At 63.3% G+C, this 67397-nt stretch overlaps 4 protein-coding genes across 4 annotated transcripts in view; 3 read left to right on the top strand and 1 right to left on the bottom strand.

Moving 5' to 3' along the window:
• Positions 1–9202: 9202 nt before the first annotated feature.
• Positions 9203–16549, bottom strand: WNT1 (Wnt family member 1). The gene is made up of 4 exons (XM_074934901.1): positions 16424–16549; positions 14158–14411; positions 12118–12383; positions 9203–10615 (listed from the first exon to the last, which is right to left on the bottom strand). Exons 1-4 carry the CDS (start codon positions 16522–16524, stop codon positions 10127–10129), a joined length of 1110 nt encoding a protein of 369 aa, XP_074791002.1. The 5' UTR covers positions 16525–16549; the 3' UTR covers positions 9203–10126.
• Positions 16550–24642: 8093 nt separating this feature from the next.
• On the top strand, positions 24643–42209 carry WNT10B (Wnt family member 10B). The gene is made up of 6 exons (XM_074934976.1): positions 24643–25317; positions 26646–26757; positions 38520–38662; positions 40104–40366; positions 40966–41327; positions 41763–42209. The coding sequence occupies exons 3-6, from the start codon at positions 38622–38624 to the stop codon at positions 42207–42209; spliced, it is 1113 nt and encodes a 370-aa protein (XP_074791077.1). The 5' UTR covers positions 24643–25317; positions 26646–26757; positions 38520–38621.
• A 4960-nt stretch (positions 42210–47169) lies between these two features.
• ARF3 (ARF GTPase 3) lies at positions 47170–51426 on the top strand. The gene is made up of 5 exons (XM_074935678.1): positions 47170–47294; positions 49342–49566; positions 50143–50253; positions 50781–50905; positions 51025–51426. The coding sequence occupies exons 2-5, from the start codon at positions 49419–49421 to the stop codon at positions 51184–51186; spliced, it is 546 nt and encodes a 181-aa protein (XP_074791779.1). The 5' UTR covers positions 47170–47294; positions 49342–49418; the 3' UTR covers positions 51187–51426.
• Positions 51427–66885: 15459 nt separating this feature from the next.
• The window catches only part of FKBP11 (FKBP prolyl isomerase 11), a 3792-nt gene continuing 3280 nt past the window's right edge, over positions 66886–67397 (top strand). Inside the window, 3 exon segments of the mRNA XM_074935216.1 lie at positions 66886–66952; positions 66955–67007; positions 67138–67203. Of these exon segments, the coding sequence (XP_074791317.1) occupies positions 66901–66952; positions 66955–67007; positions 67138–67203 (171 nt within the window). The 5' untranslated portion in view covers positions 66886–66900.

Raw genomic sequence — 67397 nt, 5'->3', positions numbered from 1 at the left:
TCCTCCCCGCTCCCCCTGGCTCTGGGGAGCCCCGACCTCCCGCCCCGCTGGCCACACACGCTGGGGGCAGGGCCGGGCTGGGTTTGGCCTCTCGCTGAACTGCCCAGCGCCGGGGAAGGGCTCCCGCGAGCGAGCGGCACGCCCGGGGCCCCGACTCACCACAGCCGGGAACAGCTGCTCGCTCAACCACAGCCACCCGCTCAGGCCTGGCTCCGGAGCGCAGCTCTGGGGCTCGCTCCCGGCCACACCCCTGCCAGCCACGGGGCCTCGGCCACACGGCGTGGAGCCAGCCGGGGGCCAGCACCAGCAGGGCCTGGCCCCTGGGGGAAGGGGGCTGGGGGAGGAGCCAGCTCGTCTCTGCTGGGCCAAGGCAGCAGGCTGGTGCCCAGATGCCAGGGCTGTGGGCACAGTGCAGACCAGAGCCCTTGTGTAACGCAAATGTCCGACAAACCTTTGGGAGGGGCTCGCTGGAGGTGGGGAAGACTCCATACGCCTGATATTTAGGGGGGGCACAGAGCAGGTGGGGGCTGGGCTGAGGGGCGCAGAGCTGCCGGCGGGGGCTGGACTGGGGGGGCACAGAGCGGGCGGGGGCTGAGCTGGGGGGCGCAGAGCTGCTGGCGGGGGCTGGCTGGGGGGCACAGAGCTGCCGGCGGGGGCTGGCTGGGGGGCACAGAGTGTGCGGGGGCTGGCTGGGGGGCGCAGAGCAGGCTGGGGCTGGGCTGGGCAGCATGCAGGCCAAGGCGAACCGCAGGCAGGCCTGACCCACGGCCTCTCCCCTCGGGGATGGGGCCCAAATTAAAGGCAGCTGGGCTGCTGTGGACGGGGCCTGGCCTGGCTTCTGCTGCTGCTTCCCTGGGAGGGGGAGTCCCAGATTTACGTGCTGCAGCTGAGAGCAGGATCAGGCCCCGGACCTCCAGCCCCGCTCCTGCCCTGCCGGCCGCACACACCCAGGGCTCCGGCCGGGAGGCCCCAGGGCTGGTGGTGACCGACCCTTGCGGGCGATGGTGACGCGGGGGCTGGTTCGGGTTCATACCCCTGCAGGTCTCAGCACAGGACACAATCCTTCAGGAAAGGAGGACTTGTGGCACCCTAGAGACTAACCAATTTATTTGAGCATGAGCTTTCGTGAGCTACAGCTCACTTCATCGGATGCATTCAGCTGTAGCTCACGAAAGCTTCTGCTCCAATAAATTGGTTAGTCTCTAAGGTGCCACAAGTCCTCCTTTTCTTTTTGCGAATACAGACTAACGCGGCTGCTACTCTGAAACCTTCAGGAAAGGGTTCGCTCCAGGAGACTCCAGGACAATCCGATGCGGTTGCAGCAGCCGGCTCCTGTTCCTTGGGGTCCCAGCTGGTCCTGGCCTGGCGACGGGGGGCAGCTCTGGTGCTGAGCGAGGGGGGGCAGCCGGCACGTCTGGGTTTGTTGTGGTGCAGCAGGGCTGTGGCAGTGCCTGGAGCTGGCTGCCGCGCCAGGGCCCAGCTCACGGTGAATGCGAAGGGGGCTCTCTGGGCACAGACAGACCCTGTGGTTCCCGCGCCCCATAGACTGAGCAGCCAACTAGGTTGCCCCTTTCCCATCCATTTAAATCCAGGCTGGGTAAAGCTGAGGGCACCCCAGAGCTGTCCCATCTCTGGCACCCAGGGACACCTGTTTGGAGCCTGCCCTACAGCACCCTGGTCCCATCACCAAGCTGCCTTTGCCCCGCTCAAGGCAGGGCATGGGGTGTCCTGCTGGGGCTAGTACTGACCCCCGGACAGTGATGATACCCGCCTCATCGGGTGGGGAAGGGGAGCTGAGAGCCTCTGTTTTGGCAGTGTGAACTTCCTCACAACAGTGCCCTCTTGAGGCCCCAGGGCTGTGAGCTTCCTCCTGGCACTGCTGTGTTGGGATTCCAGCCTGGTGAGCCTCGGGGGTGTATGTGAGGGTGCACGAGTGTGTGCGTGGGGGGTGAGTGTGCAAGTGCACACCTGGCCATGCCCACGAGAATGTGCCAGGCCCTCCCAGAGCCGAGCGCTTTGCACCTGGCCCTGCCCGCCCAGCCACCTGCCCACCTCCCTGTCGTGTGCTGTGCTGGGCCTGGGAGAGCGAGCCCACCCAGCCGCAGGGCAGCCGGGGCTGGGGGCAAGGCAGCTGGGGTGCCTGGGGATGGGGGGCCAGAGGCAGGAGGGGCAGGTGGGGTGCTGGTAGCTCCCTGCCCCAAGTCAGAAGCTTCTCTGTCACCGCTGCGGGGCCCAACAAGGCAGTGACTCGTGAGCCGTGGGGTTGGCAGGCTGGGCCTGGTGCTTGGCTCATCTGCTCCTAGCATCCTTCCCCTGCCCCTGCCCCTGCCCCTGCCCCACAGCATCCCTTCTCCACCCACTGGGCTGGCAGGGAGAGCTGGGAGGCCGGGGAGGGCCGCTCTCTGCTCATGGGGCTGGGGGAAGACGGGCGCTGGGCAGGCCTGCAATGGTGCCCCTCCTGGCCCTCCACTTCCTCCCTGCTCTGGGCCCCAGCCTGCCCCCACAGGGGCGGCGCTCAGCCTGGCAGCTCCCAGCTTTTTTTTGGGGGGGGGGGGGCTGATTGCTGTAGCTCGGGGTGGGGATAACTGGGGGGTGGCTGTCTAATGGGGACAGGCTCAGCACCACGCGGGCCAGCCCAGGAGGGAGGCGGGTTGCTGGCCAGAATGGGGAAGACAGCAGGGGCTGGGGGGGGGAGGGCAAGTAAAGGGGGGGCTCAGGGTGCACGTAGATGAGCGAGGCCTCATGCTCCCCTGCCCCCACACTTCCACTGCCACCACCATGGCAGCTGCACTGGGCCCTGGGCACGGACTGGGAGGGCTGGAGCCGTCCTGCGGTGTGGTTCCCACAGGCGGCCACAAGATGTCGCTGTGCAGTAGGCCAACCCCCACCGTCCTGGCCGGGGGGGGGGGGGGAGCAGGGGTGCAGGGGGGGGGAGCAGGGGTGCGGGGGGGGGGCCTGCCTGGGAACCTCGTGGGGGTGAATTCTCACCCCTTGCAAGGCGCTTGCAGGAGAGAAGAGCACGGGGCAGAAGTGGGGGGGTGGCGGCGGGCGGGGGAGAACAGCCCCCAGGCACCGCAGGGGTCAGATTGCTGCAGGATTGGCTCTGACCGCCCCCCGCCCGACTGCAGACCTGCCCTTTAGCTGCAACGCCTGCTCTGGCGAGGTGTTCCCCACGCCTCGATGGGCCGGAGCTGGGGCCCTCACAGTCAACGCATGGGCCGTGCCCTGGCTTGAACCCCTGGCCCTGTAGTCTGGCCAAACCAGCCCCCTAGTACTCCAGAGGGCCGGCTGCAAGCCAGTGCAAAATGCACATGGAGAAGGAGTGGGCCTGTGGGTCCAGGGCCGCCATCCTCGCCCCGCACGGCCCAGGTGCTGCTGGGCGCTGTACTGCCAGGCCAGACCCCCGTCACTGGTGGGGCTGAGCAGCGAGCTGGGAGATGCCCGTCTCTGGGCCAGGGGCTGTGTATTTGCCCCTTGGCAGGCGCAGGGCCTTGTGGGCAGGCCCATGGTGCTCTGCGGTGCGGCCCCTCGGCTCAGCGAGAGGGGCTGCGGGGGGGTGGTGGGGGGACACAGCCTTGCGGCGTGAATGCGGCATTGTTAAGCAGGGCTGGAGTCACAGATAATTACCTCAATTAGTTACAATGGAAGAGTAATAAATACAGGCTTAGTGGCTCCTACCCACTGTGGTTTCTCAGATTAATCCAGCCCCGCCGACCAGACCTGAAAAGCATGATGGACAATTCATTAAACTCCCCAAATGCCACACAACCGTCCCGTGAAGGTTTGTATTAGACCCCTGGGGCTCTCAGCTTTGTCCCTAATTGTTTCTCTCAGGCCTTGGTCACCTAACAGCCAGGGGGTGGCGGGCTGCCTTTCCAGCAGATGCCGGCGTGCCCGCGGATTAGGGGCGATCCCTGCCACGGTTGCTGCGGAGCCTTAGCCCGACGGGACAGGAATGCTCCCGGGGAGGGGGGAAGCGGAGAGGCGGGCCCGGCCAGGTGGGGTATTCGCGGGACACAAAACCGGAGGCACAAGGAGTTAATTAGAAGGCAGGCAAGGGGCTGGTCAGGCCACAATGACGGGGCTGCGAGCGGAGACGGCTAAATTACTTCCGAGGATTAATATGAACCGGGCTGAGCTAAAGCTGACGTTGAGTAATCGGTGCAGGGGAGCGGCTCCCGCGTTCCCACAACAGCCCCCTCCCCTGCGCCAGGATGTGGCTGGGGGCACATGAACCAAACTCCACATCTGGACTCCCCTCCCCCGCTGTGGTAGGAATGGTCCCGATCCTGACCATCTCCCGAGCACCCACTGGAGTCCAGGAGGGGGGACTCCCTGGCTTGAGCCCCTTTGGTAACAGGCACAATCTGGCTTGCGGAGATGGGGGAAGTCTGCACCAATGTAGCTGCAGAGGTGGGAACCCCCTTCACCTCCCCCGGAGAGAGAGGCTGGGCTGGTGCCAGCCACTCCTGTCACTTCCCCCACTGCTGAGAGGCAGCCACCTCTGGGATGGAATGCGGCAGCTGTTAACTACACAGCGGTGCCCTGCCTGGCTGGGGCAGGAAGAGACGGAGAGGCTGGAGCCCACAGGGGATGTGGCGGGACCAGAGGGAATTGCCCGCACTGGACTTTAGCCAGGATGCTGGGAGGGAAGCCACAGGTGACCTTGGCTGGTCCCATGTGACAGGCCGAGCCTGTGGTGGCAGAATGCCCCCCAGTATGGTGCCAGTATGGGCCCTCCCCCGCCCCAAATGCCCAATCAGCCTGAGGGGAACATTCCCTGGGCCAGCGCAGGGTGCTGGCGAGCTAAGGGGACGTCTCCTCTTCTCACCATGGCCACCCACCCGCTCCCCGATGTCGTGTGCACGTCACCCATCTCCCCCTGAGCCTTTCCCGGGGCAGGGCCGCCGGGCTTTGCGGGCTCGCAGCAGTGGCATCCCAAGGCTCCCTGCCCGGGCTGCAGCCTCCATCATCCCCTCCCCAGCTAGCCCGCCCCCAGCTCTCTTGCTCTGCAGGCTGGATGAGACACCCCCCAGCCCAGCCCCCAGATGGGCAGCGCGAGGCACGGGCCACGCTTCTGGCCCAGCTTTTCCAGTGCTTGGACCCCACCGCTGGAGCCCCCGTTGCTGTTCACAGGGAAGGTGTGACACGGGTGAGTGTGAGTGTGCGTGTGACACTAGCGCACACGATTTAATGCACTGAAAAGCTGGAGTGTTTCCTTCAGCACTCAGCTACCAGCCGCTCCCCCCATCACCACCACACACACATCAAAAACCCTTCTGGAAAGTCCAGCCAGTGACGAAGGGTGCCAGATGTCGCACAGCTTCCCAGCTGTGATGGGCTTTCCACGGGGCTGGGGGAGGGCAGGGAGCGCATTTCCCAGCTCAGGCCCAGAACAGCGCAGGGGGAGGGGGCGGGGAGCTATATTTAAAGCCACCCAGTGTATTTATAAAAGCCCAGATAATTTGCACCCTGCAGGCCAGTTGTGTGTGTGTGACTCTATCTCAGGGGGGCTTTGTCTGCTGAAGGTGTGATATGGCTCAGCAAGCCCTCTGGAAAGCCTGAGTAACAGAGGTGACTTATAAGAATGTCATTATCTATATTCTTAACTCTCCACCGCAGGCAAACAGGGTTATTTTCATGCCCTGGGCATGGCAGAATTTAGCAGAGCGATAGCTCCCGGCAGACAAGGGTGATGCTGCCGGAGGGTTATTTCGGGATGTGTTTCTTTCCAGTCTTTTTTTTTTTTTTCTGTGCATTTCTTTATTTTACCGCACCAGGGAGTGTTTTTCACCTTGGCAAGAAACAGGGACAATCTTTTTTTTCCCTTCTTCTTTCTTTCTTTCTAAGCATCAGCTTTTCCGCTAGCGCCACGAGAAGGTATTTCTGGAAACGCCCCCAGCGCCACTCCTGAGCATTTGATACTGTCCCACTCGAGGTGCCGCGTTGCCGGCTCAGGGCCCGTGTCCCGCCGGGGTGGGGGGTTAACCTCTGAGCAGCTACAGAGATCTGCAGGTGAGCAGGCCCTGTTAGAGCCGCTCATGGGACCTCCTGTCTCACCCTGCTTGCTGCAGCCAGGCTAGCGACGTGTGTCTGGCTAACGCATCATCCAGACCCTCCGCTCTGCAGCTGGAGCCGTCGAGACACGGCGAGTCCACTTCCCTTCGGGCGCTTGCTGCCCTGGCTCGGCACCCTGGGTGGGAGAAGGCCGTGCATTCGTTCCCGCTAGCGTCTGTCTGGTTTAACTGCCACCCTTGAGGCCTTGTTCTGCCCCGGCCCAGCCCCTTGGGGAAAGCCCTCCTGCTGCGCTCGGTGTTGGGTCAAGTGCCGGGAGCTCAGCACCCACCGTCCTGGGCCTTTCTACGAATCCTGACTGGTACTGAACCCAAAGGGAGTTGGGCACCTCAGTGTTCCTGGGGCTCTAGGCCAGCAGGACATTTTGGGGATAACGTTGGGACACGGCTTGGGGGTGAACCTGCCGACCAGGTGCTTGGCAGGTCAGTGAGCCTGGCGGCGCACCCACTTACCCCGTGCTCCTTCTCCGCGTGTTTCTGCACAGAGGCCCCATGACAAAAGACCGAAGGGTGAATTCAGCCCTGGGGAAAGGTGCCGTGTTGAGGGCCCAGCTGAGACCCAGCCCAGCCCAGCGTCTCCCCACTAGCCGGCCCCGTGGAGCCGGGGAATCGCTGTGTCTGGAGGCCCTGGGATGCCCGCCTCGGGGGATCGGGCTCAGTGCAAACAGGGCACCATACGATAGACTCCAGCTCCCTCGCTTTGCTTCCCCACGAGTGGCGCGGGAGGGGACCGTGCGGGACGATGCTCATTCGCTGTCTTGTCATCATTCGCCGCCAGAGGTCATTAAAGACTCCTTGGCACTAAGGGGAACCAGCCCCCCCGGTCCCAAGCAAATGCCCGAGGCCAGAGGCCCCATTGTATCAGAGCTTGGATGTCATGGCGACAGGCACATGAGACCAGCTGAGAGATGGCCACACATTAGATGGATGGATTAGATTAGACAAGCAGCCCCTGGACCTTTCAGTTGGACGCATTATTCTAGATTTCCAAACTATGGTGCATTGTTTCTGTGTGGCTGTTAACCAGCTACCAGACTGCACCCCAGAGGTGGCTGCATTCAATGGTAGGCATGGTAATTCCTGTGGGTAGCACGTCAGGAGGAACTGGGTGTTACTCTAGAGTGCCCTGTCCTCTTCCCCATCTCCTTCCCCAGTGCTCCTCCGCCGGGCGGTGCGAGCTTGTGCAGGGGCCTTAGCTGACAGCACATGCCAGGTGACACAGGCTGGTGCAGGGGCCTTAGCCGGCATTGCACGCCAGGTGGTGCGAGCTGGCTCCGGGGCCTTCGCCGGCATTGCACGCCAGGTGGTGCGAGCTGGCTCCGGGGCCTTCGCCGGCATTGCACGCCAGGTGGTGCGAGCTGGCTCCGGGGCCTTCGCCGGCATTGCACGCCGGGCAGTGTGAGCTGGCTCCGGGGCCTTCGCCGGCATTGCACGCCAGGTGGTGCGAGCTGGCTCCGGGGCCTTAGCCGGCATTGCACGCCAGGTGGTGCGAGCTGGCTCCGGGGCATTCGCCGGCATTGCACGCCAGGTGGTGCGAGCTGGCTCCGGGGCCTTCGCCAGCATTGCACGCCAGGTGGTGTGAGCTGGCTCCGGGGCCTTCGCCGGCATTGCACGCCAGGTGACACAGGCCTGTACAGGGGCCTTCGCCGGCATTGCACGCCAGGTGGTGTGAGCTGGCTCCGGGGCCTTCGCCGGCATTGCATGCCAGGTGACATAGGCCTGTACAGGGGCCTTCGCCGGCATTGCACGCTGGGCAGTGTGAGCTGGTGCAGGGGCCTTCGCCAGCAGCTGGGCCTCCCTGTTTAACCGCAAGGGGTGCGATCGGCGGCTCACCCCAGACCCCGCCCAAACATGAAAGCCAGGCAGTTCCCCAGCTCGTCGCCTGCTTCCACTTAGCACCGGCTCTGGCGGAAGGTTCGTTCTCTAGCTGATCCCGCTCGGCGCGGGGAGGGGCTTGGGATTTGCTTTCTCCTCCTCAGAAGCAAGCTGTGGGTTTGAGGCTCCCGGCTCCCAACACACTCGCTGAAGATCCTGAAACCCCAAACCAGGTGGGGAGCAAAGTGTGCCAGGGCGAGAGCAGGGGAATTGCCGCCTCGGGCCTGCTCCCGCTCTCAGGCCGTGGTGCAGCCAGATCCCAGACCAGCTCCCGGGATGGGGCGGACCACGCGTCCCGGGAGCTGCGGTCTTCGGGATCCTCACCTTCTGTGTCCTGCACCAAACCATGGGGCACATGACGGGCAGAGCTCTGAGTGACGGAGCTCGCTCATGGTCAGGCTGGTCTGGCAGCGGGCCTGGGGCAGGGATTGCAGGCTGACTCTGGCGTGAGACAAGGATCCGGACCAAGTCCAGAGTCATCCCAGCTTGCACCCAGCCAGGGGTCTGGCCTGAGCCACCCAGAAGGGAAATAAAGCCCAGCTTGGCCCCCCGACGCAGTGGAGTGTGAGCACCCTCTGCAGGAGGCTGAGAGGAGTACTGGGGCAGGGGAAATGCAGCCATCTCTGGGGTGGAGTGTGGCGGCTGGTTCATAGCCGCTCAGCAAAGCTACTGTGGTTAGCTACTGACGTACAGTTAATACGTACGTTCCAACAAGATGTCTGAGGATCCATGTGGGCAGCAGGCTCCTTGCACAACGAGATCAGCTCAAACTGCAAATAAGACCCAGCAAGGGGAACTGACCATTTGAACCTGCTGTCCTGGGCTTGGGGTGGATTCTCCTGGCAGGAGCTTTGGGACTGGACGCAGGTGGCGCTGGGGGAGGGTCCTTGGCTGGGTTACACACACGCCCGGACGGCACGATCCTAACGGTCCCCTCCAGCCCTAAGATCTTGGAGTCCCTCGTGCCCTGCACCTGGTGTCCTCACTTACACTAGTGCAACGGCCGTGGAAAGTGCTACCAGCTCAGTATGGCAGCGTCTCCCGCGCCCTTTGCACTGGGGTTAATGGCGACATGGCATGCACCCACCCCCACCCCCACCCCCACCCCCACCCCCAAAAATTAAACGCCGTTGGATTGATAAAAATATATCCTTTATTTGCCTCTAGCCCGCTATTAATGAGATCCGTAACAAAGCACTGTTCTTCTTATTTTAATTAGAAACCAAAAGGCCAGGGGAAGAAAATCTTTGTCGAAGGCAGAGGAGAGGGATCGTCTAGGAGACCCACCGGTTGGCAAGGCAAGGCCAGGCGGGTGCTAAGGGATATAAAACCATTCACAATAAATATTTTATTTACAAAACAAAACTGGCGATTCCGACCACTTCTTCAGTGCACGTTACGTACCAAATTCTCAGCCTTGCTCTGACCGCGCGAGCCAGACCAGCCAACGGTGACTGACCAGCGTTTTCTACCCTGTTCCCGGCACAATGCTCCGAGTCCAAGAAGCAAACGAGCGGCATTTGGTGAGCGTTGTAAACACACGTCCGAGGGGTAATCGCGGGCGCCGGGCGCTTTCCGAGCTGCCTTTGACCTGGCCAGCCCTGCAGCCGGGGGGAGGCTGGGACATCGGATGGCACCGTCTCTGGGCCGCTAACCTGAATCCTGCCCGGGGCTGGGAGTGTCTGAGCAGCGTGAAGGTGGGGCTGGGTGTCCCAGGCTGGGGCTCAGTACAGAGGCCAGCGCTGGGCTGGGGAGACCCACCCCCACCTCCCGCAAGGGGTGTTGGCAGAGGACGCGGAGCGGGGAGGGATCCAGGCTGCTGATCCAGCCCTTTTCGCCCACATGCGCCCAGGGATAAGACCCTGCGGGGTGGCGGGGAGGGCACTCGGTTCACCACTGGGTGGGTGGTGATCTCTGCAGGTGGTCCTGGCCTGGAAGAGTTTGGAGGGGTCTGGAGGAGATGCTCCCCCCCCACGTCTGCCGGGCCCTCGCCGTTCTCTGGGGCCGGGTCTGCTACCGAGAGGGCGGCTCCGGCGTCACGGGGCTGCAGAATCCGGCTGGCAGCAGCTGCTTGGGTGCGGTGCCCTTGCTCGGCGGGATGGGGGCGGGGCCCTGATTTTGATCCCTCCCCAGGGAAGGTCTTTGCCTCTGTGCCCCTCCTCCCGCCTGGCCCCGGCTCACAAGCACTCGTGCAAGACTTGTGTGTTGGTGCAGTTCAAGCAGCTGACGTGGCAGCACCAGTGGAAGGTGCAGTTGCAGCGCTCGGTGACCCTCTGGCTCCGTGTGCGGTAGCCCCGTCCACAGCACAGGAGCTCGCAGCCGCCCAGGGCTGGGGAGGAGCTGTTGCACAAGCGCCCGGCTGTGCCCGCCGGGCCCGTCTTGCCGCTGTAGGTGCAGAAGTTGGGCGACTTCTCGAAGTAGACGAGGTCGTGCGGGGAGGGAGGCTTGTGGGCCGGGTTCTCGGGCTCCAGGTGGGGCCCCTCCACCCGCGAGGCCCGGTTGCTGCCCTTGTTGCCGTAGATGACGCGGGAGGCGCCGTCGAACCGGTCCTTGAGGAAGTCGCCCACCGTGCGGAAGGTGGGGAGCCGCATCCAGCAGGTCTTGACGGTGCAGGAGCCCGACATGCCGTGGCACTTGCACTCCTGCCGCATCTCCGAGAAGACCGTCTGCAAGACAGGCAGGGCACGGTCAGCGCTGCGAGCAGCCTCAGAGCAGTGCCCCGGCGCTGGGCGCTGCCCTGTAGCGGTGCCCAGGTGGGACCCCAGCGCCGTGAGCATCCCCCACGGCGGTGCCCACCTGGGCCTCCGTTACACATGCGCCCTCCCCGCTAACGCTCCTTAGCCAGCGTCTAGCCGGCCGCGGGAGGCCAGCCAGCTCCGGCGGTTTGCTCTGAGCAGAGCCGTTCTGCCGGGATCACTCTGCAGGCACCGGCCCCTGCCGCGCCCCGCCCGCCCCCGCGCTGGAATGCCGAGGCAGCCCGCGGAGGCTCCCAGGACTCCTTTCCAGTGGGGTTTTACTGCAATTAGAGGACCTGGCATCATTTCCTCCCACATGGGCTGGATGCTGGCAGGGCCACGCACAGCAGGACGCCTGGACGAGGAGCCCTGGCTTCGCCCGTCAGAGCTGGCGTGTCCCGGCTCTGCCCCAACCCTGCTCCACCCATCGCGTCTCCACCCTCCCTTCACCGGGCTCCCGCTCTCCCTCCTCCCCTCTGATCGGTCCCGCATCCCCACCCCCCCGAGCTGGGAGTTCGCAGGGGGCAAGGAGGGCGGGACGGGTCCCTCCCGGTCTCTCTGTCCCCTTTGGATGCTGGACAGGGCGCATCTGTCCTCTGCACACCCCCTGCCCTCCGCCCCTCTGCTCAGAGGCTGCGGCAACCGTGGGCCCTCTGCTGATGCCCCCAGGAAGAGAAACTGCAGGTCAGGAACCTGCCCTGCCCAGAGACTCCTGTAGCCGCCCTCTGAATGCTGGAGCCCATCAGCTCCCTGTCTGCAAAGCAGAGACCACATGAGCTGGGAAAGAGCCCCAGAAATGACGCTCCTCCCACAGCGCAGACATGCACGGACATGCACGGACACACACGCATGCACATACACTCACGGACATGCACACGCACACACATGCACAGACATGCACGGACACATACACACACACGCACATGCACGGACATGCATGGACACACACATACACTCATGGACATGCACACACACACACACGTACGCACACACATGGACATGGACACATGCACATACATGCACACATGCACGCACGTAGACATGCACGGACATGCGTGTGCACACATACATGGACATGCACGCACACACATGCACATGCACGGACACGCAGAGACATGCACGCACACACAGACATGCACACACACACACATCCACATGCATGGACATGCACAGACATGTGCGCGCGCACACATGCATAGACATGCAGGCACGCACATGCATGGACATGCATGGACATGCGCACACACACACACACATACATGGACATGCACACACACATCCACATGCACGCACATGCACGCACATGCGCACATGCACTCGGGCACGCACGCACACACATGGACATGTACACACGCACATGCACAGACCTGCACACACCGTCTCCCCCCCCACGTGCCCGTGCACTCACTCGTGCACACTCACACACGCCTCACCATCCGTCCCGCCTCGTTGTTGTGCAGGTTCATCAGGAAGCGCAGGTCCCGCCCCTTCTCGTTGGAATCCACGAACTCGCGCCCGAAGACCCGGCCGAAGTCGACGTTGTCGCTGCAGCCCCCCCAGTGCCAGTCGGGGCCCCCTGGGCCGCGGCGCCGATAGTCACACGTGCAGGACTCGATGGAGCCCTCGGAGCAGGACCGGGCCACGGAGTGGGTGACGCCGGCGCTGGTGATGGCGAAGATGAACGCCGTCTCCCGACAGCCTGGGGGCAGGGAGCCAAAGCATTCAGGGCACCGGCACGGCGTGCGGGCTGACGCGGACCGCCCCGGGGCACAGTCCCGGCCCCCTGGGGCTGCAGCCAGCAGGGAGCTGGGCAGGAGCTACAGAGGCCCCAGATGCCTCTGGCAGGGCACCCAAGACACTGGCCACCCAGGCAGCAGCAGGCACTTTGCAAAAGGCAGCCCGGCTGCGGGGGTGGTGGGGGGGCAGAGAGGACAGGGGCTCACTCCAGAGGCGGGCGGGGAGTGTGGAGGCTGGGCCGGGCCAGGCCTGGGTGACTTTGTCTCCCCGCAGTACCGTGGGGCTGGCTCGCCCGGTGTCCGGGCAGCCCAGGTAACACACCTGGTACCAGCTCGGGGAAGCTCCCTCGAGAGGAGAAGGGGGAAACGAAAGGTGTGTTTGCACCTGCGGCCAGGTTCGTTCGCATACTGCGCTCCCTGGCTCCCCCTAGCGGTGGTGAGGGGAAACTGAGGGGGATCCTCCTGGCCGCCAGGTGGAAGGGGCAGGTGGCAGGAAGTTGCAGCTCTTGCTGTGGATCCACAGGAAGGGGGGCCGGGGCGGGGGTCCCTGTGCAGGTGAGGAGGGGGTGATGACGAGCTTGGCTTTGGGGGAGGGGCTGCAGCCATCATGGGGGATTGCAGCAGAGAGCTGGGTGGGGAGGCACGGGTGGGGGAGAGGCAGGATGGAGGGGGCATGGAGGCAATTGCAGGGGAGCATGCTGGGCTTGCGGGGGAGACCCAGCGTTCGGGGAGCACCTGACGGGCTGGGGATGGCAGAGGGCTGTGCCTGGCCCCCCAGGCGCTCCGGGGTCACCCCGACAAAGGCCAAGCTCGGCCTTTGCTTGTTTGTTTTCCTCCTGCTGAAGCTGGCTGGGTCCCAGGTCCCCGGGGACCCATGTGTTTGTGAGAGGGAGAGAAAATGACCCGGAAAGGCAGGGGCCAGGGGAGCCGGCTTGCAGGGTGGGATTTCTGCCTTAGAAAGGAGCCCCACAGCCCCTCTTCCCCCTGGGGTCAGCGGCTCTTTCACCCTGGCAGAGGTGACACTAGCTCTGCCCTTTGTGGGGGGGTGCGACCGAGTTCCCCCACATGCCACAGAGGGGCAACAGTGTTATCGTGGGCTTGGGCCCGTCGCGCCGGGCGCTGCACAGACACTGGCCCTGCTCAGGGAGCTCCCAGTCTAGGCGAGGGGCGGGAGGGGAAGGTGTCAGAGCCGGGATGGAGCCCAGGAGCCCGGGGGGCCCAGTTCAGGCGCATCCACTGGGCCACGGGGCCGTAGTTTGGAAAGGCGTTTTTAAAAGCGCTGAACGAAGCGTCACCGGGGCTGAGGCTGGCACCCCCCGAGCAGAGGAGTCGCCCCGCTGGATGGCTGGATGGGGGCTGCTCTGGGCGTGTGGGCCTGAGGCCCTGCCGAGCCCTCGCTGCCAGCCCCGGGGAAATTCCCACGGAATTCCAGAGCCAGCTCCACGGGGAGGGGAATCCCCTGGGCAGGCCTCGGCGGGGGAGCTCCCCGATCAGGGAAGGAGAGGTGACAAACACATCACTCATCTGGCCAATTGTGTGACACAGGGGGATGGGAGGGGGGACACAGTGCACGGGGGGGGCATGTGACCCACGAGGCCTGGCATGCAGTGGGAGGGGCCCTCAGCACCTGGTGGGAGAGGGCCGTGTGGTACGTGTGCCGGGGCCTAGCACCTGCTCTGCCTCAGTTTCCCCCTCATCTTGGCCAAGGTCACTGCTGGGGGCCCCCTGCAGCCTCACCCCGGTTGACGATCTTGCCGAAGATGTGGGGCCCCTGGGTGGTGGGGCAGTTCCAGCGGCGGTTGCGGAACTGCCACTTGCACTCCTTGATGGCGCTCTGCAGGCCGCTGCTGATGCTGTGCAGGATCCCGGGGTTCTGGCGGATCAGCTTGCGCTGCTTGCGGCTCAGCAGCTGCAGGCTGGGGTCCAGCACCAGCTGCACGTTCTTGGAGTCCGTCAGCAGGTTGGTGGACGAGGCCACGTTGATGATGCCCCTGTGGACAGTGGGGGCAGAGGATAAGGCGCCACGTCGCAAGCCCAACCGAGCGGCAGTGAGCAGCGCAGCCCCTGGCCAGGGCAACACTCAGGTCAGTGGGACACTTGGGGTCCTGGCTCACTTAACCTCACTCCCCTCCCAGCGCAGGGGATGGAACCCCGGAGTCCTGGCTCCCAGCCCCCTGCTCTGACCACTTAACCTCACTCCCCTCCCAGCGCAGGGGATGGAACCCCGGAGTCCTGGCTCCCAGCCCCCTGCTCTGACCACTTAACCTCACTCCCCTCCCAGCGCAGGGGATGGAACCCCGGAGTCCTGGCTCCCAGCCCCCTGCTCTGACCACTTAACCTCACTCCCCTCCCAGCGCAGGGGATGGAACCCCGGAGTCCTGGCTCCCAGCCCCCTGCTCTGACCACTTAACCTCACTCCCCTCCCAGCGCAGGGGATGGAACCCCGGAGTCCTGGCTCCCAGCCCCCTGCTCTGACCACTTAACCTCACTCCCCTCCCAGATCCAAGGGGTAGAACACCTGCCCTAACCAGGACATTCAGCCAGTGCGTGGGTGAGGGAAAGCTCAGACACGGCATCAGAGGCAGGCTCCAGGTATGGGCAGAGGCCTGGGTTCCCAACTCTGGGATGCCAGGGTGCAGAGTGCCGGCTCCAGGTGGCTCTACGTCCTGATCGGCTGCGCTCTGGAGAGGCCTGTTTCACGGTCAAGGGCTGCAGCACCTGCCCGCTCCAGCCCCAAATCAGCCTGACAGGCCTGGAGTAGGCAGTAATTAAAACAAGAGCAGAGAGAAGCCACCCCCAGAGCCGGCCGGGGAGGGGAAGGAGCTGCCCCCCCGCCCCCCAGCAATGGCAGGGTTGGGAGTACCCTGTGGGGACTGCTCTCCAGCACGAGTGTGCGTCCCCCGGCGTGTGTGGGGGGGGGTAGAACAGAACCGAATGCACTCCCCCGCCCACCCATCCCCACACATCCCGCGCTGCAGCTGAGGATCCCAGCCCATGCTGGCACTGCACCGTAAGCACCGACACACAACAGACAAACACACACCTGTGGCCCATATTCTATGGCATAGATGTGGGTATGTGTCTCTTTGTGTGTATATACATAAGCTATTGCATAGCAATATGTACCAGCTGATGTGTGTGCGTGTGCGTGTGCATGTGTGTGTGCATGTGCGTGTGTGTGCGTGTGTGTACACGTCGTGTGAAATGTCAGTGCGGGGCTTGCAGCTGTGAGGCTCCACGCTCGCAGAGGGGAGGCAGAACGAGACTGCACGCCGAGGTGCGGTTTGTCCTGGAGAGTGTGGGGAGGTGTGTAGGTGTCTATACGGCGAGCGTGTGTAGCCAGACTATTCCTGTGACAGTGTCTAGCACGGGCTCAGGGCCTGTCGCACCGGCACTGTACACACGCAACATAAAGACAGTCCCTGCTCCAAACCGTCTCTGTAGAATTAGCCCAAGACGTTGTGTACGCCAGCCCGTGCCTGTCTGTGTGCAGCACCGTCCACAGCTGTGTGTGGGGACGAACGGGTCGCTGGCTAGCTTAGCAGGGTGTCTGTGGGGAAGTTCCAGCAAGTTCCAGCAGCAACTGCCCCCCACCCCACCCCACCCCACGATGGACAGAGGAGCACAGCGAAGGGCAAACAAATTGGGTTGTAAATATAAAAATCTGTCTACAGGAAAAAGAAAAAAGACAGGAGGGCCAGGTGTGCTGGGGTTGGATGAAACACCCTGGGTCAAGCCCCTTGGATGGTGCCTTTTCTCATCAACACAGAGTATCATTATTCTTTCATCCTTAGAACCAAACACCTGAGTTCTTGAAATTTCTCCCCAGCCATCTCCAGATGCTGTGGAGAGCAGCTGCGTTCCCTCCTGCCCTGAGAGCAGCCCCCTCTCTGCACTTGTCTGCTGGATTTCTCTCTCCCTCCGCGGCTGTTCCATTCGCAAAAGGAGAATGACCAGAGCTAGGATTCCTGAAATGGATATAAAGGCAAAAGCAGAGACTTACCACCATCTCCCACTGTTATTCACCGCCAGAGTGTTGGAAAGAGACGAAAATGCCAAAACCCACAATGTCTTAAACCCTAAAATTAATGCCACAGGTCTCATTGTTTTGGCAGCAGGGCAGTGGCTCGTATAAAACTTCCCGAGAGTAGTTTGTCTGGACACAAAAAATTATAGCTCTAGAAAGTCTTGTTGCAAGGAGAATCCTACAACAAATTCTTTGGCTTAATCGTTTCTCTCTCGATAACTATATCCACATCCACACGGCGCGCAAGAAAGATGGGGTGTCTGTGGATATGGCTGTATAGAAATCTATAGATCTAGAAATCTATGTATAGAAACTCAAACCCTAAAAATAGAATCTAAATAAAAAGTCATGTCACAGTTGAGTTTGCAGCAGTGTTGGCATCCTCAGAAATATGAAAATGCTGGAGGAAAGGCTCCAATCTTCTGGTTTCTGGCAGCCTCTTAGAGATGATTCCCCCAGAGAGGAATTAGACCACTAGGGGAAAAAGTTTGATGGTCTACGGCTGCTGTTGAGTGCTTAGCATCCTCCAGCCATCTCCAATGCCTCGGAGAGCCCCTTCCTTCTTATAGAGGCAGTGAGGTGGGTCTCTGTGGAATGGTACATCTGTGTAGGATCCAGGCTGTGTTCTCACGCTAACAATGGGAAGTGGAAGAGACGCATCACTTCTTACGGGGCAGCCCGCACCGGGGCTATCTGGCCATCTGACTGTCCATCACTCGGGTTGAGATTAATTCTGTCAAGTGTCCAGGCTCTGTAAATCCATCGGTTCCTCCAAAACCCTTCTCTGCATGGGAGCAAATCCAGATCAGGGGGACGAGTGTTCGTGTCTGTCACTCACACGCCCCCCCCCTCACCCCACCCCACCCCCCTGCCCCTCTCCTAGCCAGCTCCTGGCTGAGTCCGGGAGGTTTCTTCCAACTCGTTTTCCCCAGAGGTCCCCAAAGCGACCATGACCTTAGAAGCAGGAGAGTTTGGAGTAAGGGGTTGACACTATCCCAAGGGAAATCCGAGTCCAGAGGTGAGGGGTGCCAGGGAGGAGGGCCAGAGCTAAGATCCCCCAGCAGGAGAAGGGGTCTCCAGGCTGGGTCCAGGTCCCCCTGCTGAGACTGGCTGGGGATCAGCCGTGCCATGGCCTGCTGGTGGGGTCCTGCTGCTTCATGCTGCCCGTCTCTCCGGGACTGCTGCGCTCAGAGCAACGCTTGGGGCTCCAGTGGCCACATTTGGCTTCCGAATGCTCCTGAGGCTTCTGCGGCAGCTTCGTTCCCACTCTGATTTCGCTCCCCTCTTGGCTGCTCTTTGCCAGACGTCATCCTGCGTGTGTGCTTGGCTTGGCAGCATTTACTGTGTCCTTTCACCACATGGGGCTGGCGGTCGAGGCAGAAGCTCGGGGAGATAAAAACTGAGCAAGTCCCATCCCCGGCAACCAGATGTAGCAAATTAACGACACAGCAGCTAATGGGCTGGAGCTGGGGTTTTCCATCCCATCTTCCGAGACCTCCCCGAACGGGAGTTCCGGGCTGGAGAGAGAAGCATTGGGGGGTTTGCCTAAGGGGAAAAGAAATAAATCAAACTTTGGCATTGGGGACAATCCCTGTGGCCGGGCTGGGACCCTGCATGGCCCTGCCTCAGACAGGTGGCCAGAGGGCACATGGGAACGGTGCCCACCGCTGGTAGCTAATGGAGAGCGGGGCCTGGAAGGGCCAGATAAAGCCAGGCGCAGCCAAAGGTTTTGTTCTTGGCCTGCACCCCTCTCCTGGAGAGCCGTCTCTCTCTGGCTGGCACTGTGCACCCCCCGAACGCTCGCTCTCGCCCTGTGGCTCCACGTCACCCGCCGAGGATCAGACCCCGGCTGGAATAGTCTGGACCCTCCTCCATGTCTGGCAGTGCCCGTAGACGCGGGTCTCCGCCTGAAGGGCCTTGGTCTCCCCTGTGTAAGTTGTAGGTGATACCTGTGCCGTGTGTGGACGCGCGCTCACCCCGGGACTGACACCCAGCCGGGGCCACGCTCCTCCCAAGTGACTCTCTTGTCGTCCGCGGTGTTGAACTAGGGATGTGTTTGGTCTCAAATGAAGCTGGCCCCAGGGGGGTGAAGAGGAGGGGAGAGCAGAACCACCACCCCTTAGACACCCCGGAGGGGCCGGGTGGGAGCAGGGCTCCGATGACGCACACACACAGATGGGCACCTGTAGCACTGCCCCCCTGCCCCGAACCCAGAGCGAGTGGGACGTGTGCAAGCAGCTGGAGTCCCATCAGCAATAGGGTTTGTACGTCATGAGCCTCACCCCTGCAGGGCAGGACACGTCCACCCCAATGGGTTCCCCAGAGGGCTAAGGGGTGTGGTGAGCGGGAGGGGCAGGCGCTGAGGAGAGGAGAGAAAACAGGGTGAGCCTGGGTCCCATTAGCCTTGTCCTGTGGTCGGGCTTCAGCTCGCAACCCCTGGCTCCTCTGTCCAGGTTTGTGGGTCTCAGCTAATCCGATGTGGGCATTTGTCCCTGCTTCAGAATCAAGGTGCCTCACCACCACCACCCCCTTCCTTGGCCTCAAGAGCAGCCGGATCGGGCCCTTTATGAGCGTAGTGACTGGTCTCCTCGGCACAGCTAGATTGAGGGGAATCACGCACGGCTTTACGGTTCAAAGAGAGGCTGGGGGTTTTGCAGACTTGGGGGGCTACGTTCACGTTATTTGCCCTAACTGGGTGCCCCCCGCTGCCGGTGGGGAGCCGCTGGGCGCAGCGTGTAGGAGGCAATATTTCCAGCCTGCGGGCGGCCCACGAGGCCTCCGGCTGTCAGCGATCAGGGCCCCTCGCGGGGCCTAACGCGGCTGCTGTCCGGGGCGCGCAGCTGTCACTGTACCCCGCTGGGGCGTCAATCCCTGCCCCGTCTCACGCGGGCACATGCCCAGCCCCACCCTGCCTCTGAGGCCCCCACAAAGTCCTGCACGTTCCCAGTCCTGGTTGGACCCCCTTTCGGCCTCCCCGTGGGCCGGACGCAGGCGAGCCGCCGGGGGAACTGACCAGGCCGCCACGGGCAGCGCTGCCAGACAGAGAGAGAGAGACACACACACACACACACACCCCTTTACACACACACACACACACACACACACACCCCTTTTCGGCACCCCCTTGCCCCAGCCTGTGCGCCGGGCTAGCAGGGTGCTGTTCCAGGTCTGGCCAGCAGGGGCCGCTGCTGGCTTGGCTATAGCCATGGGGCTGGGAGTGGGGCGGGCAGGTGCCGGGCCGGCCGGCCCCAGCCAGCGATGGGGGGCTGCGGGGGGGAGGGGGCTGCCTGGGTGGGGATTCTCCACCGGGAAAAAGAAAGAGCCCCCCAGGTCCCGTCCCCCCCATCCCCCCCCCGTGGTGAGCGCACGGGGGGCTGGGGAGCTGCTGGGCGAGCCCCCAGCCACAGAGGGCAGGGGACGGGGCTGGGGATTTGTCAGAAGAGATGGGCCCTATGGGGAAGGGGAGAGCGAGGGAGATGATGGATGGATGAGGTGGGGAGGAGGGGGTGGGGAGGGGAGGGATGAGGGCAGTAGAGGGGTAGGGAGGAGGTAGGGGGATGGATGGATGAGGTAGGTAGGGGGTGGGGGGAGGGAGGAGGGGGTAGAGGGGGTTGGGGAGGAGGGATGAGGTAGGAAGGGGGTGGGGGGATGGATGAGTTGGGGAGGGAGTGGGGGAGGGGGGAGATAGAGGAGGTGGGGTGATGGATGAGGTCGGTAGAGCGTGGGGATGCATGAGGTGGATGGGGGTGGGGGGCAGGGAGGAGGTGGATAGAGGGTGAGGAGGAGGGAGGAGGTGGGGGTGGGGGGAGGGAGGAGGTGGGTAGCGGGTGGGGGGATTGGGGAGGGGGGAGATAGAGGAGGTGGGGAGGGAGGTGAGGGGGATGGATGTGGAGGAGGGGGGAGATAGAGGGTGGGGGGGATTGGGGAGGGTGAGATAGAGGAGGAGGGGAGGGAGGTGGGGAGGATGGATGGGGAGGGGGGAGATAGAGGCGGGTGGGGGGATGGATGAGGTGGGGGGTGGGAGGGAGGGAAGAGGTGGGTAGTGGGTGGGGGGATTGGGGAGGAGGGAGATAGAGGTGGGTGGGGGGAGGGATGAGGTGGGTAGCGGGTGGGGGGGATTGGGGAGGGGGGAGATAGAGGAGGAGAGGAGGGAGGTGGGGGGGATTGGGGAGGGGGGAGATAGAGGAGGGTGGGGGGATAGATGAGATGGGGCGTGGGTAGGACAGTGGCTGACGGGTCTCTATGGCAGTGGATTGCTGGGTGGCGGAGTTTGTCCATGGCTGTCCCCCGCCCCCAGTGGACCAGGGGGGCACGGACACCCTTGTTAGCCCCCCCACAGGCCTGCAGCCCATGCAGCTGCCCCCTGGCTGGGCTGGGCCCCGTCCCGTGCCCACGCTTGGCTCCAGGCAGTGCTGGGAGCTCCAGACTGGGCGCTGAACCTGGGTTTAGTGGGCTGTGAAATGAGCCGTGCTCGGGCCCCGCTGCTTGGCCGCCTCCAGCCCCCCAGGCCTAATCCCCAGCCCCTGCGTTTCCCCGGGTCAGCCATGCGCGCGGGATGGATTAGCCCGGCTCAGTCCCTTTACTGCCTGGAAATGGCCCTTTCTTCTCACGCGCCCGGAGAGGGGCATTGATCCCTTCAGTTCAATGGCAGACAAAGCCCAGGGGCCGAGCCTGCTGCTGCTGTGGGGGGAGCCCCCCACCCCTCCCACAGTGACCCTCACTTCCTCCCCATACAGGGAACTCTACTCCCCAGGTCCTTCAGAGACACCCCCCCCCGAGGGGCCCACTCTCTCCAGCCTCATGGACCCCCAGCCTGCCCTGCTCCCCCCAGAGCACAGGGGGCCTCACTTGAGGTCCCCTTGCCCCAGGCAGGGATCAGGGCCCCAGCACATGACAGTCCATCCCCCCTCGCTCCTGAGCCCCAACTCTGGGGGGCTCTGGGCTGAACCCTTCCAGCCATAACTTCTCTTTGGCAGCAGCAGCAGCCCCTCCCCCGGGTCCCTTTGTGCTGTGGCTCCTTATGGGAGTCGGGGGAGATGGTTTAACGGTGGGGCCAGATTCCTTCTACCGCAGTTTGCTGCATCTCCGCTAGGGGGCAGAGAGGCTGGCGTGCAGACCCCCACCCCCAGGGTTACAGCAGCATACGGTCAGGTGGGACTTTACCCCCCTCGGGACACGGCCGGGGAGGACGCCCCAGGAGGGTGCTCCTATCCCAGCAGGAGGGGGCCTTTTGCTGGTTTAAGCGCACATGGCTTTGGGAGAGGATTACAGGTATAACTTCCAGTGTAGCCTGACCCAGGTACTATGGAAGAACCAGGACTTGAACGCGGGTCTCCCACATGCCAGGTTAGCGTCTTACCCACTGGACTGTCCTGCCGCCCTACCTCAGTACCCCCCACCCCCTTCAAAAAAATATCCCCACAGTCTCCATGCTAGTCTCTGCTCCTTTTCCTCAGTGGCTGGACTGGCGGGTCTCTCTCCGCGGGGAGGGAGAACCCAGTGGTGCTGGACAGGCAGGGCAGTGGGGCATGGAGAGACACCGCAGGGGCAGGGAAGGGACTTTCCGTGGCTGGGGTAATTGTTGCAAGGAGCCGGAGGCAGCGGGAGGGAAGACATGGGGGGTGTGGTGTGAGATTTAATGTTTTAAAAACTAAGGAAATTAAATGCTCAAAAATTTTGTCAATGCAGAGTTAAGGTTGCCCAACACCGTCACCTGGGCACCTTCCACAGCGTGGAGCATGGCTAACTGCGAACCTCTGAAACCCAGGAGAGCTAAGGGCCACACTCCTCCTGCAACACCACCTTAACTCTGCCCTCTGAGTGCGGCAACCAGCCTGTTACTGGACAGAGTTCCTCTGGGCAGCGTCCGCTGGCTCCTTGGACAGCTCTCAGGAGGAATGGGCACTGTCCGGGGTCCTATGCTCGGTGTCCCCCTCTGGATGAACCTGTGACCTTCACTCCTGACCCTGTTGTTCATTAGTTTTCCCCCGCATTCATTTGGCTCCCGGGTCCAGTGGTCCCTCCTGCAAGGCTGTGGGAGGGCCTCTAGATGGGCCCGCCCACCGCCCAGGATTTCCAATAAGGCCCCCTTGTTGGGGAAATGGTGCCAGCTGCACCTGTGTGAAAATTACCTGCCTCCCAGCTGGAGAGGCAGGACTAATGGGGCCAGGTATTACCCTGAGGAGCACCTGGGCCTTATAAAAAGGGCTGGAGCCATTGAGTAGGGTAGGAGCTAACTTCAGGAGGTAGGTAGGTTGGACTATGCTGTTGGGGCAGTGGGGATCTGGTGGGGAGGAAGCCCTGGGAAGCTGGGCTCAGCAACCTGAGCAAAGCAGAGCTCAGAGGGAGCCCTGGAGGAGGCCAGTGACCTTTGGGTGGTTTGGCTTTTTGTTGGACTCTTGGGCCCCTGGAAGGGGCCTGCACTGGAAAGATGAGCTGGCTGAGGGCTTGGACACTGGTGCACCTTGGTCTCCTGTTCTTGGCCTGGGACACCCAAGAGTCCAGCCTGCCTGGGCCATGAGGCTTTGCTCTTGTTTTGGTTGTTGGGCAGTGGTTCCCCACCTATTTACCATTGTGGGCTGCAGTGTGTTATGTGGGCTGCATTCCATAATACCTCTCTGGCCCTGAGGACATCACATGGGCCGCAGCTCTGGGCGGATTGGGCCGCAAGTGGGCTGCAGGGTGAGAACCACTGGAGTAGGGTGTGGGTGCTGGGAGGTCAGACTCCGTGGTCTGGTGAGACCTTCTAGCCTTCAGCTCTGACTGGGGATGCTCAGCTCCCAGAGGTCCTCACTATGCTGCATGGCAAGACCCCTCGCACGTGTGGCACTCAGCCCTGGAAAGGGGCGTCCATGCCCCTGCATGGCACTTGTGCACCTCTCCTCGTGTCACTGTTGTGGGTCCAATTAATTCTGCCCCATGAGATGGCTCCCGTGGCGTGGGCGGGTGGAGCGTGGGTAGTGAGAGGCTGCCACTCAGTGCCGTGAAACACCACGCTCCCTGCCGCACGCACTTAGTCCCTCCTCGCTCTGACTTGTTGCCAATTTAGACACTTTAGGGCCATAGGATCATGGGGTCTGACCTCCTGTACGTTGCAGGCCAGAGAGTTTCAGCTGCTTTCCCCTGTAGTGAGCTTAACTTGGGTTTGACTAAAGTATCTTCCCTTCCAGCCAAGCAGCGGGGCTGGACCGGACGACACCCAGAGCCAGGCCTGCAGAAAGGTATTTCACTCACTTTTTTCCCCCTTGGATGCTGATCTCGGCCTGCCCAAAGGTTCTGGGGGAGCCCCCTCCTATGTCTATCGAGCACTACTAAAGCTTTGCCCGCGTGACACGTACAGGAGCTGAGAGGACGTTGTGCCAGGCACTGACACACAGCTGCTGGCCATATTTGCACTGGGCCAGTGCTGCTGTTTGCATTTATTGTTTTGTGTCTCTGGTATTGTGCTTTAGCTATTGAGTTGTCTGTTACGTGCATGTACGTCCCCTCTCCTGGGAACACCCCTTGTGCTGACCCAGTCCTGGGGCTCTGGCCAGCCCGCGGGGGCAGAGGGGTGGTGCTGCAGGGGTAGCATGTACCTTAACCCTTCGTCCAGAGGTTTAGGGTTCAGGGAAGGCACAGGACAGCGCTGGGCAACCTTAACTCTGCAGTTAATAGATTGTAAGCCTGGTTTCCTTCTCTTGTACGCAGCGAGATGATTGAAGCTGTGAAGAATCTTTAAACCCTCTCTGCTGCTGTCCGTGTCTCTTCGGCGTCTCACTAGCCCAGGGCCGCGATAGCCGAATGGTGGAAGCACCCCGGGCAGGGACACCAGTGCCAGGTGCCCCAAGCTCGGCAGGGCTGCACTTCGCACCCGCTCTGCTCTGCTGTAAATGACCGTGCAGGGAGATGGGAGGTAGGGCCAGGCTGCCCCCCTCCTAGCTGGGATAGCAACTTATCCATCCCCCCCCTTTGCTCCCTCTCATTATCCTGCTCCCTGCAGCACCTCCTACAGGCTGGAGCAGGGCAATGACCTAGCCCCCAGCAGGATTCATTCCAGGGCCCCTGCCTGCTCTGGGTCATGGGCTCCGTGTCCGCACCCCCCCCCCCCCCCCCCAGCAGATCTCTCCAGAGCTTCCCTCTTTCTGAACCGGTTAAACATTAACGGCTCCCACAGAGCCTAGGGGAATTTCACACTGTCCTAGCGAGTTCAGACAGATTCGCTCCAGTGCGGAGATGCCTGGAATTCAAGAGAACCGGAGGCTCGCGCCTGCCTGGGCATCTGTCCATGGAAGAGTTAGCACATGCGCTCGCACTTGTTGCTGTGTGTAGGGCCCGGGGTGGGGAGACCCTCGGCAGGCGGGCAGAGCTGGGCTGCCAGGGGCATTTCTGGAGTGAGCCATGGATCAACAAGGCTTGAGCTAGTGACAGAGGCCGCATGGGAAAGGACACTGCAAGGCCGCGATCAGCCAAGGGCACCCCGGCTGTAGCGCAGAGCCAGGGAGCCACCACTCCCAACTCCCCCAGGACACAGCCTGCCCTGAACCCAGGGCCCTCCATCCCCTGCCCAGCGTACCACCACTGGAACTATAGGACAAGCCGGAAGCCTGCCCAACACTTAGTGGGGCCACTGGCCAATGGAGGTGCGAAGGGAGCACTCAAGGAAGACAAGGCTGTTGCGGAGAGTCTAAAAGCATTCTTTGCATCGGTCTTCACTGCAGAGGACGTGCGGGAGATTCCCACACCTGAGCCATTCTTATTTGGTGACAAACCTGAGGAACTGTCCCAGATTGAGGTGTCAGTAGAGGAGGTTTGGAACAAATTGGTACATTAAACAGTAATAAGTCACCTGGACCAGGTGGGATTCACCCAAGAGTTCTGACCGAACTCAGGTATGAAATTGCAGAACTAACAACTGTGGGATGCAACCTATTGCTTAAATCAGCCTCTGGCCTGGGGGGGGGGGGGGATAGCTAATGGGATGCAGATTATTAAAAAGGGCTCCAGAGGCAATGCTGGCGATTGCAACCTGGGAAGCCTGACTTCAGTACCAGGTAAATGAGTAGAAACTACAGTAAAGGACAGAAGGATCAGACACTCGGATGAACACAGTATGTTGGGGAAGAGTCCGCACGGCTATTGTAAAGGGAAATCCTGCCTCACCAATCTATTTGAATTTTCTGAGGCTGTCAACAAACATGGACAAAGGGGATCCAGCTGCCTCCCACCTCCTGGGGTTGGTCATTTGGTTCAAGTGTCTGAGGTCTGGGTGTGGATGGAACCTGCTGAGAACCCGTGGGCAAGATGGCATGTAGAGCATGTGCAGGTCTGGGGGGGAGGGCTGCGTGCAAGGGTACCGGTGACTGGTACAGGTGCCTGTGTATTTGTTTGCATTCACGTCTTTCAGTTGCAGCAGTGGGTGCTAGCAGCTGGGACCTGCCGGGTCCCCATCAGTGTGTGCAGTGCAGCTTGCTCAGTGCGTGTCCCTGGGCATAGCAGATGGGGGGCTCGGCTCAGTTCAGCATCCTCGGGGGAGAGGGGGATGCAAGTGGTTCCCTCTGACATTCAGGGCAGGGGGCCTCCCATGCTCACATAGAACCTGACTCACACCAGCAGTGTGGGTATCCTGTCCTTCTCTAGAGGCTGGCCACATACAGGATAACAGCCTCCTACTGCTGCCTGCTATTGGGGTTGCTCCTTTCAGAATATAAGAATGGTCAGACCAATGGTCCATCCAGCCCAGTGTCCTGTCTTCCAACAGAGGCCAGTGCCAGGTGCCCCAGAGGGAATGAACAGAACAGGACAATTAGCAAGTGATCCATCCCCTGTCGTCAATTCCCTGCGTCTGGCAGTCAGAGGCTTAGGGACACCCAGGGCATGGGGCTGACCATCTTGGCTTATGGTCATTGACCTGTCCTCCAGGAACTGATCTAATTATTTTTTGAACCCAGTGATACTTCTGGCCTTCACAACATCCCCTGGCAAGGCGTTCCACAGGCTAACTGTGCCTTGCATGAGAAACACGTCCTTCTGCTTGTGTTAAACCTGCTGCCTGGCAATTTCATCAGGTGGCCCCTGGTTCTTGTTCTGTGAAGGGGTAAATAACACCTGCTTAGTCCCTTTCTCCACATCATTCAAGATTGTATAGGCCTCTGTCCTGTCCTCCGCAGCCCTCTCCTTTCCGATCTGAACAGCCCCGGTCTCTTTCATCTCTCCTCAGACAGAAGCGGTTCCAGACCCTCTGAGCGGTTCTGCTCTATCTTGTCTGCCAGGAGGTGACCAGGCCTGCAGGTAGCACTGCCAGGGTGGGCATCCCACGGGCTGACATCCAGGTATTTTTCCAGTGCCTTGCCTATCCCTGTCCTCGTGGTTCCTAACAGTCTCTTCGCTCTTTTGCCTCTGGCTGCATGTTGAGCAGCTGTTTTCAGAGAACTCTCCACGTGCTGGGCAATGGGAGACCTGGGTTCTAATTCCATCTCTGCCACTGACCCACTGCATGACCCCGGGTGAGTCCCTTCTGCTCTTTGTGCCTTGATTTCCCCACCCACCCTGGGCCTGCTCCTTGGTGCCAGGGGTAGGAAAGAAGCCAGCTGCTGGGGCTGTGACCCATGGCGCAAAGCTGCAGGCATGGGGGAACACGAGCACGCACCCTGTCTCCCCTGCCTTGCTCCTCCCTCAGTCTTTCCCTTGCTATCCCCCTCCCCACGGCAGCTGCAGATTCCTACCTGCCACAGGGGCCTGTCCCAGCCCCTGCTCTCTCCACACAGCCCGGGGGTGAGTCCTGAGGTGCAGGGCTGAGGGGGCTCCCAATGCAGCAGGCAGGTCTCGCCACGCATCACCCCGTGTCTGAGCAAGGACACTCCCATACGCATTCCAGCGCACCAGCCCCACGCCCTCCCCAGCCCCAGCCCTGGGGCGCAGCCTTATTAGGAAGCCAGGTGTTGGCTTGGGATGGGGGGGGCAGGCTGCCCCCCCCCCAGGGAGATGGAGCTGGGACCTGATGGCATGGGGCTGCATCTCAGCGGGCACTAGTGAGGGCAGGGGGGTTCACCCCACCCTGGGCACCTGTCCTTTGGGGACTCCGGTCCTGTGGCACTGCCACAGCAATGGGGGAGATGGGCTTAGATCTCCCTAGGCTGGGCACAAGGACGCCACAGAGACCCTCTCCCTGTCACGGAGGCCCCGGGCGATGCTCTGGAACTGCTCCCTACAAAGCCAGGCTGGACTCTGGGGAAGTCTCCTCTCTGGGAGCAGCCTGTCTGCAGGACACACAGCTCACCCGGCTTCCACCTTCCTGGGTCTGACCTCAGAGCCTTCAGCATCCTCTGCCCCTCCATGCGCTTCCCCCAGCGAGTCTGCCCAGGCGGGGTCCTGGGGAAGCCAGAGGGTCCTGTCCCCCAACTCCGCAGTCCGACGTGACTCTCAGCCAGTAAAACAGAAGGTTTATTAGATGACAGGGACATGACCTAACACAGAGCTTGTAGGTGCAGAGAACAGGATCCCTCAGCTGGGTCCATTTTGGGGGGGGCAGTGAGCCAGACAACCACATCTGCCCTTCACTCCACATCCCCAGCCAGCCCCAAGCTGCCTCCCCCTCCTCCTCTGGCCTTTATCCCTTTCCTGGGCCAGGAGGTCACCGGATTCCTTTGTTTTCCAACCCTTTAGGTCTCACCTTGCAGGGGGGAAGGGTCCAGGCCATCAGGTGCCAGGAAACAGGGTGTTGGCCATTCTGTGTCCAGACCCCTGCACACACCTGCCCTCTAGGGCTCTGCAATGATCATACACCCTACCCCACCCCCTAGATACTTAAGAACTGCCTAGGGGAAACTGAGGCACCCCTACACTATTCAGAGGAAACATTAAGAACAGTCCCATTTCATCATCTCTCCCCCCTTCAAGATCGAACTGAGCAGGCTCACTTTAGCCAGTGACCTGGGGAAGTTTGAAGCCACCAACGTTCCCATGGATGCCCCAGCATCTCTCCCATTCCTCGGGGGGAGTTACACCAGGCCCTTCAAGTTTCTTGCCCTCCCTTAGGTCGGGGGTGGTCGAAAGCACTCGCAGGCAGCATGTGGGAAGGTTCATGCGGCTCGTGCCCTTATGCCACCCCAAAACCCCCGGGGGTCAAACTGGGATCGGGTCTTCTCCCAGCGCTCCAGTCTGGAGGGCTGCAATTTGGGCTCTCTTGGTTAAGAGCCCCCATCTTGACCTGGGCCACATACTGTTCACTTACAGAACTAGCATGGAGACATTCCTTTCTCAACAACCTTGTCTCTCCAACAAGCTGGCCCAACACAGCCACTTGGTTATAGGACTGTTTTAACTTTAACAGCTTTCACTCCATCTGAGACCTTCTCAAAGCTATCCACACTGGATCTTTCAACAGGAGAGTCAGTGGATCCATTCACAACAGAAAATTTCTGGCTGTTACGAACGGAAACTGTCTTGATTAAATCACTTTCACACCCTTCAGTTGCAGTAAACTGCTTGCAAAGACTCCATGAGGATTCCTTTCCCTAGGGGCTTTTCTATGCAACAATTCACCCCTCACAGAAATTCCACAGTATGCATCCAATGAAGTGAGCTGTAGCTCAGGAAAGCTCATGCTCAAATAAATTGGTTAGTCTCTAAGATGCCACAAGTCCTCCTTTTCTTTTTGCCCTTACCCTCTTTACCTAGAGCTTTCTCTAAAGGAACACTTTCCTGAGCAGCAACAGACTCTTTCTGGGTCTCACTTACATCCAGAATTACCTCTGGCCCATCCGGCGGATTCCTACACAATCCCCTTTCAGGCAAACTGACAGACTTCCTAGATAAAAGGTCAGAAGCCTTCTCCTTCCCTTTGCCACACACAAGTTCAGGAATCTTTTCTTTCTTGTGACAGGTTTCCACACCCTCAGTAGGTAACACAATCACATCACCTTCCTGCTCTCCTTGTGCCCTGGCTAGGATCTCACCCTGATTAGACAGAGTTGCTCCACCCTTTCCCAGCCACACACTAGCAACAGGCAAAATACAAGCACCAGAATTGTCTGGGCTCTGGGATTTTACATAGACCCTAACTGGATGCAACCTAGTTACAGGGCTATTCTCCCGAGCAGACACAAACTTAGGACCATTCCCTTCCTGGGCTTCAGTTGAATCCAGAAGCAGCTCTGAGACAACTGCACTACCCTCAACCATCACAGGCCGAAGGGCCCCTTCTGTCTGCTCCACAGACAAAGAAGAGCCGGACACACTTTCTCCTTTCCCAGACACCCAGCTTGGGATCTCATTCCCCTTGTCCCAGCACACAAGGCTGGTCACAGACAACGGCTTGGAGATCAGGGTAGCTCCCTCCATAGGCAAGTCAATACCCCTGACAGACACAGGCACATTTCCTTCCCTGTCTCACTTCTCCACCCAGCTAACAGGTAAGGTCCAGGGACACTCATCTTCCACTCTCCTCGCCTTCCCACCCTGCTGACTAGACACAGCCATCAGCTCACAAGGCTGCCTTGGCTCATCCAAACTTTCCTTACCAAGCACCTTGCCACTCCCAACAGATCCCCTGCCCTGCCTGTGTCTCCACCCACTCAGCTGGGGTCTTATCTCCCCCCTTGCTCAGCGCTGCCCTTGTGTCCAAGTGGGGGCAGGCAGTGAGCTCACTACTTTCCTCACTGCATCAGAGCCAGCGTGAGCCCCTTCTCCAGGGTGCAATGGGGCAGGGAGCATCTCTCTGTCCCACCCAGCCCCAGGGGTCTGGTTGCAGGCAGGCAGGTAGCCCAAGCCTAGCAGTTCCTCCCCGCTGCCAGCCAGGTCATCTGTATTTTCACTGACCATTTCCCTCTCGGCTGATTGGTTCCCTGGATTCAAATTCAAACCCTTGGCCGTTACCGGAGCAGGGCCTGGATCCTGTCCCAAAGAGACACAGTCACCCCACAACAGGGTCTTGCAGCTGGTGTCCTGGAGAACCCCAACAGCCAGCCAGCCCCACCCCTCCTGGGTCTGCACAGGGATCTGGGCCATAGACAGAGCGAAGGGCTTCATCCCTGGGACCCTCGCCCAGCTCATACAGCCCCTCAGCATCTGAGGCTGCACCACCCAGGGTCTGACAACAGTTCTCTCTGTCCCAGGATCTCGGCACCCCAGGAATGTCTCCCCATTGACCATCACCTTTCGCTCCCACTGGGGGTCTGAGGGGCCTGGCCCCAGGAAACTCCACACAGACATATAGGTTGGGGTCAGGAGTGAGAACCTGTCCACCTCCCAAACCAACTGGCTGACGGAGTCTATGGCCTTGGGACCCAGCAAGGGAGCTAGACACCGGGGCTTTTCCACAGGGTCCCCCTCGTTCAAATCGCCAGCCTGCTCAAAGGCAGTGAGGTGGCATCCACATTCCCCCACCCCTTAACCAGGGGCAGCAATTTAGTCTCGAGGTTCCCTGCAGAACTGGCCCCCCGGGGTCTATCCCCACTCACCCCTGGGAGGTCCCCTATGCCTCTCCGCCCCACCATCGCCAGTTCATGCTGCTTCTGCAGCTCTTTCTCGGGCTCTCGCTGTCTCTCACAGTCCTCTTGCTCTCTCGGACTCAGCTCCAATCCCATCCGTCTCTGATCCCCAGATGGGGAACCCGATCATGAAGACCCTCATCTGGTCTGGGACAGGAGTCTTGGGGATGCCTGGCTCCCACTCCAGCGGCTCCCAGATCCTTCTATAGCCCCATTTGGGTCAGGAATCTCTTCCTTAGGGTGGTCATCCTCCTCCAGCTGCACGATTAACTGTGCCTTGGTGAACTTTCCAATGCTCAACCCTTTCTTTCTGCACGGGGTTACAATGTCCTTCTTAAGGAGACGGTGACAGACCATCACTCCGCTCTTCCCAAGTTGTTGTGGACTCTCACAGGCCTGTGTGCTCTCAGCTCCCCACGGTTTCCAGGGAGAACCCCTAGTGTGTCAGCCCTTCTCGAGGTCACCACCTCTTTGCCAGGGTAGAGCCGCAGACTCCTCTGCCCCTTGGACTGCTCGCTGCAATCCCCAGGGGAACCCTGTTGCTGCAAAAGTTCTTCTCTCTCCCAGGTCCAAGCCGCAGGCTCCTCCGCCCTGAGACTGCTCACCGCAGTCCCCAGGGGGACCCCATTACTGCACAGTCCTTCTCGCTGGTCACATACTCCCAGGGGTTAATCGCCCCCCAAAACCGCTCCTCTCTGAGCCTTCAGCATGCCTGGTCCTCATCAGTCACCCTTCGTTTTACTGCTCCCCAGTCACTTACTGCAGGAAGCACTATCTGTGTGGTGCAGTACATCCCACCGCTGCCACCAGCTGTCATGGAGTCCCCGGGCAATGCTCTGGAACTGCTCCCTACAAACCCAGGCAGGACTCTGGGGAAGTCTCTCTGGGAGCAGCCCATCTTCAGGACACACAGCTTCCACCTTCCTGGGTCTGACCTCGGAGCATTCAGCATCCTCTGCCCCTCCGTGCGCTTCCCACAGCGAGTCCACCCAGGCGGGGTCCTGGGGCAGCCAGAGGATCCTGCCTCCCAACTCCGCAGTCAGACGTGACTCTCAGCCAGCCAGTAAAACAGAAGGTTTATTAGACGACAGGAACATGGTCTAACACAGAGCTTGTAGGTGCAGAGAACAGGACCCCTCAGCTGGGTCCATTTTGGGGGGCAGTGAGCCAGACAACCCTGTCTGCCCTTCACTCCATGTCCCCAGCCATACCCAACCTGCCTTCCCCTCCAGCCTCTCCTCCTCTGGGCTTTGTCCCTTTCCGGGCCAGGAGGTCACCTGATTCCTTTGTTCTCCAACCCTTTAGCTCTCACCTTGCAGGGGGGAAGGGCCCAGGCCATCAGTGGCCAGGAAACAGGGTGTTGGCTATTCTCTGTGTCCAGACCCCTGCACACACCTGCCCTCTAGGGCTCTGCAATGATCGTACACCCTTATCCCACCCCCTAGAGACTTAAGAACTGCCTAGGGGAAACTGAGGCACCCCCACACAGGGAGGCCAAAAAGAGACCCTCTCCCCCAGCCCCCAGGCTGGCCAGGGAGCCAGCAGACCCCAGCACAGGGTTCATCCTCCAGCCCAACATGCCTCCCCCTCCCGCAGCAGAGAGCAGCCTCGCTGGCCTAGTGTGGGGAGGGGGAAGAGAGCCGCTGATGTGGGACATCACCCCCTGTTCCACCCCATAGCTCCTATTGACCCCTCCAGGCCATTCGTAACCAGGGGACAATCTACCAGGGTGCGGGGGGGTCTCTGGCACGGACTGTTTTTCAATCAAGCCTGGATGTTTTTCTGCCTGGGAATCATGCTGGGGCAGGTCTTGGGCCTGTGTCCTACCAACCAGCCTGGATGGGCTCAGGGCTCCCTTCTGGCCTCTTGGATCTCAACTCATGAGATCTGCACTGGGTAGCCGGGGCCTTTCCAGGGCTGGATAGAACCTGCCAGCCTCCACCGCCCTCCCCCACGCCCCGCCACTCTAACCGCTGGACCCCCCTCCCTTCTCAGAGCCAGGGGTACAACCCAGGAGTCCTGGCTCCCAGTCCTGATATAGAACCAGAAGATCATCCTTTGCAGAGTGTAGGGCCAGGGCCAGGGCCATGAACCCACCAGAGCCCAGGTTGTGGGGGAGCCCCCTGGGGCTGGGAAATGCCCCCCTCCACCGCTCTGCCACTCTTGTCTCTGGGTCGGCCCCTGAGTCACCATCATCTCCGGCAGTCACAGCAGAGACTGCACCTGTGGGGGGAGCCTGCGCTCTAGGGGGGCAGCGAGGGGGTGTCACGGAGTCCCTGGGCGATGCTCTGGAACTGCTCCCCATGAAGCCAGTCAGGACTCTGGGGCAGTCGCCTTCCTGTGAGCAGCCTGTCTTTAGGTCACCCGGCTTCCACCTTCCTGGGTCTGACCTCGGAGCATTCAGCATCCTCTGCCCCTCCGTGCACTTCCCACAGCGAGTCTGCCCAGGCGGGGTCCTGGGGAAGCCAGAGGGTCCTGCCCCCCAACTCCACAGTCAGACGTGACTCTCAGCCAGCCAGTAAAACAGAAGGTTTATTAGACGACAGGAACATGGTCTAACACAGAGCTTGTAGGTGCAGAGAACGGGACCCCTCAGCTGGGTCCATTTTGGGGGGCAGTGAGCCAGACAACCCCGTCTGCCCTTCACTCCATGTCCCAGCCAGCCCCAAACTGAAACTCCCTCCAGCCCCTCCTCCTCTGGGCTTTGTTCCTTTCCCCGGCCAGGAGGTCACCCGATTCCTTTGTTCTCCAACCCTTTAGCTCTCACCTTGCAGGGGGGAAGGGCCCAGGCCATCAGTGGCCAGGAAACAGGGTGTCGGCCATTCTCTGTGTCCAGACCCCTGCACACACCTGCCCTCTAGGGCTCTGCAATGATCATACACCCTTATCCCACCCCCTAGATACTTAAGAACTGCATAGGGGAAACTGAGGCACCCCCCACACTATTCAGAGGAAACATTAAGAACAGTCCCACTTTGTCACAGGGGGTTAAAGGGAGGGGGCAGGGGGCTGCGCTCTGGGGGGTGGGGCAAGGGTTGGAGGGAGGCTGCACTCTGGGCTGGGGGGCTATGCTCTGTGCTGGGGGACTGGGGTGGAGGGGGCTGTGCTCTGCGGGGGGGGAAGGGGTGTAGGGGAGCTGCACTCTGGGCTGGGGGAGTCTCGGGGGGGGGTCCTGTGGTCTGGGGGGGGCTCTCAGGGGGGCTGCGTTTTGGGCTTGGGGGGATTGCACGGGGAATTGTGCTCCGGGCGAGAGGGCGGGTCGCAGGGGGACTGTGCGCTGGGCTGGGGGGGTCGCAGATGTAGCTTTGCTCTACACGGTGGATTTGGCCAAAGGCACGTGCGTCTCTTGCCTCTCCCCCCCCGCCCCGCGGAGCCCAGAAGGGCGGCGGCGGCGGGGGCGCTGCGGGCCCCGTCCCCGGCTCCAGGGAAGCGGGGGCCGTGGCGCGCAGGGGCCCTGCCCACCAACCATGGAGATGAAACGCGCATCCCCGCCCTGGAAAGTCCCCGGCGCGGGGCTGGCCGCGCTCCAGCTGGCAGGACCCAGGAGTCCGGCCGGGCTCTGGCCTCCCCTCGAGCCGCTCTCGGGGCCTCTTGCCCGGTGCCAGGGGCCGGGGCAGCAGCGTCCTCGGCGGGCAGCCGGGCCGGACAGCTGGTGCTGGCTGGGCGCGCTCTCTGCGCCAGGGCCCCTCGCGGGCACGGCCGGGGGGCGGATAGGCTCGTAGCAGCGGGCCCGGCACAGCAGCTGTGCCCCCGACAGGAGCCCTGGCCCCGAGCTCTGGGTTTGCCTGGGCAGGGATGGCTTGACACCCCTTTGCGGGGCGGGGCAGCCGCCTCTGGGGTGGAGCGCAGCAGCTGTTCCGCGGCCCAAGCTCGGTCTCCCAGCAGTGAGCCGCGGCCGCCTCTGGGGTGCGGGAGCAGCGCGTGGCACCAGCTACACGCTGGTGTTGGGAGCAGGAAGTGTCCAAGGGAGGGGGCAGAATGGACTGTCCCAGGGCGGGGCTTGGCCAGGACACCGGGGTTTGCCTCCTGACACCACACGGCACCCCTGATTGCTAGGAAGCATAAACGTGGGGGACCTTGTCTTCATTAGTACAGCATCACCCCCCGACCCGCATTGAGTCACCGCTACCAGCTCCTACAGCCCCTGGGGGGAGGGGGTATGGGGACAGATGGGGGTTCATGGGGAGGGAGAGATGGGGCGCACGGGGAGGGAGGGAGAGATGGGGCATACGGGGAGGGAGGGGTAGCTAGAGGGGCGCACGGGGAGGGAGGGACGGCTGGCTGGGGCGCACGGGGGGGAGGGAGAGATGGGGCGTACGGGGAGGGAGGGGCAGCTAGAGGGGCGCACGGGGGGGAGGGAGAGATGGGGCGCACGGGGAGGGAGGGGCGGCTGGCCGGGGCGCACGGGGCTGGGTAGGGGCCGCTCAGCCGATGGGGGCGGCAGGGTGCCGGGCTGGCTGGGCGCAGGCGGGCGGCTCGGGGTGTGGCTGAGTCTCCCCAGATCCAAGAAAAACTTGAGCCCGTCTGCAGGGCAGCGCGATCCTCGGATCGTAGCAGGAGCCGGGGGAGGGGGCTGGGGGTGGGGGTGCGGAGAACCAGCTCGCCCCGCGGGGGAGCGGGCTGAAGCCCGGGAGGGGGAGCGGGCAGGAGCTGCAGAGCCCGGCACAGGGAGCGAGGCGGCTGAGCGGCGGGAGAAGGCAAGAGCGGGGTTTGGGCTGGGCCGGGCGGGGAGTGAGCAGCGGGGCGTTGGGTGGCGAGCGAGGAAGGGGTGAGTGTGGCAGGGAGCAGGGGAGGAGGGTGTCTCTGTGCCGCACGTCCCAGCTGGGAGCGGGACCCCGCCACTGGATGGAGCCTATGGGGATAGATCGACAATCAGAGGGGGTGCCTGGGGACAGACAGACAGATAGATAGATAGTGTAGGGGATAGACAGACAGAGGGGGTGTATGGGGATGGATGGTTAGATAGATAGAGGGTGTAGGGGACAGACAGACATAGGGGGTGTGTGAGGATGGATGGATGGATAGATAGGGGGTGTAGGGGATAGACAGACAGAGGGAGTGTGTGGGGGTGGATGGGGATGGATAGATAGGGGGTGTAGGGGCTAGACAGACAGAGGGGATGTGTGGGGATGGATGGATGGATAGATGAGGGTGTAGGGGATAGACAGACAGAGGGGGTGTGTGGGGATGGATGGATAGATAGGGGGTATAGGGGATAGACAGACAGAGGGGATGTATGGGGATGGATGGATGGATAGGGGGTGTAGGGGACAGACAGAGGGGATGTATGAGGATGGATGGATGGATAGATGGGGGTGTAGGGGATAGACAGACAGAGGGGGTGTATGGGGATGGATGGATAGATAGGGAGTGTAGGGGACAGACAGACAGAGGGGATGTGTGGGGATGGATGGATAGATAGGGGGTATAGGGGATAGACAGACAGAGGGGATGTATGGGGATGGATGGATGGATGGATAGGGGGTGTAGGGGACAGACAGACAAAGGGGATGTATGAGGATGGATGGATGGATAGATGGGGGTGTAGGGGATAGACAGAGGGGGTGTATGCGGATGGATGGATGGATAGATAGGGAGTGTAGGGGACAGACAGACAGAGGGGGTGTGTGGGGATGGATGGATAGATAGGGGGTATAGGGGATAGACAGAGGGGGTGTATGGGGATGGATGGATGGATAGATAGGGAGTGTAGGGGACAGACAGACAGAGGTGGTGTATGGGGATGGATGGATAGATAGGGGGTATAGGGGATAGACAGACAGAGGGGATGTATGGGGATAGATGGATGGACGGATGGATGGATAAGGGGTGTAGGGGACAGACAGACATAGGGGGTGTGTGGGAGGGATGGATAGATAGGTGGTATAGGGGATAGACAGACAGAGGGGATGTATGGGGATGGATGGATGGATGGATAGAGAGAGGGGGTGTATGGAAATTGACAGATTAGGTAAATTAGGTAGCATGTGAGCCAGGAGGTGAGTGCAGCGGTGAAGGAGTGAATGGGGAAAGGGAAAGAGCAAACCACTGAAGGAAGCCTTGAAGTTCTGGCGAACAAAAGCGAGTGTCAGGAAAGCAGAAGAGGAGAGAGCTGGGATCAGAGGGAGGCATGAAGAGGACTGTGTGCAGTGTGTGGGATGTGTGGGGCAGGAGGTGTGCAGTGAGGGGATGCAGTGTGTGTACAATATGGGTGCAGTGCGGTGGAGTGCAGCACTGTGTCTGTGCAGTGTGTACGCAATACGAACTGGGGAGGAGTGGTGCAGTGAGGGGATGCAGTGTGTGTATACTGTGGGTGCAGGGGGTGGACAATGTGGCGGTGGGGGGTGTTTCCAGTGGCCCGTGTTTCCAGGAGGGATTTTCCCATGCATGGGGGGGGGGCAGGGTTGTGGCCAGTCTGAGCAGTGCACTTGCCAGGGAGGTGCCCAATGGCTCATGCGTGGCCCAAGTCAGGACGGGTCCCTTCAGCAGACCCCAGGGCTCGGCCAGCTCCAGGAGTGGGACCCCCCCCGCCTCATCCCCCAGGGCAGCAAGTCCATCTCAGGCTCTCCTCAGATCTAGCATCAGCCCTTCCTTTCCTGCCAGTGACCCAGCTGTCCCTCTCACCTCCCTCTTGGGGCTTATGCCCTCAAATATACCATTCGAGCAGGGGGGCTGGGCGCCAGGACTCCTGGGTTCTCTCCCCGGCTCTGGGAGGGAAGTGAGATCTAGTGGGTTAGAGCAGGGGGGGCTGGGCGCCAGGACTCCTGCCCGTGCCTGTGTGCTGGGGTGATGCCCAGGTGCCCCCGCGGCTGGGGAGACCCAGGGACCAGGGGCTTTTTCACTGCAGTTTCACGAAGGACGCTTGCGGGAGGGGGCCGGGACCGATGGGCTTAGGCCAGTCTGGGTCTGACCAGGGTCGTTGTAAGAGTCTTTCCTCAGATGAGGGGGGGGCCGCTGCCCCTGCAGCGGGTTGCGTGCTCTGGCCCTTGGGATCCCCGCCCGGCTGGGGGCCCTGCAGCCTGGCCCCAGGGGCAGGGTGGGAGTGGGGAGGATGCTGGGACCCGCCCAGCTCGGCAGATGCGGTCCAGGCTCCCGCTGCCCAGGGAGAGGGAGGGGACCGGCGCATTCCCAGCCCCGCCCGGCGCAGCGCGGGGCCTCCCCCGCCCTCCCCCCGCCCAGAGCAGGGCACCTCAGGGTGCGCGACCGACCGCCTGGTGGGCCGCGGGGGGGGCGTCCATCTGGGCTCCCCCAGGCATTGCTCGGTCTGGGGGCCGGGGCTGCGGGGACAGACGGACAGACTGACCGGTGTGTGAACGAGGAAGGAGGGAGGGGGCTGAGGGAACCAGGGGCTCTCTGTGCTGCGGGGGGCGGGCGCTGAGTTTGCCCCAGGGCTTTCCGGGGGATCCCCTGTCCCTGTAGGGAGGCTGGGCTGGGGTAATCCCCCGGGGGCCCTTTGGGGAGGGCGGGGCCTGGGCTCCCCATGTCCTGCCTCAGTTTCACTACCTGTAAGGGGTTGAGACCCCGGGGATGAAGGATGTTGCGGGGAAGGGGGGGGAGGGGGCTGGGACATCTTCCCCCCACTAACGACCCCCGGCCCCTTCCAGTCCCCAGCCCGCAGCTGTCTGGAGCAGGAGACGACCCCCCCCCGCGCCCCTCCCTGGGCCGGGACATGAGGGAGGAGGCGCCGCCCGGCCCGACAGAGCAGCATGGGGCTCGCCCCCCTCCTCGCCCTCTTCCTCTGGAGCCGGTAAGTGGGGCCGGGCGTGGGGGCAGCAGGGTCCCTGGCTGGCAGGCTCGGTCCGGGGAGCCGCCCGCGGGCTCGGCATGACACGCCCGTCCGTCCAGCCGGTGTGTGCCGGCCCCGCCGCGTCTCAGCAGTCCCCCCCTCCACACCCCGCACCCTCTGCCCGCGGGGCCACCTGTGCCAGGGGCTGGGCGCCAGGACTCCTGGGTTCTACCCTTGGCCCCGGCAGGGAGCGGGGTCTAGTGGATAGAGTGGGGGCTGGGCTGGGAGCCAGGATTCCTGGGTTCTACCCTGGTTCTGTGCAGGAAGTGGGGGCTAGTGGGTAGAGGAGGGGGCTGGGAGCCAGGACTCCTGGGTTCTCACTCAGCTCTGGGCGGGCAGTGGGGTCTAGTGGATAGAGTGGGGGCTGGGCTGGGAGCCAGGACTACTGGGTTCTACCCTGGTTCTGGGCAGGGAGTGGGGGCTAGTGGGTAGAGCAGGGGGCTGGGAACCAGGACTCCTGGGTTCTACCCTGGTTCTGGGCAGGGAGTGGGGGCTAGTGGGTAGAGCAGGGGGCTGGGAGCCAGGACTCCTGGGTTCTCACTCAGCTCTGGGCGGGCAGTGGGGTCTAGTGGTTAGAAGAAGGGGGTGGGGCTGGGAGCCAGGAGGCCACCGACTGGATCTTGTGCAGGGTTATGGGGGGCTGGGTCTCATGGGGAGTTCGGGCGGTTTGTGGGGGTGGATCGCCTGAGGGTTACGGGGTCTCTTGGGGGTCACGGGGGGGGTTACGTTCCCTCCCCATAGCAGGAAGCTTCGCTATTTCCCCTTCAGCATCCAGATATTTGTCTCCACGGCCACCCAGGTTATACGGGCCCCTCCCTCCATTGCCATGGAAACCCCCGTTCTAGACCTGGGGGGCAGGGGGCTCTCACATCATCACGGGAACACCCGCCCTCCCCCCGGAGTGGGTGCCGAGCCGGAGGGTGACGCACCTAATCCTCAAACCCCTTTAATCTGGTTCCAGGGTGGGGTGTGTATGTGAGGGGGGAATTTCCCCTGCCAACGGGGCCAGGTGCAGAGCTCCTGCGGGGGTGGAGGGGATGGTCCTGGGTTTACACGCCTTGCACACACATGTGATGCAGGCTGCCCATGGGTCCAGCTGAGTGTGCATGGCACATTGGACTCCTGTGTTCTCTCTCTGGCTCTGGGAGGGGAGAGGGGTCCAGAGGGTTAGAGCAAGGGGGGCTGGGAGCCAGGACTCCTGGGTTCTATCCCTGGCTCTGGGAGGGGAGAGGGGTCCAGAGGGTTAGAGCAAGGGGGGCTGGGAGCCAGGACTCCTGGGTTCTATCCCTGGCTCTGGGAGGGGAGTGGGGTCTAGTGGTCAGAGCAGGGGGGTTGGGCTGGGAGCCAGGACTCCTGGGCTCTCTCCCCTCCACTCTTCTCATGTGCTTTGCTTCCCTTCCAGGGCTCTGGGTAACGACATTCTGGGGCTGAAGCTACCGAGCGACTCTGACCTGACCCCCAACACGGTGTGCCTGACCCTGCCGGGGCTCAGCAAGCGCCAGATGGGGCTGTGCGTGCGCAGCCCCGACGTGACCGCCTCGGCCCTGCAGGGCATCCAGGTCGCCATCCAGGAGTGTCAGCACCAGCTGCGGGACCAGCGCTGGAACTGCTCCAGCCTGGAGCGGACGGGCCAGGTGCTGCAGGACAGCGCCATCCTCAAGAGAGGTGAGGGCCGGAGCAGGGGGAGCCCCACCCCAGTGCAGCTGGCAGGGCGCGTTGGGGCCACCCCCTCCCTGCTCCCCGCAGCCTGGAGTGGCCTCTGAGGTTGCCTTGGCCCCTGCATCAAGGGAGAGGAGCGAAGAATGAACCCAGGATCAAAGCGAGGGAGCCGGAGCCAGCCGCGGCCTGCCTCTTCCTGCCGGGGCAGCCCACTCCCAGGGCGCGGGGAGCTCTGTGGGTCTCAGCCCAAGGCCCAGCTGGCGCGAAGGGGGCCGCTCCGGCAGAGACGCCCCAAGGTCCCAGATCTGGGGGGATGGGGTGGGATTGGGGTGCATGGCTGCGGGGCTGGGCACAGGATCCTGGGTGTGTTCAGAAAGAACCCAGGAGTTCTGGCGGAAATCTGACCCCAGTGACCCTGTTCCCCCTCCCCTCGCCCGGCCAGTTTCAGCTGGATACTCTGTTCCTCCTTGCCGACCGGGCTGCCTCATGCTCCACCCCAGAGCCAGCTGCACTTCTGCAGGGGGGAGGGTGCCCGGGTTCCTCCTCGTCTCCTGGGAGGGGCCCAGCCTGGTCCCCAGCTCACCCCCTCCCCCTGTGCTCCTCAGGCTTCCGGGAAAGCGCCTTCGCCTTCTCCCTGCTGGCGGCTGGCGTGATGCACTCGGTGGCCACGGCCTGTAGCCTGGGCAAGCTGCAGGGCTGCGGCTGCGCCTGGCGGGAGCGCGGCAGCCCGGAGAAGCGCCGGCTGAAGCTGAGCCAGCTGCAGGCGCTGTCCCGGGGCAAGGGCCTCCCCCCTCAGCTGGCCTCGCTCCTGGGCGAGCCCAGCCCACAGGACACCTGGCAGTGGGGCGGCTGCGGACCCGACATCAGCTTCGGGGAGCGCTTCTCCCGGGACTTCCTGGACCCTCGGGAGGCGCCACGCGACATCCAGGCCCGGATGAGGGTCCACAACAACTGGGTGGGCAGACAGGTATGGGGGGAGGGGCATGGTGTGGGAGGGGCGCAGTACCTGCGGGGCATGGGGGAGGGGCACAGAGGGGGCAGGGTCACTGGGGGAGGGGCACAGCGGGCAAGGAGAAGGGGGAGGGGTGTTAGGGGGCAGGGTGGGGAGACAAGTAGGGTGCCAACGGGGGCCAGGGTGGGGATAGGGGCTGGGGGGCCCTAGGGGGCCCTAGGGGGCAGGGTCGCGGCTGCTCACTGGGAGGCCCATGGCAGATGCCTCAGGCCAGGCGTAAGCAGGAAGTGTGCAGGTCTCGGCGGGGGGCTTCGTCCCGAGCCCCCCCCGGGAGCCGCCGGTGATGAGCAGCGGCAGGCCCCGCGGCTGCGGCCGCTGCACGGCTGCCGCCCGGTCCTGCAGCAGGGAGTTCCGCCGGCTCACCCGGCTCCCCGTCTCCCCCCGGCGCAGGTGGTGGCGGAGAACATGAAGCGCAAGTGCAAGTGCCACGGCCCGTCGGGCAGCTGCCAGTTCCGCACCTGCTGGCCGGCGGCGCCCGAGTTCCGGCTGGTGGGCGCGGTGCTGCGGGAGCGGCTGCAGCGGGCCGCCTTCATCAGCGCCCGCAACCGCAACAGCGGCGTCTTCGGCCCGCGCCGCCTGGCCCGCCAGCTGGTCTACTTCGAGCCCTCGCCCGACTTCTGCGAGCGCGACCCGGCCCTCGGCTCGCCCGGCACCCACGGCCGCGCCTGCAACCGCAGCAGCCCCCGGGCGGACGGCTGCGCCAGCCTCTGCTGCGGGCGGGGCCACAACCTCCTGCGCCAGACCCGCGGCGAGCGCTGCCGCTGCCGCTTCCAGTGGTGCTGCGCCGTGCGCTGCGAGGAGTGCCGGCTCGGCGCCTGGCTCAGCGTCTGCAAGTGAGGGGGGGCCCCGGGACGCCGGCCCCCCGCGCGCCACACGCCCCGGTGGAGCTCCCCCGGGAGCGGCTGCGCGGCCGGAGAGGGGCGGTGCGGGGTGGAAAGCCTGAGCCCCTGGGGCTTTGTGGGACGGGAACAGGAGGAGGGGGGGGCTGCAGGGGGGGCGAGCTAAGCAAATTTTGCAAATGCTTTAAATGCTGCAGGGGAGCAGCGGCGGGGGGGTCAGAGGGGGTGTTATGGGGATGCCAGGCGGCAGTGGAGGGGGTGGGGGGAGCTGGCCAGCGGATCAGTGGGGAGGTTGGGGGATGCTGCGGGCGCAGTGGGGGTCGGGGGGGCGGAGCAGTAGGGGTCGGGGAGGACGCAGTAGGAGTATGGGGTCGGGGAGGAGCAGTGGGAGTCAGGGGGATGGAGTGGGAGTATGGGGGGTTGGAGTGGAGCACGGGGGGCTGGGGGATGCTCCGGGGGCAGTGGGGGGTCGGGGCAGAGCAGTGGGGGGGTCAGGGGGTCGCAGTGAGAATCGGGGCAGAGCAGTGGGGGGTCGGGGGGTCGCAGTGGGATATCAGGTTCGGGGCATTGGGATGCTCCGGGCAGCGGGGGCATTGGGGGCTGGAGGTGGGTATCAGCAGGGGGCCGGTGTGGGGGACGCCGCAGGGTTAATTTATTGCTCTAGGGCACAGACCTCAGGGGTTCAGGAGCCCAATTAGCGCTCAGCGTTACCCGGACTGTGCGCTCCGTGAGTCACTGGCTGTTTTCACACCTGTACCTGACTCCCACGGCAAAGCGGCTGCCCCGCTTGGCTATTTTAGCAGCTACAGCCGGTTCCTGTCAGTAAAAGCACCTGCCTGGAGAGTGACTGTGGTGAATTCACTGGCACCGGGTTCCAGTGCCCGGCGCTGCACAGAGCCACCGGAAACCCCTTCCTGTGCTGGAGGCTTGCCGGGCGGGGCCTGCTCAGGCCTCGGGGTCCCCTCTGCTGTTGTGCCCCTCACGGGTGCAGGGGCTGGCACGGGCGCAGGGCTCCTCGCACGGACCCTTTCCCTGGGGTGGGGCAGGAAGCCCTGGGGCAGCAAATAGGATGGTTAAACATTTGTTAAATGGAAACTGGGAGGAAGAGGGATTAGAGGGGGCAGGGGCTGGGACTCCTGGGTTCTATCCCTGGTTCTGGGTGGGGAGTGGGGTCCAGTGTGGGGGTGGGGGAGCTGGGAGCCAGGACTCCTGGGTTCTATCCCTGGTTCTGGGTGGGGAGTGGGGTCCAGGGAGGGGCGGGGAGCTGGAAGCCAGGACTCCTGGGTTCTATCCCCAGCTCTGGGAGGGGAGTGGGGTCTAGTCGCCCATGTGGAGGACAGGACAACTCGTCATCCCACGAGGCCCGCGTTTAAGGCTGAGGAGCGAGTGTCCCATCGCAGGGGAGTGGGAGAGGCAGGCAGTGGGTGCCCTTGGGCTCGGTGTGATGTGTGTGTGTGAGTTATTTGCACCTCTGCCCGTCTCTCTCCATGGCCCAAGCTGCTTGCTCTGGAAATCCCTCCTGGGTTGTGCCGGCAGGCGGCCCTGGCTCCAGCGCCCCGGGGAATGACTTTGCTGCCATGTGGGGGTGGCCATTGCCCGCAGGGTGGCACTGCGAGACCTAGCAGCTCATGGGACACACACTCCTCTCTGCCCCAGTGGATTTCGCGTGCCAGGACCCCACTAGAGCAGAGACACCCTCCCCTACAACCTGGGGTGAGGGTGAACTTTCCCAGGGAGCGCTTGCAGCTGCAGGCCCAAAATCAGCCAGAGGCTGCGTAGATACTAGCCGGGGAGAGGGCATCACTCTGCCCCCTGACCTGCCACACACCACCCCGCCCCCCACATTTCAAACTGCACTGGGTCCCCTGCCCTGTACTGCGCCACCCCCAAGACCAGAGTGGGGCACTGCTTCTGAAGGGGAAACCCTGCACACCCTCCTGTCCCCCCCGGGGGCCTTTGGCAGGACTGAAGGGCAGCGGTGTAAACCCGACTCAGCTGAATGCCCTTTGCATGGCAGGCGGTTGGCCTGTGGGACTCTCAGCCACAGGGCATTAGAGGGGAGGAGAGCTGGGCGGGGTCAGGCGCCCTCCTGGGGAATGAGGCAGCCCCAACCTGACGGGGCAGGGGCCTCCCCTCTGGGCCGCTCGTTCCAGGGCTGGCCACCACGGGGTTCGTGCATTTCCTCTGCAGCCGTGGGTGATGGGGACCAGGCTAGATGGGTCATCCTGGGATCCAGGACACCGAGCCAGGGGCCCCCAATGCAGGGCCCAGCCCCCAGGGCAGAGACCTGGTAGAAAGTGTGCTGGGATTCCGGGGGCAGGTAAGCCGGGCAGGAGGGTGTGGGAGACAGCGTTGGCTATGGGGCCAGTGGGTCACTAAATGTGGAAGCCCAGAGAGGCTGGGAACAGCCTCCCCGCACCCGCGCCCCAACATGGGGCTGGATCCCCACGTGCAGTGAGGTTCGGGGGGCTCGGCCCATGCTGCCAGGGCTTCTTCCCATGCTCCCCTCCCTGCTACCCGCCCAGGGCAGGGCTGAAGGGCTTCAATGTGGGGGGCAGGGCTGCGCCTGCCCTGGGGAGGCCCCGCTTGCCAGCATCCTGCTCCGCTAACAGCTGAGGTGGGAGGCTCCCTGGGAACTGCAGGCTCTGACTCACGCTGCAAACACACAGGCCCTGCCCTGCCCTCAGCCTGCCCTGCAGCCAGCCCAGCCTCCAGCCACAGCGGGCGGGGGATTGTACAGAGCGCGGGGCTGCTGTGTCTCTCGGTGTGCGCACCATGAGCAGGGCTCCGTGCATGCACACACATGTGCAGTGAGAAGGGCGGCATGTGTGTGCATGCAGTGTGCAAGGCAGGGTGTGCACATGGACATGTGCCCAGGGGACTCTGTGTTCAGCGTTCAAGGCTCTGTGAGCACAGGGGTCTCTGTATGTGTACAACGGGCCGGGCTCTGTGTGTGCACACATGTGCAGTGAGTGAGGCTCTGGGGGGGCTCTGTGTGCAGTGAGGGGGCGCTGGGCGGGCTCTGTGTGCAGTGAGGGGGTGCTGGGGGGGCTCTGTGTGCAATGAGCGGGGCTCTGTGTGCAGTGAGGGGGCGCTGGGGGGGCTCTGTGTGCAGTGGAGGGGCGCTGGGGGGTTCTGTGTGCAGTGCCCTCATGCCCAGCCGGGGCTCCTGGGCTGCGGTTGAAGTGCACCCACCTGCACTGAAAGAACCCTGGCGTCCTGGCGCCCGGCCGGGGGGTGCCCAGCCTGGCTGCCCACGGGGCAGGTGTGGACAGGCCCCGCTCCCGGGGCTAAGTTCATGTTCAACCCCCTCCTACCACGTGGGTCCTCACTGCAAGGCGCAGTGCGCCACCTGCTGGGGGAGAGCGGCACAGGCAGCTCCCCACCACCCACATCCCAGCAGGGCGCCCGGCCAGGCCGCTGAACAGGGGAGATTTACCCAGCTCCCACTGAGATGCAGTAGATCTGCCCATAGCAGAGCCAGGATAGAACCCAGGAGTCCTGGCTCCCAGCCCCCTCCTCCTCCTCTAACCCACCAGACCCCACCCCCCTCCTGGAGACGGGGATAGAACCCAGGAGTCCTGGTTCCCAGTAATGTGTTCTAACCACTCGACAGCCCTGCCACGGTGAGGGGCGAGTTCACTGCCCTATGGCCAGAAGCCCGAGGGCCCAGCAGAGCCAGGGAGGGGGGTGGCTCTGAGAGCAGGGGGAGGGGCTCCCTCACTCCCTCGAGGCCGGGTCGGCAGGGAGACTGGGGCTAATAATCAACGCCCAGCTCTTGTCTAGCACCTCTCACCCGTGGATCCCAAAGCACTTTACAGAGGGGGAAACTGAGGCACAGAGAAGGGACTGGCACTTGCCCCAGGCCGCTCAGCAGAACAGGGAATAGAATCCAGGTCTCCGGAGACCCAGTGCAGAACCACCACCCCCCCAGCTGCCTCCCCGGGGTGGGGGGTTCTGCTCGGGGCAAGCAGCAGCCCAGGGGCCGGAGCAACCTGCCTGTATGCAGCGACTGGGCCAGGCCGTGCTGGGGGCGGGGTGGAAGAGCCAATGGTCACATGGGGAACCTTGTTCCTGCCTCATCCCCTACTCACGCTGCAGGGGAGCCTCTTCCTATGGCATTGCACCCTCTCCACTTGTGCAGCGTGACCCCCCCGTGCACGTCACCCCCGCTAATGCACCACGGCCCCCCGTGCACATCACCCCCGCGCACGTCACCCCCGCTAATGCACCACGGCCCCCCCGTGCACGTCACCCCCGCTAATGCACCATGCCCCCCCCATGCACGTCACCCCCGTTAATGCACCATGCCCCCCCATGCACATTACCCCCGCTAATGCACCACGGCCCCCCCCGTGCACGACACCCCCGTTAGTGCACCACGGCCCCCCCCCCGTGCACGACACCCCCGCTAATGCACCACGGCCCCCCCGTGCACGACACCCCCGCTAATGCACCATGGCCCCCCCATGCACGTCACCCCCGCTAATGCACCATGCCCCCCCATGCACATTACCCCCCTAATGCACCATGCCCCCCCCATGCACATTACCCCCGCTAATGCACCACGGCCCCCCCATGCACGACACCCCCGCTACTGCACCACGGCCCCCCCGTGCACGTCACCCCCGCTAGTGCAGAGCGACCCCCCCGCGCACACGCCCGGTGGCACCTGACCGTCATGAATCTCAGCCTCCCTATTCACGCTCCAGCCCCCCCGCGCCCCACTCCCACGCTGCTGTGACCCCCCCCGCATTGCCCCCCGGGGCACAGCCCCACCCAGCGCCCCCAGGCATGCACAAGACCCACAATGCTCAGCTCCCCGAATGCAGCCCCCCCATGCACTTCCCCTCCCCCGCTCGTGCAGCCCCCCCCATGCACTGCTGCAGCGGTTGCCATGGGGATGGGTGGCTGATCTCGCGAGGTTTGCTGCCCCCCCTCTCCCCAGGACTAGGCGAGAGCTCTCGCGAGATCGCGGGGTGCGTGCACAGGGCCCGCTGCTTCCGGCCGGGGGGGAGGGGGGTAGGTGCAGAGTCAGCTGGGGAGGGGGCGGCAGGAAGAGCGCGAGCCGGAGCCGGAGCAGGTAGGTGCGGGGTGCGGGGTACGCACCTGGGGGGGGGGGCATGCAATGGGGCCCGTCCCTGAGGGGGGGCACGCTCAGTGGGGTGCATGGGGGGGGGAGCAAGCCTGCCCCCTGGGGGGGGGAGTGGGGCATGCAATGGGGCCCGTACGCGGAGGGGGCATGGGGGGAGCAAGCCTGCCCCCTGGGGGGGAGTGGGGCATGCAATGGGGCCTGTACCCGGAGGGGGCATGGGGGGAGCAAGCCTGCCCCCTGGCAGGGTGGGGGGTTGGGTGCAGGCTATCTGGGGGTGCACATGCTGCAGTGGGGCCTGTTACCTGGGGGGGGGGCAGCCGACCCGCCCGTGTCACTGAGTGTGGGGAGCCCTGGGAGCGGGGGTGTCTCAGACCCAGCAGAGGGGCTGGACCCAGGCGTCCCTTCCCCCCCGGGACCCCCTCCAGAATGGGGTGTCTGGGGGGGAGGCTGTGCCCCTCAGGGAGAGCGGGGAGACTAGCTGGGGCCTGCCAGCATCCCGACGGGGACAGCTGGCTTTGCCCCCCCTGCTGCGGGAGGCTGCTTTTGGGGTCCTATTTGCAGACCCCAATAGTGGAAGGGGCTGAGAGTCCCATGTGGGGGGCTGGGCCCTTCCAAATTGTGGGCACAGCCCTGTTCTCTGAGCACTGTCCCCCCTGAGCTTGGGGGCTACCTTTCCCCCAGGGGCCCTTCTTTCCCGGGGGGGCGCGCAGCAGGACCGGGGGGGGGGCCAAGGGGCCTGGGGTCTTGCCCCCATGCTGACTAGCGAGTGAACCCCCTGTGGGTTTCCTGGGCGGGGTCCTCCCCCCATTATCACTTGTGACGTGTCGGGGTGGAAGGCAGGGAACCATGTCATGCTTCATTATTAGTCATTTTGGGTGGGTGGGTCTCAGCCCTGGGGGGCCTGGGGCCTGCCTTAATGTGGGGCTCCTGGGCTTGTGGGTCTGAGGGGGGCCCTGGCGGTGCCGCGTGCTGGCTGGAGACGCTGTAGAGGGGCAGGATCAAGCCCTGGCAAAGGGGCGCTGGGATTCGAGGGAGCCATGGTGGGCAGGGGGTGCTGATACCCCAAGGGCAGGGAATGGCCTAAAACGCCAACAAGAGGGAAATGGGCTGGAAGGGTGAGAGGTGCCGGTGCCCCGTTCCCCTGCACAGGTACCATGTGAGGGGCGGGGGCTGGGAGCCAGGACTCCTGGGTTCTATTCCCAGCTTGGCGGGGGGGGGAGTGGTGGCTGGAGGCTGGGAATTCTTCTGTTCACTCCGTGGCCTTGGGCAAGTCCCTGGCTCAGTGCCTCAGTTTCCCCATCTGTGTTACATCTGTGTTAAGGCTGGTCTGGACCCACCTCCTGGGGGCTGCAGTTGGCAGGTGCTAGGGGAAGGCCTGTTTTGATTGGCTAGCATGCAGTGTTAGGAGTGGGGGCTGCCCCTGCATCCCCTGTGCAATGGACCCCCCCACAGTGAACTCTCCCCCACCCCCAGCCCTGCATGTGCCACTCCTGGCCCTCGCTGGCAGCACTGCTGTGACCCTGCTGTCAGTGCCTTGGGGGCCGACACTCCATGGCCGGGGAGCAAGGGCCACCGAATCAGCTGGCCCTGGTGGGTGCTGGGCACGGCCTGGCACGGCTGCCCCCCGGCTCTGCCTTTCAGTATTGTGACGCAGGGAGAAAGGTCCCTTGTGGGGCGCACAAAGCCAGCCTGTGGCGCTGCCCTGGGCTCCGGGCTGTCCTCCTCACCGATTGCCTGTGGGTCTCCCCTGTCCCCCCGGCTGTGGGGCTGGGCTGGGGTAGCCTGAAGCCAGTGGGCCAGCAGGGCCTCTGACAGTCACTGCGAGCCGTGGCTGCTGAGCACATGGGGATCAGGAGTGGGCCGGCCAGGCATCGAGCCGGGACTCGGGGCATGAGCCACCGAACGCCCTGCCCAACCCATCCCCGCCATGGAGCAGAGCTCCTGGGGTGTACGCCCCCCTGCAGCCGGGCCCGCTGGGAGCTGCCGTCTCCGCAGGCACCTGATGCCGGCCGGCCTTGCCCTTCCCGCCGCCCAGGAACCGGCCTCGACGCCAGGAGCGCACCGCGAGCGAGCCGGCCCCGGGAGCCCCTGCACCGCGCCCCCGCTGCCACCATGGGCAACATCTTCGGGAACCTGCTGAAGAGCCTGATCGGCAAGAAGGAGATGCGCATCCTGATGGTGGGGCTGGACGCGGCTGGGAAGACCACCATCCTCTACAAGCTGAAGCTGGGCGAGATCGTCACCACTATCCCCACCATAGGTAGGGTCGGGAGCCAGGCCACGGCCCCCAGGGTCTCCCATCAGCCGGCCCTGCCATGGGGACAGGGACTCCCATGTGACGGGCGTGGTCCGGTGAGCACACAGCCCCACATACTGGCCTGGGGAGGCAGGAGGAAAGGACCAGCTGACCCATAACGGGCCTGGGCCCTGGCAGGTTGCTAGGGTTGTTTGGCTCCTGGGTCCTGTCTGCAGCTCTGGGAGGGGAGTGGGGTCTAGTGGTTAGAGCGGGGGGGGCTGGAGCCAGGATGCCTGGGTTCTTTGCCCAGCTTTGCTGCTGTCTGAACTTGGAGGCAAGTTACTGACCTCTGTGCCTCAATTTCCCCGTCTAAACCTGCCCTGCCCCCCTCCATGCCTCAGTTTCTTTTTTGCCCATTGAGAGGCTTCTGTGTGAGATGAGTTTGCTGGGTCTCACTCCAGTGCCTGGAGACCCTGCGGTGGCTGTCACTGAGCAGTGCCCCTCGCTGGCAGAAGTGCCCGAGGCAAAGAGGGCTGAGCCCCCACTGGGGGCAGGGCTGACTGCCCCCCCACATCTGTGGCTAACCTCCCCCCCCCACAGGGTTCAACGTGGAGACTGTCGAGTACAAGAACATCAGCTTCACCGTGTGGGACGTGGGCGGCCAGGACAAGATCCGGCCCCTGTGGCGGCACTACTTCCAGAACACCCAGGGTACGGGGTCCCCCACTCCGTCCCTCCGTCCCCTCCCCTGCTCCCTGGGTCCTGAGCCCTGCCTGTTCTGTGCCCCTCCCTGGGGGGGCCTTCCCTCCCCTGTCCAGCGATAGTCTAGGGCTGTCTGAGTATATGTGGGAGGGAGGGGGGGGTTAGAGGGTTTCTCTTTCTCTTCTGCCCCCACACCCCTGCCATGGGTTTGAGTGGGTGGGGGGAAGAGAATTGTTCAACCCCCCATTAGAGGGGTGGGGTGGTGAGGAGGGGTCTGGGGATGCATGGTCACCCCCCCAAGGTGGGGTGGGGTGGGGTGGTGAGGTGGGGTTTGGGGGTGCACCCTGTCATCCCCTCCAAGATGGGGTGGTGAGGAGGAGTTTGTGGGTGCACTGTCACCCCCCCAGGAAGAGATTTGGGGGCACACTCTGTCATACACAGCCCCGGAATGGGGTGGGGCTTCCTAACTGTGGGTCCGTGAGTTGCAAAACCCGCCCCCCGGTGCCTGGTGTCAGTGCCCTCCCTCCGCCCCCCAGGGCTGATCTTTGTGGTGGACAGCAACGACCGGGAGCGGGTGAACGAGGCGCGTGAGGAGCTGATGCGGATGCTGGCCGAGGACGAGCTGCGGGACGCCGTGCTCCTCGTCTTCGCCAACAAGCAGGTGGGTGTCGTCCGCCCCTCCAGCCACGGCCGCCCTGGCACTGAATTCTCTGTGGGCGACGTGCCTGTCACCGTGGTGTCTGGTCCGGCAGGCTTGTAACCCCCCCCTCTGCCCCCCAGGACCTGCCCAACGCCATGAACGCGGCGGAGATCACGGACAAGCTGGGCTTGCACTCCCTGCGCCATCGCAACTGGTACATCCAGGCCACGTGCGCCACGAGCGGGGACGGGCTCTACGAGGGCCTGGACTGGCTGGCCAACCAGCTGAAGAACAAGAAGTGAGCGAGAGCCACCCCAGGCTGCGAGGGGCCGGGCGGAGCCGCCTCTCTCCCCACCCCCTCTCAGGCTGGCAGGGCTGCGTGGGTCTCTTCCCCCCTCCCCAGCTCGTTGGGTTTTGCTTTCGTTCCGGCACCGGTTGCTGTGGGTTTGATTCGGGGTCTCGGTTCTGGTCCCCCCCGCCCCCGAGGTTTGCACGGATCTCTGTGTGTGCGCGTGTGTGATGAATAGATAGATATATAAATATATAGGGGGGTGGGGGGCATCTGCTTCCATGCTGGGGCAGGCCCCCTGCTGCCCAGGGTTGGGGGGGGCGGGGGGGCACACGGACGGACCTGCGTGTGGCAGTGGCCTTTCTTTTGTGTTGTTTTTATGTTGTTCTTGGTGCCCTGTGACGTGAGTCTAAACACGGAGGTGAATTCCTCAAGGCAGCTTTAAGCTTCTGTGTGGGGGGGCTGCCTGGTCTGTGCTGGGGGGAGGGGACACTGCAGGGGGAGGGGGGCAGCTGGGGGAGTCGGTTCTGGGTCTCATCACTTTCCATCTTTCCAGGGGGGGGGGATTTGGAATCACTTGCTAGGGCAGCGCCCCCTGCTGGCAACGTGGCCCTTTCCCCACTCCCTGGGCGGGGGTGTGTGGATTCAGTGGCAGAATCGGGACCAGGGTGGAAATTGCCACTCAGCCTCGCGCCCCACCCCCCTCCCCCAGGGTTTCAGAAGCTGCTGGCCCCTTATCCGGCCCCAGCTTCCCTGTGTCTCCACTGGGGCAGTGCCCCGAAGGCACCCACAGCTGCTAAATGACTCGCCCCCCCCCCCCCCCCCCGCCGAGGTCATCCCAGAGCAAAACGAAACTCAGCAGGGCCCTGCTGCAGGGGCCCGGGTCCCCCCCCCCCCAACACCAAATCATGTCACTTCAAGAGGCAGGATTCCTCCCCCTACAGCAGCCCCCGGCCTCTGCAGCAGGGGGGGGGTCACTCCCATTATCACGACCGCTTGCCGTGGGGACACCCCGAGAGGTGCCTGCTGGGCTGAGCAGGGGTTTAGGGGAGACACATCAGGGACCACTGCCCCCCAGGACTTGCCCATAGCAGAAGGATGGTAGCCCTGCGGATCCTGTCCCCCAGGGGCGAGTGGTGGGAGCCCGTTAGCTCAGTTTGGGCTGGGTAATTAGCGGCTGTTCCTCGGTGGGCTGGTTGGCAAGGGGTATATTAATTTTTTCTTTGCACCCCCCCCCCCCAGCAGTCACGCCTGTGGCCCCCCCCCCCCCATCCCTCTTCCCCAAGATGGAGGGAAATTGGGCCTCACCCACTCCCCCCAGCTTGGAGAGCCACCTAACCAGCCAGCAGGGGGGGGCAATTAGCAAGTGACGCCAGCGCCTTGAGTGTCCCCCGTTCCCCCCCACCCCGCGCAGCACAGTGATTGTAACGAGAACATCCCCCCCCGCCCCGGGCGGGCGGACATACTGTCAGCTCCTCCCCAGCACATGTATTTATACCCCCCACCCCCCGGTCTGTGCTTGGTGTGACATGTTGCCCGTGGTTCTGCCCTGGGACGTGGCCCGTGTGTATAGCACCACCTGCCCCCCCCCCCCCCCCGGCTCTCGAGTGTTGGATACACGCGGACTCCTGTACCCCCATTGAATATGAAACATGTTTTATGTAACGCTGGCCCTGCCTCGCTTCTTTCCCCTCCTGGGGCTGCCAGCGGAACTGGGACTCCCAACTGCTCTTTCAGGCAGGGGGGAGCCAGGACTCCTGGGTTCTGTCCCTTGTTCTGGGAGGGGAGTGGGGTCCAGTGGGTTAGAGCGGGGGGCTGGGAGCCAGGACTCCTGGGTTCTGTCCCGTGCTCTGGGAGGGGATTGGGGTCTAGTGGGTTAGAGCGGGGGGAAGGGGCTGGGACTTCCAAGGACTATGTGATGGGACTAGCTGTATGTGGCCTGGATCTGGTGCGAGCTGTGCCCTTACCCCCCGCCCCCTGCCACCGTCCGTGCCAGTGAAGCCTGGTCTCCTGGGCGGGCTGGGGAAGGGGTGATGGACAGGCTAGGGCTGACTTTAATTAGAAACAGCTTAGGGGAGCGATGGTGCTTCTGGGGCAGGGAGATCTGGAGCCAGAGAGAAGCACTCCACCCCCCCACCCCCCGGTCCTGTATTTAAGGGGATATTGGCTGAAATGGTAAATCCCATTAGCTCTAATCCTGGCTGGGGGAGGTGGACTGTGCCCGTTCCACACACTGATTTGAAACAAGTGGGGGCAGGCACTGAATCCTCGCCCCCGCCCTGGGCCGGTGGGGGGATGGGGTGCCACCTGCCTCTGGAGCACAGGACCTGGCAGCTGGCCCCGTGACTCTGGAAGGGAGAGGGGCCCCTGGTGCAGGACTCCTGGGTTCTGCCCCCAGCTCAGCTGCATGTTGACTGTGTGATCCTGAGCCCCGGGAATGGGGCTACAGGTTCTGCCATTCACATTGCTCCAGCCCAGTCACCCCCCTTGCTGTATTCACTCCATTCCCCTTCCCGCAACCCCCCTGCACCCTCCAGCTTGGCCTTCAGCCACGCAGCCTCGGCCCCCTGCCTGCTGGGCCCCCACACGAGCCGGAGCACCGTGGTGGGACAGGATGGACGTTTTGTAGCGGCACGAAGTTTGGATGGCACCTGGGGGCAAGGCTGTGCTCTCGGGGGGCAGCAGTGGGTAGGGTGGGTGCCAGGTGGTGGTGGGTAAATGGAAACTCCACCCATGCGTCCCGAGAACAGACAGGTACGGGGAGAAACGGGCCCTGCCCGGGACCTGGGGCACGGGGCGCTGACAGGCTCGTGAGCTGCGCTGGACAGATGGGCCTCCGTGCCCCGGTGCTGTTGAGGTCTGGTCCCTGCTCAGTTTCCTGGGTAGAGCAGTGGTGGTGTGGGCGGTGGGGTTTCCCTGCCATGGGAATGTGGGTGCCAGCCCTGGGTTCGGGCAGTCTGCTCGAACCAGCGAACCCCTCGGCGGGGGCCGGCTAGAGCCACGGGTGTGTCCACGTAGCTCGGGCAGGTTCCCCAGCTGCTCTCAGCCCTGCTGCTGCAGGCCCAGCTCTGGTGACTGAACTGCGTCTACACTAGGGCTCGTACCGGCCTTGCTGGGGCAGTGAAAAACCCACCCCACTCGCTGGCAAATGGTCAGAGCAGCCCTGGGGCAAAGGGGCCCTGCCTCGCTTCACCGGCTCCTGGGGCAGGTGCATCCACAGCGGGGGCTTGCTGCACCAGGGCAGGTAAATGGCACAACTTTTACGTGCAGATGAGGCCAAAGTGCCTTGGCCAAGCTCCAACTGGGAGCTGGCTCCAGGCTCCTGGGGCCCAGCCCACTGCCTCGGCAGGGCAGCACGTGGGGCCAGCAGGTCCAACCGTGGGAAGCTCCCGCCCCATCCGGAGCACCGGGTGGGTTCTGCTGGGGGCGGGGGGGGGGTGCTGCCAGCTGCAGGGGCGTGGGGGAGAGGCCAGGCCAGGCTCAAGCCCCTGGGTTTAAATGCCCCTGCCAGAGCCCAGGTGGAGGGCTTCCCCTGCCGTGGGTCCTGTGGTGTCAACTTGAGCCAGATCCGAGCTGCTGCTGCCCTGAGCTCATGTGGGGCAGGCCAGCACTGGGGGAGCAAAGTGGGGGGTGGGGGGCATGGGAGGGCAGAGATAGAAACCCCCCCCTTTCCCCCACAAGCCAGGGCAGTTGGAGTCCAGCAGCTGCCCTGGGTCCCTCCATCCTGCAGGAACATGCACTGGGGCGGTGGCTGTCACGGAGTGTGGGGGAGTCCGGGGCCTGCACCCCTCTTCCTGGGATTCACCATGACTCTCAGCCAGCCAGTAAAGCGGAAGGTTTACTGGACAATAGGAACACAGTCTAAACCAGAGCTTGTGGGTACAACCAGGACCCCTCAGTCAAGTCCTTCTGGGGGGGGCAGGGAGCTCAGACCCCAGCCCTGGGGTTCCCTGCGTTCCCCCACCCAGCACCAAACTGAAACTAAACCCCCCAGCAGGCTCCCTCCTGCAGCCTCTGTCCACATTCCCGGGCAGAGGTGTCACCTCCCCCTCCCCGGCTCAGGTGACAGGTTCTCAGGTCTCCCATCCCCAGTGAAACCCCCCTGCCACATTCCCAGGTCAACACTCCCCCCTCCCTGCTGCATCACATCTCTCCCCACTTCGAGACTGAACTGAGCGGGGTCACTGTGACCAGTGACCTGGGGAAGTTCGGGGCCCCCTCTCCGGGACAGCGCATCCGCTATCAGGTTGGCACTTCCCTTCACATGGACCACGTCCATGTCGTAATCCTGCAGGAGCAGGCTCCACCTCAGGAGCTTGGCGTTGGCTCCTTTCATCTGGTGCAGCCAGGTCAGGGGAGAGTGGTCGGTGTAGACGGTGAAGTGTCGCCCAAAGAGATAGGGCTCTAGTTTCTTGAGGGCCCACACCATGGCCAGGCACTCCTTCTCGATGGCCGCGTAGTGTTGCTCCCGGGGTAGCAACTTCTTGCTCAGGTACACGATGGGGTGTCTCTCCCCCTTTCCATCCTCCTGCATTAACACCGCCCCCAGCCCCGTGTCTGAGGCGTCAGTGAACACCACAAAGGGCTTGTCAAAGTCTGGGTTTGCCAGAACTGGGCCACTGACCAGAGCCTCCTTCAGCGCCCGGAAAGCCTCCTGGCACTGCTCGGTCCAGACCACCTTGTCTGGCTTCCCCTTCTTGCATAGCTCAGTGATGGGGTGGCGATGGCGCTAAAGCAGGGCACAAACCTCCGGTAGTATCCTGCCATCCCAATAAAGGCTTGGACCTGCTTTTTGGTGTGGGGAGCGGGCCAGTCTCTGATCACCTCCACCTTGGCCGGTTCCGGCTTTAGGCAGCCGCTCCCCACCCTATGGCCCAGGTAAGTTACTTCAGCCATCCCCACCTTGCACTTCTCCGCTTTGACAGTCAGCCCAGCCCCCTGGAGTCGGTCCAGCACTTGTCTAACCTGGGACACATGGTCCTCCCAGGTCTGGCTAAAGACACAGATGTCATCAATATACGCCACGGCAAAACTCTCCATCCCCCTCAGAAGCTGATCCACCGGGTGCTGGAAGGTGGCTGGCGCTCCCTTGAGGCCGACAGGCAGGGTCAGGAACTCATAGAGCCCCAGAGGGGTGATAAAGGCCGATTTCAGCCGGGCATCTGCATCCAGCGGCACTTGCCAGTAGCCCTTTGTAAGGTCCATGGTGGTAAGGTACCGAGCTCCTCCCAGCTTGTCTAGGAGCTCGTCCGGCCTGGGCAAGGGGTAGGCATCAGATACAGTGATGGCACTGAGCTTCCGATAGTCCACACAGAACCGGATCGACCCGTCCTTTTTGGGGACCAGCATCACTGGCAAGGCCCAAGGGCTGGCCGATGGCTGGATCACCCCCAAAGCCAACATGTCCCGGACCTCTCTTTCCAGGTCCTGAGCAGTTTTCCCTGTGACTCGGAAGGGGGAGCATCTTATCGGCGGGTGCGACCCTGTCTGCACCCGGTGGACAGTCAGATTAGTGCATCCAGGCTGGTTGGAAAACAGCTGTCGGTACGGATGCAGCACCCCCCTGACCTCGGCTTGCTGGGCAGGGGTGAGCTGATCCGAGAGGAGGATTGTTTCCAGGGGGGAACCAGCTCTGGTCCCAGGGAATAGATCTACTAAAGGGTCATCTCCCTGCTCCTCCCACTGACCACACACAGCTAACACCACATTCCCCCTGGCATAATATGGCTTCATCATATTCACATGGTACACCCGGCGGTGGTGGGCCCGGTTCGACAGCTCCACCACATAGTTTACCTCATTGAGCTGCTTGACGACCTTGAACGGGCCCTCCCAGGCGGCCTGTAGTTTGTTCTTTCTCACGGGGATGAGAACCATCACCTGATCCCCGGTGGCGTAGGCGCGGGCCCGCGCCGTGCGGTCATACCAGACCTTCTGCTTCCTCTGGGCTCTGGCCAGATTCTCCCTGGCCAGGCCCATGAGTTCAGCCAGTCTCTCTCGGAAGGTCAGGACATACTCCACCACTGACTCTCCATCGGGAGTGGCCTTCCCCTCCCACTCGTCTCTCATCAGGTCCAGGGGGCCCCTCACCCTCCTTCCATATAACAGTTCGAAAAGGCAAAAATCCGGTAGACTCCTGGGGCACCTCCCTGTACGCGAACAGCAGGTGAGGTAAGTACTTGTCCCAATCCTGCGGGTGCTGGTTCATAAAGGTTTTCAGCATCATCTTTAGCGTCCCGTTAAACCTCTCCACCAGCCCATTGGACTGGGGGTGATACGCTGTTCTGTAGCAACCTCTGCCGGGTGCGCCGGATTCCCTGGTGCCCTGCGAGGGGGATGTCATGGGCCAGGGACAGGAGCTTGCGGCGATACCTCTGGAGGACCACCAGCTGCCTCCTGATCCCACAGGACTCCCCTTCCCCTGGGGGAGCCCATTCTCGGCACAGGAACCCCTTCTCCCACAGGAACCTCTCCTGGCAGCCTCTCCTCATGGTCCGTCCCACCCTGAGGTCGGCCAGGTCCCTGAGCTTCCGCAAGGAGGGGTCTTTCCTCAACTCGGCCTGGAACTCAGCGGCTGGGGAAGGGATGGGGCCCGGTTCCCTCTCACTGGCCGGGTCTGAGGCCTCAGCCTCTCTGAGCCGTGCCCCTCGGCGCTCCCTCCCCACGAGGGTAGGGTCCTGTGCCTCCGGTGTGGTACCCTCCCCAAGGCCGGGGCGCAGTGCCCCTCGCCGGCTCTGGCTACGGGTCGCAACCAGGGCGGTCTGGGGCTTGCTTGGCCAGTCCTCTAAGTCCCCCCACATCAAAACCTCAGTGGGCAAATGGTGGTGCACCCCCACGTCCTTGGGGCCCTCCTTGGCCCCCATTTCAGGTGTACCCTTGCCACAGGCACCCTGAATGGGGTCCCGCCCACCCCCGTCAGGGTCAGGTAGGTGTTGGGCACCACCCGATCTGGGGCCACCACCTCGGCCTGGGCCAGCGTCACCTCCGCGCCCGTATCCCAGTATCCATTGACCTTCCTCCCATCCACCTCCAGGGGAACAAGGCACTCGCTCCGGAGGGACAGCCCCGCGCCCACCCTGTAAACCGGGAACCCTGAGTCCGGAGCATCCGGCCCTCTGGCGGAGCTGGCCGGGGGTACTCTTCCCTCCCGAGCAGGTGGTAAGCTGGCAGCCCCCCTTGCCTGGGCCGTCTTCCCCTCGTCCAGCTGGGTCCCTACCCAGTTAATCCTGGGTAGGTTGGGTCTGCTTAGTCTGTCCCTGAGCCTGGGGGACTGGGTCCGTACGTGGCCTCTCTGGCCACAGTGATAGCAGCTCAGGTCACGTTGGTCCCCTCGAGCGGGTCGGAGGGGCCCGACGCCAGGCGTTCCCCTTGGGAGGGGGTTCTCCCTATTTCCCCGCTGGGAGGTCCCAGGGTGACTCTCTCTCTGCATCCGGGGGGGCCTGTTCTTTTGGGACTCCTCCCGGCTACCCCCTGACCGACTGTTCACAAACTCGTCGGCCAGCTGCCCTGCATGCTGGGGGTTCTCGAGCTTTTTGTCCACCAGCCACAGCCTCAGGTCGGAAGGGCACTGTTCATACAGGTGCTCCAGTACGATGAGGTCAAGCAGGTCCTCTTTAGCTTGGGCCCCCGCTGTCCACTTGCGGGCACATCCCTGCATCCGGTGGACCAGTTGTAGGTAGGTGACCTCAGGCGTTTTACGCTGACTCCGGAACCTTCTCCGGTACATCTCGGGGGCCAGCCCAACTCACGGAGCAGGGCCTGTTTGAACAGTTCATAGTCCCCTGCCTCCGCCCCTGTCATCCGGCTGTAAACCTCCACGGCTTTGGGGTCCAGTAAGGGGGTGAGAAACTGGAGCCTGTCTGCAGGGTCAACCTTGTGCATCTCGCAGGCATTCTCAAAGGCCATCAGGAAGCTATCTATGTCCTCCCCCTCCTTCCGCTGGGCCAGGAAGCACTTATCAAAGCTCCTTGCAGTCTTGGGTCCCCCCTCACTCACCGCAGCTGGGGCCCCACTGCTCCTCAGCCTGGCCAGCTCCAGTTCATGCTGTCTCTGTTTCTCCTTCTCCTGACGTTCCCTCTCCTTCTCCTGACGCTCCCTCTCCTTCTCCTCCTGCTCATGTTGACGTTGTTTCTCCTCATGTTGTTTCTCCTCATGTTGACGTTGTTTTTCATGATCCTCCAGCTCCCGCATTTTCCTCTCCCTCTCCCATTCCAGCCGCATCCGCTCCAGGGATGGGGAGCTCCGCTGGGAGGATCCCCTGCTGGCTGCCGGGGTCAGGGTGCCCTCGGTATTCGCTGGGCTTCCCCCAACCCCTCCCCCAGGCATAGGTAGGAAGGGTCTCGGGATGTCCTCGGCACCAGTCTGACCCCTCCCAGCCCGGTCAGGCCCCAGGGCCCACGCTGCGTCCCCCGGGCGGCTTCCCTCAGGGACAGGGATCGGGTCATCCAAGCGATCCCTCTCCTCCAACTGGGCAATCAGCTGTTCCTTGATGAACCTCCCAGTGCGCAGCCCCCTCTGCCTGCACAGCTCCACCAGGTCGCTCTTAAGGCGTTTAGCGTACATCTCCCGGCTGGCCACTCGCAGGCCGGGCAGCTGTCCACGGTTTCCAGGAAAAACCCCTCGTGTGCCAGTCCTTCTTGAGGTCACCACCTCTTTGCCAGGGTCGAGCTGCAGACTCCTCCGCCCCTGGGACCGCTCGCTGCAATCCCCCGGGGGACCCTGTTACTGCAAAAGTCCTTCTCTCTGGTCACACACTCCCAGGGGTTAACTGCCCCCTGAAACCGTCTCTCTCTGAATCTTCAGCATTCCTGGTCCCCATCAATCCCCCTTCATTTTACTGTTCCCCAGTCACTTTCTGCAGGAAGCGCCGTCCACGGGGTGCAGTAGATCCCACTTCTGCCACCAGTTGTCACGGAGTGTGGAGGAGTCCAGGCCCTGCACCCCTCTTCCTGTGATTCACTGAGACTCTCAGCCAGCCAGTAAAATGGGAGGTTTATTGGACAATAGGAACACAGTCTAAAACAGAGCTTGTGGGTACAACCAGGACCCCTCAGTCAAGTCCTTCTGGGGGGCAGGGAGCTTAGACCCCAGCCCTGGGGTTCCCGGCGTTCCACCACCCAGCCCCGAACTGAAACTAACCCCCACCCCCCCCCCCCGCCCCCAGCAGGCTCCCTCCTGCAGCCTCTGTCCACATTCCTGGGCAGAGGTGTTACCTCCCCCTCCCCCTCCCCGGCTCAGGTGACAGGCTCTCAGGTCTCCCATCCCCAGTGAAACTCCCCTGCCACATTCCCAGGCCAACGCTCCCCCCTCCCCGCTGAGTCACAGTGGCCAGGAGCACCAGGCCTGAGCCCTGCTAGTCTGACTCAAGGAGCATTGTGCCCCATGGGGTAAGTGATGGGGGAATGGGGGTGGGTGGGGCTGGCTCTTCACTCAGGGGCTGGGGTTTCAGCCCAGGGTGCTGGGGAGGGAACGCTGGGTGGGGGGTTCAGGGGTGTCAAATGCCTGGGGCCTGGGCAGGGGGACACATCTGTAGGGTCTGCCAATCAGTCCCCCCCACTCAATGCTCCCCAGATCTATTGCTGCCCCTCAAAATCCCCAGTGCCCTAAGCAGATGGTTAGAGCGGGGAACCAGGAGCCAGGACTCCTGGGTTCTATCCCCAGCTCTGGGAGGGGAGTGGGGTCTAGGGGGCTGGGAGCCAGGACTCCTGGGTTCTATCCCCGGCTCTGGGAGGGCAGTGGGGTGGTGGGGGCTGGGACCTGGGAGCCAGGACTCCTGGGTTCCATCCCCGGCTCTGGGAGGGGAGGGGGGTCGTGGGGGCTGGGAGCCGGGACGCCTCCTTTGCTGCTGGCACTTTAGAATAAGCCCTGGCTGCAGCAGCTGCGAGGTGACAGGGCCCAATCCTGTGTCCCACGGGGAGCAGCCTTTGCTCAGGCGTCTGCTGGGGCCCTACAGCCGGAGCCTCCCCCTCCCCGCTCCCGGGCTGGAGGCTGGTGCCGGTTTCCCACCAGCCCATCCATCTCACATTGTCTCTGGGCAGGGGAGGGGCCCCAGCCCCGAGCCCCCCAGCCCCCGTAATCCCATTGCAGCCTCACGGCCCGAGCCGCCAGCCCGTCTTCGCCACAGCACAGCAACGGGGCCTGGTATGTGGGTGCAGGTGGCGGGGCCGCGGCCGGGAATGACAGGCGTGGCCCAGACAATGGGAGCAGCGTCCAGGCGGGGGAATAGCTGGCGTGCCGATCCCGTCGCCCTGGGAGCCAGCCCCACAGCCCAGCCCACGCTCTGTCCCCCCGCGGCGCCTTGTGCTGCTGGGTGGCCCCACACCCCCATGCCGCAGGGAGACCGGCAGGCTCCCAGCCAGCCCCACCCAGCCGGTCGCTGCTCTGCCCGGCAAAGGCCACGTCCACAGGCCGGAGCATGAGCCCTCAGCCGAGCCGGCTCCTCAGCCCAGCCCATTGTCACGGACTCACATGGTGCCCACTCAGCCCCGTGCGGTCCGTGGGGGGTGCCCCTTTCAGTGAGACAGCCCTTCTCCCCGGGGGGCCACACTCTCTCGGGGTTAAGCCCCTCCACCTCCTGGAGCCGCACCTCTCGGAGCCTTAGCACACCTGTTTCTCGCCGTGGGCTCCCTCAGGGAGTCACCTCACTCTGGACCCCAGGGGCCTCCATCCCCCCGAAGGGGATGATGCAACCCTGTTCTCTAGACCAGAGCGACTCTCGGCCAGCGTAAAATAGGAAGGTTTATTGAGCATTGAACCCAGCACAGGAAACTCTCCGGGCCTCAGGCCTGGCCTCCCTCAGCACAGCACATCCCAGTCTCCCCTGCACCCAGGGGGGCTCTGCCTGCTCCCTCCCTCCAGCCCAGAGCCCCCCTGCTTCCCAGCTGGGCATCTGATGGCACCGGCCCCAAGCCCGCCTCTGTCCATTGTCTTCTCTCCAGGTAAACAGGGCGTAAACAGGGTCACCTGGGCCCCCTCTCCTCTCTTTACAGCCCATTGTCCTCCCACTGGCCAGACCCGGCAGGGACTCCTGAGCTGGGCCTCTGGTCACCAGTCGCTGGGGGTCTCTGTTCTCCACGCCAATGGCTGGGGTCCCAAGTTCCCTCCCCGGTCCTCTGTGACAACAAACTCCCTCTCCCCTCACCTCGTTAAACCCGTAGCACCTAGGGAAACTGAGTCCCACCCCCTCTGCATGCAAACCATAGGAAAACCAAGAAAATCCCCCATAGGAAACAAGGAAAAACAAGAAACCCCCCACTGCGTCACACAGCCCCACGTTCCAGGCAGTGCCCAGCGTGGGAGCCTGGCACTGCTGAGCGGGACAACTGGGGCTGCGGGGCTGTTCCTGGTGAGAGGGGCAGCTGGAAACGTTTGTACAGCTCCTGGTGCCCCCCTGAGTAGGGCCCTGGGCGCTGCCCCTGCACAGAGTGAACGCAGGCTGCGCAGCCCCATCAGAGCACACGCTGGGCCCGACACGCTGGCCACGCCAGGGTCCCTCAGACCCGGCAGCTCATGGTGGCTGGGGGTGACTGTTACCGAGTGTGTGAGCCCATCCCACCCCTTGTGTGGCCACAGTCCAAGCGGGGCAGAGGGTCCTTCTCCAGACAGGAACAGCCAGCGTGACCATATCCACGCCGAGCTGTGTCCACAGTGGGCAGCTTGGCCCCCTTTAGCTAGTCCAGCGTTCTTCAAGCTGGCCCACGGCTGTGTGGCATCAGGCCTTGGCTCAGCGAGGCCCCATCTCTCAAGGGCACCGTTAAGTCACCAAATGGGCGGATGTGCACTCTGGTGGGGCTGGACCCCTGGCCCAGGCGTGGGCCCTACTGGGCCAGACCCACACGCTGCAACATCTCACACACTCTAGGGCCTGTTCCGCACACCAGAGAGACGGAGAGCCCCCCCCGGCCCTGGCCCTGCAGGTGACGGGACCCGCCTCTCGCCAGCCCTGCCAGCTGGGGCTGTGTGCGCAGTGGAAATGGACTGACCACTGGGACCCAGCTCAACCACACCGGCACCAGGCCTTCCTTTCTGGTGGGGGATTTCTCCCCTCAGACTCCGAGCTCTTCCGGTAGCATCTGGGGGGCCCGGCTGAGCTCAGGGGCCCCGTCGCGCCATGAGTTGCCCGGACACAGTGTGAGATGCTGTCCCTGCCTCCAACCAGCCCTGGGACGCAGGAGGGAGCGTTAGCCCCATCACGGAGGAGAAGCTGAGTCCCACGGGACAGCAGTATGGCCAAGGACTTACCCCGGTGTTCTGGGCACCAAGCACTAGCTCGTGCCCCCCTTCTGCAGCTGCTGGGTGCTCAGGGCAGGGAGCCGGGCGCCCAAAACACAGTTAGGGTCAGGGGCCTTAAACATGCAGTTAGGTTGACGGTGTCTCTGGCAAGTCAAATCCTCAGCAAGCTTTCAATGCCCTGTTTGCAGCAGTGCCCTGTCCAGGCCGGCGGAGATGCTGATGCTGCGAGCGTCCTCCCAGCAGTGCCCTAGGAACGCCAGCTGTAGGGGGCGGATGGAAAGGGAGGAATTTCTGATGATTTGCTGCCACCTACCGGTGCTGGGAGCTTGGTGCCCTTAACGCTCAGCCTGCCCCAGACGCTCTGCTCCAGCTCACTTCCGCCCTCCAAGGCTGGGAGGTGCTTGGGGGTGGGGGGAGAGCCAGCATGTAACCCCCAATTCTAATAATTTGAAAGCTGTTTCTGTGAGAAATATAAGACACACAGAGTGTCACTCACAGAGAACCCAGGAGTCCTGGTGCCCAAGCCCCCCTCCCCCCCCCCTGCTCTAACCACTAGACCCCACTCCTCTCTCAGAGCAGGGCTCAGAACCCAGCAGGCTGGTCTCACTAAGGGAGGTCAGGGTCCAGCCCTCCTGTTACTCTCTCCTGAGGGCCTGCTTGGGGGTAACTGACTCCCCAGGTGGCCACTTCCTGGTTAATTGGCAAATGAGCCCCTGGAGCTGGGTGACCAGAGGATCGTTAGGGGGCCTGCTGCCAAGGCAAAGCTGTTTCTAGACACATGTCTCTCCTAGGCCTAGTCCATGCTCAAAGATTAGGTCGGTAGAGGCCCCTGGTGTAGCTCCAGCCAGGCTGGTGGAAGAATTTCTATCGCTGCTCAGAGCGGTGGGCTACCTACGCGGATGGAAACACCCCTTTTGCCACTCCAGGACGCAGCGGTGCTGCAGCGGTCGTGCCCAAAGCTTAGCTGTGGCCGCGGAAAGAAGGTGCTGTGCCCCGCGGAGCAGGGGCCCTGGACGGTGCACACCTAGATTCCTGCACGGAGAACACCAGGGAGGCCTGTTCCCAGCAAAGGGCGCTTGCTTAGAAACAGTGGCAGGATGCCCAGGCTGGCAGGAGCTATGGGCTGTCCTGGAGAACAGCTGCAGCTGGCAGGTCTCCGCAGACAGCTGGCGCGGGAGCAGGATTCTGACCAGCTGGTGGCAAGAGACTGGAGTCCGGGGAAGGGAGCTGAGCTGAGCAGACCCTGCTGGTGAAGGGCCAGGGACTGACTCTGTCTCCCTGCGAGGATGAAGGTCTTTTGTTTGTTCTTCGTTGGCCATTTCCAGTTTGTGAAGGAGACCCCACCAAAGGGGATGCACTTCGATACCTGAAAACCTGCTTGGACTTGTTTATTTTATTTTATTTTTCTGGTTTGAACCCTTTACTGGGACATGCGAGCCATTCACACCATCTTGGTAGCCTGGGTTCTCTTCGTCTTCACCACCACTGGCTTCTGGCTCCGCAGGATGGCGCTGCGTGGGCAGAGCAGCCAGGCACAGCTCCTTGCAGTAGTTCTTGCGGATGATACCCTGGGTGGAGGGCAGTCAAGATAGGGCTGCTGGGTGCCCTGCCTGGCCACAAGGGGGTGCTCTGGGACAGCCTGCCTGCACCCGGGCCGCTGCCCTGTGCCGTACTGCCAGGGCTCGGCCCCGAAGCACACGTGAGATTTAACGCGCAATAAACGCGGGGTCTCTGTCCTCACGGCCCGCTCGCTGGGCCCGCAGGGTTCACGTAGCCCAGCTCTGTTCAGCTGACCATCAACTTCGACAAAACCAAAGGTGGCAGAGGCCGGGAACTGGGGCTTTCAGAGAAACGGCACCTGCCGGGAGCCTGGTGATCCCATGGCCGGGGTCAGCAACGCTGTCGCTCCGACTACCAGCCCCGCTCCCGCCGTGACCGAGACGCTGCTTCTCGTACGGCAAAGGGGGCTCGTGCGTCTTCTCCCTCGGAAACCAAACCCCTGCTTTCTGCTCCCTGCCCTGCCCTTCGCCGAGCCCAGGGGCCAAAGCCATGGAGTTAGCGCAGCTGGGCAACTCAACGGGAACCCTCCCTACCACCCATCACCACCCTGCTGTAAGCCCAGGCTACCCAAAGCCTGACGCTGGCAGCTGGGTCTGTGCCAGGGATGCAGGGCGTGGCTGGGGCAGTAACGCCCTGTTACTCTCAGTGGAGGGGGGTTCCCTGCTGGTTTGGTGGGAGCAGTGGGTGCTGAGCACTCTGGAAGAGGCTTTGCACCTTGTGTAGCTGTTTGTACCTGGGTAAAGTGTATGTCGGGTTGGGGGGGGGAGAGCTGCCCTGGGGGAGGAGGAAGGGGGACGTGGTCGCACCGCACCCCGTCCCGGCCTCCTCCTGAACCGTCACCACCCCACTCCCCGGCTCTGTGCCAGCTAATGCTGTGGGTGGGGAGCCCCCAGAGAACCGCCTTCGCCAGAGAGCCCGCGCCATGCCGGAGCGTGGCCGCCAACACGGAGTATGGCTGAGTTACACCTGCTGGGGATCTGGCCCCATTGGCACCAAAGGAGCGAGGGTGATTTACACCCGCCCTGTAGTTTTGGCCCTAAATGCAGGTTTTGCAGACGACCCGGGAATCCCCCACCCTGCGAAGAGAGTCTATAAGGTGGGCACTGCCCCCCCCCCACCTGACTCCCATCAGGCGAGCGCTGGGCCGAGGGGCTTTGCTGAGGGGTGGTCTGTGACCCCCGCCCCCTCAGGCACTGCTCCCAGTAGGCAGGGCCCGGCCTAGCCAGCTCCAGGCAGGTCCGAAAGGGCTGAAGCCCCAGGCTGCCGCCTGGAACTAGGGCCCCCCCAGGGGAAACCTGGGGTTTTCTCCCCGGGGAGTTTGCTGTGGAACCTGGGGCTGTGCCCCCCCCCACCCCCAGGGCTCACTCGCAAATAGGGGGGTGCAGCCTCCTTCTAGAAACACGTGCGTGTGTTAGGTGAGCCAGGTGTGTGTGTGTTAGGTGTGTGTGTGCCAGGTCTGCGTGTGTTAGGTGAGCCAGGTGTTCGTGTGCCAGACGTGTGTGTGTGTAAGTGTGCCAGACGTGTGTGTCAGGTGAGCCAGGTGTGCGTGTGTGTGTGAGTGTGCCAGGCGTGCATGTGTTGTGTGTGTCTGGCTCCGCATGCTCACAACTCCCGCCCCACGCAGTGGCCCCGAGTTTGGAGCCAGACCCCCCCAAGGTGTCTTGCTGCCTGGCCTCGCCCCAGGGCTCCTGTGTGGCCCTGACTCCGGGGCCCGACGCCAGGGTGAGGGCCGGGACTAGCGGGTGTGTTGACATTCCACGTCAGTGTTAGTGCGCGGGGGGGGCGGCCTCAACTCGCACGTGTCCCTGAGCCGGGCCGGGGGCGGAGCTGCCGGGGGGCCATGAAGTCCCCGGCCTGGGAAGGCACCAGGCGGCGCTAGCGGCCCCCCACACACACTCCGCGGCCCGGCGGCTCCCGGGCAGGCTCCGCGCTGACCATGCTGCTGCGCCCCCTGGCCGCCCTCCTGCTGGTGCTGCTGGGGCGCGGGGCGCGGGGGAGAGCGGCGGGGACACCCCGCCCCGCGCGCCGCAGCTGGAGACCCTGGTGAGGGAGCGGGGTGCGGTGCGGGGCGCTGCGGGGCGCTGGGCTCGTGTCTGAGCCCGCGGGGTGCGGGAGAGACGGGGGGACCCCGGGGCCGGAGCTGTGACCCCCCCATTTTGCGCTCGCCCCGCAGGTGGCGCCCCCCGAGGACTGCGCGGCGCGCTCGGCGCTGGGGGACACGGTTCAGATTCACTACACGGTAAGGGGGGGGCGCGGGGGAGCCGCAGGACACGTCAGCACGGGGGGGGGCGGCTCCTCCCTCCCGGGGCGGGGCCGGCCGCGGGAGGGCGCCGCCGAGCTCCACACGTGGCGGTGCCGGGGTCCCCGGGGGGGGGGGGGGGATGTGACTGAGCCCCTCCCCCTCCCGACTGGGGCAGGGGAAGTGAACGACCC

Source organism: Natator depressus, chromosome 20, assembly GCF_965152275.1.
Source record: "Natator depressus isolate rNatDep1 chromosome 20, rNatDep2.hap1, whole genome shotgun sequence".
Lineage (NCBI taxonomy): Eukaryota > Metazoa > Chordata > Testudines > Cheloniidae > Natator > Natator depressus.
The sequence above is the reverse complement of the archived record's forward strand: the minus strand, read 5'-3'. Positions and strand labels throughout refer to the sequence as shown.

Bases quoted from the DNA above. Each gene is read 5' to 3' on its own strand.
- WNT1 (XM_074934901.1), bottom strand. From the start codon at position 16,524: ATGAGACCTGTGGCATTAATTTTAGGGTTTAAGACATTGTGGGTTTTG. The intron at 14,412-16,423 runs GTAAGTCTCTGC...CACTGTCCACAG, and splicing joins AATAACAGTGGGAGATGGTG to GGGCATCATCAACGTGGCCT. The intron at 10,616-12,117 runs GTGAGGCGTGTG...CCTGTCTTGCAG, and splicing joins ACAACGAGGCGGGACGGATG to ACGGTCTTCTCGGAGATGCG.
- WNT10B (XM_074934976.1), top strand. From the start codon at position 38,622: ATGGGGCTCGCCCCCCTCCTCGCCCTCTTCCTCTGGAGCCG. The intron at 38,663-40,103 runs GTAAGTGGGGCC...CTTCCCTTCCAG, and splicing joins GCCCTCTTCCTCTGGAGCCG to GGCTCTGGGTAACGACATTC. The intron at 41,328-41,762 runs GTATGGGGGGAG...CCCCCGGCGCAG, and splicing joins ACAACTGGGTGGGCAGACAG to GTGGTGGCGGAGAACATGAA.
- ARF3 (XM_074935678.1), top strand. From the start codon at position 49,419: ATGGGCAACATCTTCGGGAACCTGCTGAAGAGCCTGATCGGCAAGAAG. The intron at 49,567-50,142 runs GTAGGGTCGGGA...CCCCCCCCACAG, and splicing joins CACCACTATCCCCACCATAG to GGTTCAACGTGGAGACTGTC. The intron at 50,254-50,780 runs GTACGGGGTCCC...TCCGCCCCCCAG, and splicing joins CTACTTCCAGAACACCCAGG to GGCTGATCTTTGTGGTGGAC.